Below are 69374 nucleotides of genomic sequence, written 5' to 3'. Positions count from 1 at the left end.
TGTTTGCGATACCCTAGGAAGGCCCAGCTTTAACTCACTGCAGGCACGCCCGGGGAGGAAACGAGTATGTTCCCCAGAGAAACAGGCTGCTTGCAAGTGTCGAGGGGAGCTTCTCAGGTGCCCAGTGTGTCCCGTTTGTTTCCCTTGGCAGCTCCCATCCTGCAGGTCCTTAGGTTGGGTGCGAAGAAGTGTAGGTGGCTCTGCGGACAAGAGCAGCCTTTTCCCTTTGGAAGCTTGGATTCTAGTGTCTCAGGGGCTGCTTGCCAAACCTTGAAGTTGCCCAGGTTCTAGCCTCCGCAGGTACGCCTGCGTAGCAAACGAGCACTTTCCCCCGAGAAACCGGGTTCCTGCCACGCTGGAGGAGAGTTAAGCCCGCAGACCTCGTTCCTCCTGGGAAAGTGCAAGGCCACCCTGAGCCTCAGGGTAGCGCCTAAGTTTCCACCAGGCAAGCTCTGCGTCCCCTGTTTTCCATGAGGTCTCCACCGTTGTTGTGCTTCAATGGAACGCGAGGATAGCTTTCAGGACTCCAAGCACACTGTCCTCCGCACCGTTTCCCATGCTACCACACGGATCCCCCCCACGTCTCCTCTCTGCCTGCTGAGCAACAAGCAGCAGTGTAGGCCCTTCGAAACACTTCTTGCATGCAAAGCCCAAGGCGGCACACTGCTCTCTCTCTTCCTTTGGAAACCTAGGTTGCCGCAGCTTGTCCCAGCTCACGAAGACAGTCAGAGTCGGTCTCATGTGCTGGGTAACGTGGTCTCAGTGAGGACAAGGGCCCTACCTGCACTCAGAAAAACACTCTGCTCAGCCTTCCATCCAGGAGCTCACACCGAGTGGCTCTTTGCTTAAGCAGGACGTCGATGTGAGGTCCAAGCTGAGCAAAGAGCACAATTCCTCCTTTACCCTGCTAGGCCCCGGAAGAGGTAGAGCCAAATAGGCCTCGCTCAGGGCAGCCCTCCTTCAGGGATCTTGCCACACTTCGAAGCCTACACAGTAAAAGGTACTTATCGAAGTTCTCAGATTTTCGCCATGCTCTCCCTCGGCAGCTCCACTACTGCAGGGACTCATGTTTGCTGTGAACTAGGATAGGTGGCCCTGCTTCGAAAAGCAGTCTTTTCCCCTCTGGAAATCTGGATTCTTGTAGCCTCGGAGCTGTTTGCGAAACCCTAGGAAGGCCCAGCTTTGACTTACTGCAGGCACGCCCGGGGAAGAAACGAGTATGTTCCCCCAGAGAAACAGGCTGCTTGCAAGTGTCGAGGGGAGCTTCTCAGGTGCCCAGTGTGTCCGGTTTGTTTCCCTTCGCAGCTCCCATCCTCAGGTACTTTTGCTGGGTTTTAATAAGGGTAGGGGGCTTTCGGAAAAAGCAGCCTTTTCCCTTTGGAAGTTTGGTTTCTAGTGTCTCAGGGGCTGCTTGCCAAACCTTGATGTTGCCCAGCTTCTAGCCTCCGCAGGTACACTTGCGTAGTAAATGAGCACTTTCCCCCGAGAAACCGTGTTCCTGCCACGCTGGAAGAGAGTTAAGCCCGCAGTACTCTTTCATCCTGGGAAAGCGCAAGGCCACCCTGAGCCTCAGGGTAGCGCCTAAGTTTCCACCGGGCAAGCTCTGCGTGCCTCGGTTTCCATGAGGTCTCCACCGTTGTTGTGCTTCAATGGAACGCGAGGATAGCTTTCAGGACTCCAAGCACTCTGGCCATCGCACCGTTTCCCATGCTACCACACGGATTCCCCCCACGTCTCCTCTCTGCCTGCTGAGCAACAAGCAGCAGTGTAGGTTCTTCGGACAACTTCTTCATGCACAGCCCAAGGCGGCACACTGCTCTCTCTCTTCCTTTGGAAACCTAGGTTGCCGCAGCTTGTCCCAGCTCACGAAGACAGTCAGAGCCGGTCTCATGTGCTGGGTAACGTGGACTCAGTGAGGACAAGGGCCTTACCTGCACTCAGAAAAACACTCTGCTCAACCTTCCATCCAGGAGCTCACACCAACTGGCGCGTTGGTTTAGCAGGACGTCGATGTGAGGTCCAAGCTAAGCAAAGAGCACAATTCCTCCTTTACCCTGCTAGGCCCCGGAAGATTTAGAGCCAACTAGGCCTCGCTCAGGCCAGCCCTCCTTCAGGAATCTTGCCGCACTACGAAGCCGTCACAGTAAAAGGTACTTAGCGAAGTTCCCAGGGTTTCGCCATGCTCTCCCTCGGCAGCTCCACTACTGCAGGGACTCATGTTTGCTATGAACTAGGATAGGTGGCCCTGCTTCGAAAAGCAGTCTTTTCCCCTTTGGAAACCTGGATTCTTGTAGCCTCGGAGCTGTTTGCGAAACCCTAGGAAGGCCCAGCTTTTACTCACTGCAGGCACGCCCGGGGAGGAAACGAGTATGTTCCCCCAGAAGAACAGGCTGCTTGCAAGTGTCGAGGGGAGCTTCTCAGGTGCCCAGTGTGTCCCGTTTGTTTCCCTTCGCAGCTCCCATCCTCAGGTACTTTTGCTGGGTTCTAATAAGGGTAGGGGGCTTTGCGGAAAAAGCAGCCTTTTCCCTTTGGAAGTTTGGATTCTAGTGTCTCAGGGGCTGCTTGCCAAACCTTGATGTTGCCCAGGTTCTAGCCTCCGCAGGTACACTTGCGTAGTAAACGAGCACTTTCCCCCGAGAAACGGTGTTCCTGCCACGCTGGAAGAGAGTTAAGCCCGCAGTACTCTTTCATCCTGGGAAAGCGCAAGGCCACCCTGAGCCTCAGGGTAGTGCCTAAGTTTCCACCGGGCAAGCTCTGCGTGCCTCGGTTTCCATGAGGTCTCCACCGTTGTTGTGCTTCAATGGAACGCGAGGATAGCTTTCAGGACTCCAAGCACTCTGGCCATCGCACCGTTTCCCATGCTACCACACGGATTCCCCCCACGTCTCCTCTCTGCCTGCTGAGCAAAAAGCAGCCGTGTAGGTTCTTCGGAACACTTCTTCATGCACAGCCCAAGGGGGCACACTGCTCTCTCTCTTCCTTTGGAAACCTAGGTTGCCGCAGCTTGTCCCAACTCACGAAGACAGTCAGAGACGGTCTCATGTGCTGGGTAACGTGGACTCAGTGAGGACAAGGGCCCTACCTGCACTCAGAAAAACTCTCTGCTCAGCCTTCCATCCAGGAGCTCACACCGAGTGGCTCTTTGCTTAAGCAGGACGTCGATGTGAGGTCCAAGCTGAGCAAAGAGCACAATTCCTCCTTTACCCTGCTAGGCCCCGGAAGAGGTAGAGCCAACTAGGCCTCGCTCAGGGCAGCCCTCCTTCAGGGATCTTGCCACACTTCGAAGCCTACACAGTAAAAGGTACTTATCGAAGTTCTCAGATTTTCGCCATGCTCTCCCTCGGCAGCTCCACTACTGCAGGGACTCATGTTTGCTGTGAACTAGGATAGGTGGCCCTGCTTCGAAAAGCAGTCTTTTCCCCTTTGGAAACCTGGATTGTTGTAGCCCCGGAGGTGTTTGCGATACCCTAGGAAGGCCCAGCTTTAACTCACTGCAGGCACGCCCGGGGAGGAAACGAGTATGTTCCCCAGAGAAACAGGCTGCTTGCAAGTGTCGAGGGGAGCTTCTCAGGTGCCCAGTGTGTCCCGTTTGTTTCCCTTCGCAGCTCCCATCCTGCAGGTCCTTAGGTTGGGTGTGAAGAAGTGTAGGTGGCTCTGCGGACAAGAGCAGCCTTTTCCCTTTGGAAGCTTGGATTCTAGTGTCTCAGGGGCTGCTTGCCAAACCTTGAAGTTGCCCAGGTTCTAGCCTCCGCAGGTACGCCTGCGTAGCAAACGAGCACTTTCCCCCGAGAAACCGGGTTCCTGCCACGCTGGAGGAGAGTTAAGCCCGCAGACCTCGTTCCTCCTGGGAAAGTGCAAGGCCACCCTGAGCCTCAGGGTAGCGCCTAAGTTTCCACCAGGCAAGCTCTGCGTCCCCTGTTTTCCATGAGGTCTCCACCGTTGTTGTGCTTCAATGGAACTCGAGGATAGCTTTCAGGACTCCAAGCACACTGTCCTCCGCACCGTTTCCCATGCTACCACACGGATCCCCCCCACGTCTCCTCTCTGCCTGCTGAGCAACAAGCAGCAGTGTAGGCCCTTCGAAACACTTCTTGCATGCAAAGCCCAAGGCGGCACACTGCTCTCTCTCTTCCTTTGGAAACCTAGGTTGCCGCAGCTTGTCCCAGCTCACGAAGACAGTCAGAGACGGTCTCATGTGCTGGGTAACGTGGTCTCAGTGAGGACAAGGGCCCTACCTGCACTCAGAAAAACACTCTGCTCAGCCTTCCATCCAGGAGCTCACACCGAGTGGCTCTTTGCTTAAGCAGGACGTCGATGTGAGGTCCAAGCTGAGCAAAGAGCACAATTCCTCCTTTACCCTGCTAGGCCCCGGAAGAGGTAGAGCCAAATAGGCCTCGCTCAGGGCAGCCCTCCTTCAGGGATCTTGCCACACTTCGAAGCCTACACAGTAAAAGGTACTTATCGAAGTTCTCAGATTTTCGCCATGCTCTCCCTCGGCAGCTCCACTACTGCAGGGACTCATGTTTGCTGTGAACTAGGATAGGTGGCCCTGCTTCGAAAAGCAGTCTTTTCCCCTCTGGAAATCTGGATTCTTGTAGCCTCGGAGCTGTTTGCGAAACCCTAGGAAGGCCCAGCTTTGACTTACTGCAGGCACGCCCGGGGAAGAAACGAGTATGTTCCCCCAGAGAAACAGGCTGCTTGCAAGTGTCGAGGGGAGCTTCTCAGGTGCCCAGTGTGTCCGGTTTGTTTCCCTTCGCAGCTCCCATCCTCAGGTACTTTTGCTGGGTTTTAATAAGGGTAGGGGGCTTTCGGAAAAAGCAGCCTTTTCCCTTTGGAAGTTTGGTTTCTAGTGTCTCAGGGGCTGCTTGCCAAACCTTGATGTTGCCCAGCTTCTAGCCTCCGCAGGTACACTTGCGTAGTAAATGAGCACTTTCCCCCGAGAAACCGTGTTCCTGCCACGCTGGAAGAGAGTTAAGCCCGCAGTACTCTTTCATCCTGGGAAAGCGCAAGGCCACCCTGAGCCTCAGGGTAGCGCCTAAGTTTCCACCGGGCAAGCTCTGCGTGCCTCGGTTTCCATGAGGTCTCCACCGTTGTTGTGCTTCAATGGAACGCGAGGATAGCTTTCAGGACTCCAAGCACTCTGGCCATCGCACCGTTTCCCATGCTACCACACGGATTCCCCCCACGTCTCCTCTCTGCCTGCTGAGCAACAAGCAGCAGTGTAGGTTCTTCGGACAACTTCTTCATGCACAGCCCAAGGCGGCACACTGCTCTCTCTCTTCCTTTGGAAACCTAGGTTGCTGCAGCTTGTCCCAGCTCACGAAGACAGTCAGAGCCGGTCTCATGTGCTGGGTAACGTGGACTCAGTGAGGACAAGGGCCTTACCTGCACTCAGAAAAACACTCTGCTCAACCTTCCATCCAGGAGCTCACACCAACTGGCGCGTTGGTTTAGCAGGACGTCGATGTGAGGTCCAAGCTAAGCAAAGAGCACAATTTCTCCTTTACCCTGCTAGGCCCCGGAAGATTTAGAGCCAACTAGGCCTCGCTCAGGCCAGCCCTCCTTCAGGAATCTTGCCGCACTACGAAGCCGTCACAGTAAAAGGTACTTAGCGAAGTTCCCAGGGTTTCGCCATGCTCTCCCTCGGCAGCTCCACTACTGCAGGGACTCATGTTTGCTATGAACTAGGATAGGTGGCCCTGCTTCGAAAAGCAGTCTTTTCCCCTTTGGAAACCTGGATTCTTGTAGCCTCGGAGCTGTTTGCGAAACCCTAGGAAGGCCCAGCTTTTACTCACTGCAGGCACGCCCGGGGAGGAAACGAGTATGTTCCCCCAGAAGAACAGGCTGCTTGCAAGTGTCGAGGGGAGCTTCTCAGGTGCCCAGTGTGTCCCGTTTGTTTCCCTTCGCAGCTCCCATCCTCAGGTACTTTTGCTGGGTTCTAATAAGGGTAGGGGGCTTTGCGGAAAAAGCAGCCTTTTCCCTTTGGAAGTTTGGATTCTAGTGTCTCAGGGGCTGCTTGCCAAACCTTGATGTTGCCCAGGTTCTAGCCTCCGCAGGTACACTTGCGTAGTAAACGAGCACTTTCCCCCGAGAAACGGTGTTCCTGCCACGCTGGAAGAGAGTTAAGCCCGCAGTACTCTTTCATCCTGGGAAAGCGCAAGGCCACCCTGAGCCTCAGGGTAGTGCCTAAGTTTCCACCGGGCAAGCTCTGCGTGCCTCGGTTTCCATGAGGTCTCCACCGTTGTTGTGCTTCAATGGAACGCGAGGATAGTTTTCAGGACTCCAAGCACTCTGGCCATCGCACCGTTTCCCATGCTACCACACGGATTCCCCCCACGTCTCCTCTCTGCCTGCTGAGCAAAAAGCAGCCGTGTAGGTTCTTCGGAACACTTCTTCATGCACAGCCCAAGGGGGCACACTGCTCTCTCTCTTCCTTTGGAAACCTAGGTTGCCGCAGCTTGTCCCAACTCACGAAGACAGTCAGAGACGGTCTCATGTGCTGGGTAACGTGGACTCAGTGAGGACAAGGGCCCTACCTGCACTCAGAAAAACACTCTGCTCAACCTTCCATCCAGGAGGTCACACCAACTGGCGCGTTGGTTTAGCAGGACGTCGATGTGAGGTCCAAGCTAAGCAAAGAGCACAATTCCTCCTTTACCCTGCTAGGCCCCGGAAGAGGTAGAGCCAAATAGGCCTCGCTCAGGGCAGCCCTCCTTCAGGGATCTTGCCACACTTCGAAGCCTACACAGTAAAAGGTACTTATCGAAGTTCTCAGATTTTCGCCATGCTCTCCCTCGGCAGCTCCACTACTGCAGGGACTCATGTTTGCTGTGAACTAGGATAGGTGGCCCTGCTTCGAAAAGCAGTCTTTTCCCCTTTGGAAACCTGGATTGTTGTAGCCCCGGAGGTGTTTGCGATACCCTAGGAAGGCCCAGCTTTAACTCACTGCAGGCACGCCCGGGGAGGAAACGAGTATGTTCCCCAGAGAAACAGGCTGCTTGCAAGTGTCGAGGGGAGCTTCTCAGGTGCCCAGTGTGTCCCGTTTGTTTCCCTTCGCAGCTCCCATCCTGCAGGTCCTTAGGTTGGGTGCGAAGAAGTGTAGGTGGCTCTGCGGACAAGAGCAGCCTTTTCCCTTTGGAAGCTTGGATTCTAGTGTCTCAGGGGCTGCTTGCCAAACCTTGAAGTTGCCCAGGTTCTAGCCTCCGCAGGTACGCTTGCGTAGCAAACGAGCACTTTCCCCCGAGAAACCGGGTTCCTGCCACGCTGGAGGAGAGTTAAGCCCGCAGACCTCGTTCCTCCTGGGAAAGTGCAAGGCCACCCTGAGCCTCAGGGTAGCGCCTAAGTTTCCACCAGGCAAGCTCTGCGTCCCCTGTTTTCCATGAGGTCTCCACCGTTGTTGTGCTTCAATGGAACGCGAGGATAGCTTTCAGGACTCCAAGCACACTGTCCTCCGCACCGTTTCCCATGCTACCACACGGATCCCCCCCACGTCTCCTCTCTGCCTGCTGAGCAACAAGCAGCAGTGTAGGCCCTTCGAAACACTTCTTGCATGCAAAGCCCAAGGCGGCACACTGCTCTCTCTCTTCCTTTGGAAACCTAGGTTGCCGCAGCTTGTCCCAGCTCACGAAGACAGTCAGAGTCGGTCTCATGTGCTGGGTAACGTGGTCTCAGTGAGGACAAGGGCCCTACCTGCACTCAGAAAAACACTCTGCTCAGCCTTCCATCCAGGAGTTCACACCGACTGGCGCGTTGGTTTAGTAGGACCTCGATTTGAGGTCCAAGCTGAGCAAAGAGCACAATTCCTCCTTTACCCTGCTAGGTCCCGGAAGGGGTAGAGCCAACTAGGCCTCGCTCAGGCCAGCCCTCCTTCAGGAATCTTGCCACACTACGAAGCCGTCACAGTAAAAGGTACTTAGCGAAGTTCCCAGGGTTTCGCCATGCTCTCCCTCGGCAGCTCCACTACTGCAGGGACTCATGTTTGCTATGAACTAGGATAGGTGGCCCTGCTTCGAAAAGCAGTCTTTTCCCCTTTGGAAACCTGGATTCTTGTAGCCTCGGAGCTGTTTGCGAAACCCTAGGAAGGCCCAGCTTTTACTCACTGCAGGCACGCCCGGGGAGGAAACGAGTATGTTCCCCCAGAAGAACAGGCTGCTTGCAAGTGTCGAGGGGAGCTTCTCAGGTGCCCAGTGTGTCCCGTTTGTTTCCCTTCACAGCTCCCATCCTCAGGTACTTTTGCTGGGTTCTAATAAGGGTAGGGGGCTTTGCGGAAAAAGCAGCCTTTTCCCTTTGGAAGTTTGGATTCTAGTGTCTCAGGGGCTGCTTGCCAAACCTTGATGTTGCCCAGGTTCTAGCCTCCGCAGGTACACTTGCGTAGTAAACGAGCACTTTCCCCCGAGAAACCGTGTTCCTGCCACGCTGGAAGAGAGTTAAGCCCGCAGTACTCTTTCATCCTGGGAAAGCGCAAGGCCACCCTGAGCCTCAGGGTAGTGCCTAAGTTTCCACCGGGCAAGCTCTGCGTGCCTCGGTTTCCATGAGGTCTCCACCGTTGTTGTGCTTCAATGGAACGCGAGGATAGCTTTCAGGACTCCAAGCACTCTGGCCATCGCACCGTTTCCCATGCTACCACACGGATTCCCCCCACGTCTCCTCTCTGCCTGCTGAGCAAAAAGCAGCCGTGTAGGTTCTTCGGAACACTTCTTCATGCACAGCCCAAGGAGGCACACTGCTCTCTCTCTTCCTTTGGAAACCTAGGTTGCCGCAGCTTGTCCCAACTCACGAAGACAGTCAGAGACGGTCTCATGTGCTGGGTAACGTGGACTCAGTGAGGACAAGGGCCTTACCTGCACTCAGAAAAACACTCTGCTCAACCTTCCATCCAGGAACTCACACCAACTGGCGCGTTGGTTTAGCAGGACGTCGATGTGAGGTCCAAGCTAAGCAAAGAGCACAATTCCTCCTTTACCCTGCTAGGCCCCGGAAGATTTAGAGCCAACTAGGCCTCGCTCAGGCCAGCCCTCCTTCAGGAATCTTGCCGCACTACGAAGCCGTCACAGTAAAAGGTACTTAGCGAAGTTCCCAGGGTTTCGCCATGCTCTCCCTCGGCAGCTCCACTACTGCAGGGACTCATGTTTGCTATGAACTAGGATAGGTGGCCCTGCTTCGAAAAGCAGTCTTTTCCCCTTTGGAAACCTGGATTCTTGTAGCCTCGGAGCTGTTTGCGAAACCCTAGGAAGGCCCAGCTTTTACTCACTGCAGGCACGCCCGGGGAGGAAACGAGTATGTTCCCCCAGAAGAACAGGCTGCTTGCAAGTGTCGAGGGGAGCTTCTCAGGTGCCCAGTGTGTCCCGTTTGTTTCCCTTCGCAGCTCCCATCCTCAGGTACTTTTGCTGGGTTCTAATAAGGGTAGGGGGCTTTGCGGAAAAAGCAGCCTTTTCCCTTTGGAAGTTTGGATTCTAGTGTCTCAGGGGCTGCTTGCCAAACCTTGATGTTGCCCAGGTTCTAGCCTCCGCAGGTACACTTGCGTAGTAAACGAGCACTTTCCCCCGAGAAACGGTGTTCCTGCCACGCTGGAAGAGAGTTAAGCCCGCAGTACTCTTTCATCCTGGGAAAGCGCAAGGCCACCCTGAGCCTCAGGGTAGTGCCTAAGTTTCCACCGGGCAAGCTCTGCGTGCCTCGGTTTCCATGAGGTCTCCACCGTTGTTGTGCTTCAATGGAACGCGAGGATAGCTTTCAGGACTCCAAGCACTCTGGCCATCGCACCGTTTCCCATGCTACCACACGGATTCCCCCCACGTCTCCTCTCTGCCTGCTGAGCAAAAAGCAGCCGTGTAGGTTCTTCGGAACACTTCTTCATGCACAGCCCAAGGGGGCACACTGCTCTCTCTCTTCCTTTGGAAACCTAGGTTGCCGCAGCTTGTCCCAACTCACGAAGACAGTCAGAGACGGTCTCATGTGCTGGGTAACGTGGACTCAGTGAGGACAAGGGCCCTACCTGCACTCAGAAAAACTCTCTGCTCAGCCTTCCATCCAGGAGCTCACACCGAGTGGCTCTTTGCTTAAGCAGGACGTCGATGTGAGGTCCAAGCTGAGCAAAGAGCACAATTCCTCCTTTACCGTGCTAGGCCCCGGAAGAGGTAGAGCCAACTAGGCCTCGCTCAGGGCAGCCCTCCTTCAGGGATCTTGCCACACTTCGAAGCCTACACAGTAAAAGGTACTTATCGAAGTTCTCAGATTTTCGCCATGCTCTCCCTCGGCAGCTCCACTACTGCAGGGACTCATGTTTGCTATGAACTAGGATAGGTGGCCCTGCTTCGAAAAGCAGTCTTTTCCCCTTTGGAAACCTGGATTGTTGTAGCCCCGGAGGTGTTTGTGATACCCTAGGAAGGCCCAGCTTTAACTCACTGCAGGCACGCCCGGGGAGGAAACGAGTATGTTCCCCCAGAAGAACAGGCTGCTTGCAAGTGTCGAGGGGAGCTTCTCAGGTGCCCAGTGTGTCCCGTTTGTTTCCCTTCACAGCTCCCATCCTCAGGTACTTTTGCTGGGTTCTAATAAGGGTAGGGGGCTTTGCGGAAAAAGCAGCCTTTTCCCTTTGGAAGTTTGGATTCTAGTGTCTCAGGGGCTGCTTGCCAAACCCTGATGTTGCCCAGCTTCTAGCCTCCGCAGGTACACTTGCGTAGTAAACGAGCACTTTCCCCCGAGAAACGGTGTTCCTGCCACGCTGGAAGAGAGTTAAGCCCGCAGTACTCTTTCATCCTGGGAAAGCGCAAGGCCACCCTGAGCCTCAGGGTAGTGCCTAAGTTTCCACCGGGCAAGCTCTGCGTGCCTCGGTTTCCATGAGGTCTCCACCGTTGTTGTGCTTCAATGGAACGCGAGGATAGCTTTCAGGACTCCAAGCACTCTGGCCATCGCACCGTTTCCCATGCTACCACACGGATTCCCCCCACGTCTCCTCTCTGCCTGCTGAGCAAAAAGCAGCCGTGTAGGTTCTTCGGAACACTTCTTCATGCACAGCCCAAGGGGGCACACTGCTCTCTCTCTTCCTTTGGAAACCTAGGTTGCCGCAGCTTGTCCCAACTCACGAAGACAGTCAGAGACGGTCTCATGTGCTGGGTAACGTGGACTCAGTGAGGACAAGGGCCCTACCTGCACTCAGAAAAACTCTCTGCTCAGCCTTCCATCCAGGAGCTCACACCGAGTGGCTCTTTGCTTAAGCAGGACGTCGATGTGAGGTCCAAGCTGAGCAAAGAGCACAATTCCTCCTTTACCCTGCTAGGCCCCGGAAGAGGTAGAGCCAACTAGGCCTCGCTCAGGGCAGCCCTGCTTCAGGGATCTTGCCACACTTCGAAGCCTACACAGTAAAAGGTACTTATCGAAGTTCTCAGATTTTCGCCATGCTCTCCCTTGGCAGCTCCACTACTGCAGGGACTCATGTTTGCTGTGAACTAGGATAGGTGGCCCTGCTTCGAAAAGCAGTCTTTTCCCCTCTGGAAATCTGGATTCTTGTAGCCTCGGAGCTGTTTGCGAAACCCTAGGAAGGCCCAGCTTTGACTTACTGCAGGCACGCCCGGGGAAGAAACGAGTATGTTCCCCCAGAGAAACAGGCTGCTTGCAAGTGTCGAGGGGAGCTTCTCAGGTGCCCAGTGTGTCCCGTTTGTTTCCCTTCGCAGCTCCCATCCTCAGGTACTTTTGCTGGGTTTTAATAAGGGTAGGGGGCTTTCGGAAAAAGCAGCCTTTTCCCTTTGGAAGTTTGGTTTCTAGTGTCTCAGGGGCTGCTTGCCAAACCTTGATGTTGCCCAGCTTCTAGCCTCCGCAGGTACACTTGCGTAGTAAACGAGCACTTTCCCCCGAGAAACCGTGTTCCTGCCACGCTGGAAGAGAGTTAAGCCCGCAGTACTCTTTCATCCTGGGAAAGCGCAAGGCCACCCTGAGCCTCAGGGTAGCGCCTAAGTTTCCACCGGGCAAGCTCTGCGTGCCTCGGTTTCCATGAGGTCTCCACCGTTGTTGTGCTTCAATGGAACGCGAGGATAGCTTTCAGGACTCCAAGCACTCTGGCCATCGCACCGTTTCCCATGCTACCACACGGATTCCCCCCACGTCTCCTCTCTGCCTGCTGAGCAACAAGCAGCAGTGTAGGTTCTTCGGAACACTTCTTCATGCACAGCCCAAGGGGGCACACTGCTCTCTCTCTTCCTTTGGAAACCTAGGTTGCTGCAGCTTGTCCCAGCTCACGAAGACAGTCAGAGCCAGTCTCATGTGCTGGGTAACGTGGACTCAGTGAGGACAAGGGCCTTACCTGCACTCAGAAAAACACTCTGCTCAACCTTCCATCCAGGAGCTCACACCAACTGGCGCGTTGGTTTAGCAGGACGTCGATGTGAGGTCCAAGCTAAGCAAAGAGCACAATTCCTCCTTTACCCTGCTAGGCCCCGGAAGAGGTAGAGCCAAATAGGCCTCGCTCAGGGCAGCCCTCCTTCAGGGATCTTGCCACACTTCGAAGCCTACACAGTAAAAGGTACTTATCGAAGTTCTCAGATTTTCGCCATGCTCTCCCTCGGCAGCTCCACTACTGCAGGGACTCATGTTTGCTGTGAACTAGGATAGGTGGCCCTGCTTCGAAAAGCAGTCTTTTCCCCTTTGGAAACCTGGATTGTTGTAGCCCCGGAGGTGTTTGCGATACCCTAGGAAGGCCCAGCTTTAACTCACTGCAGGCACGCCCGGGGAGGAAACGAGTATGTTCCCCAGAGAAACAGGCTGCTTGCAAGTGTCGAGGGGAGCTTCTCAGTTGCCCAGTGTGTCCCGTTTGTTTCCCTTGGCAGCTCCCATCCTGCAGGTCCTTAGGTTGGGTGCGAAGAAGTGTAGGTGGCTCTGCGGACAAGAGCAGCCTTTTCCCTTTGGAAGCTTGGATTCTAGTGTCTCAGGGGCTGCTTGGCAAACCTTGAAGTTGCCCAGGTTCTAGCCTCCGCAGGTACGCCTGCGTAGCAAACGAGCACTTTCCCCCGAGAAACCGGGTTCCTGCCACGCTGGAGGAGAGTTAAGCCCGCAGACCTCGTTCCTCCTGGGAAAGTGCAAGGCCACCCTGAGCCTCAGGGTAGCGCCTAAGTTTCCACCAGGCAAGCTCTGCGTCCCCTGTTTTCCATGAGGTCTCCACCGTTGTTGTGCTTCAATGGAACGCGAGGATAGCTTTCAGGACTCCAAGCACACTGTCCTCCGCACCGTTTCCCATGCTACCACACGGATCCCCCCCACGTCTCCTCTCTGCCTGCTGAGCAACAAGCAGCAGTGTAGGCCCTTCGAAACACTTCTTGCATGCAAAGCCCAAGGCGGCACACTGCTCTCTCTCTTCCTTTGGAAACCTAGGTTGCCGCAGCTTGTCCCAGCTCACGAAGACAGTCAGAGTCGGTCTCATGTGCTGGGTAACGTGGTCTCAGTGAGGACAAGGGCCCTACCTGCACTCAGAAAAACACTCTGCTCAGCCTTCCATCCAGGAGCTCACACCGAGTGGCTCTTTGCTTAAGCAGGACGTCGATGTGAGGTCCAAGCTGAGCAAAGAGCACAATTCCTCCTTTACCCTGCTAGGCCCCGGAAGAGGTAGAGCCAAATAGGCCTCGCTCAGGGCAGCCCTCCTTCAGGGATCTTGCCACACTTCGAAGCCTACACAGTAAAAGGTACTTATCGAAGTTCTCAGATTTTCGCCATGCTCTCCCTCGGCAGCTCCACTACTGCAGGGACTCATGTTTGCTGTGAACTAGGATAGGTGGCCCTGCTTCGAAAAGCAGTCTTTTCCCCTCTGGAAATCTGGATTCTTGTAGCCTCGGAGCTGTTTGCGAAACCCTAGGAAGGCCCAGCTTTGACTTACTGCAGGCACGCCCGGGGAAGAAACGAGTATGTTCCCCCAGAGAAACAGGCTGCTTGCAAGTGTCGAGGGGAGCTTCTCAGGTGCCCAGTGTGTCCGGTTTGTTTCCCTTCGCAGCTCCCATCCTCAGGTACTTTTGCTGGGTTTTAATAAGGGTAGGGGGCTTTCGGAAAAAGCAGCCTTTTCCCTTTGGAAGTTTGGTTTCTAGTGTCTCAGGGGCTGCTTGCCAAACCTTGATGTTGCCCAGCTTCTAGCCTCCGCAGGTACACTTGCGTAGTAAATGAGCACTTTCCCCCGAGAAACCGTGTTCCTGCCACGCTGGAAGAGAGTTAAGCCCGCAGTACTCTTTCATCCTGGGAAAGCGCAAGGCCACCCTGAGCCTCAGGGTAGCGCCTAAGTTTCCACCGGGCAAGCTCTGCGTGCCTCGGTTTCCATGAGGTCTCCACCGTTGTTGTGCTTCAATGGAACGCGAGGATAGCTTTCAGGACTCCAAGCACTCTGGCCATCGCACCGTTTCCCATGCTACCACACGGATTCCCCCCACGTCTCCTCTCTGCCTGCTGAGCAAAAAGCAGCCGTGTAGGTTCTTCGGAACACTTCTTCATGCACAGCCCAAGGGGGCACACTGCTCTCTCTCTTCCTTTGGAACCTAGGTTGCCGCAGCTTGTCCCAACTCACGAAGACAGTCAGAGCCGGTCTCATGTGCTGGGTAACGTGGACTCAGTGAGGACAAGGGCCTTACCTGCACTCAGAAAAACACTCTGCTCAACCTTCCATCCAGGAGCTCACACCAACTGGCGCGTTGGTTTAGCAGGACGTCGATGTGAGGTCCAAGCTAAGCAAAGAGCACAATTCCTCCTTTACCCTGCTAGGCCCCGGAAGATTTAGAGCCAACTAGGCCTCGCTCAGGCCAGCCCTCCTTCAGGAATCTTGCCGCACTACGAAGCCGTCACAGTAAAAGGTACTTAGCGAAGTTCCCAGGGTTTCGCCATGCTCTCCCTCGGCAGCTCCACTACTGCAGGGACTCATGTTTGCTATGAACTAGGATAGGTGGCCCTGCTTCGAAAAGCAGTCTTTTCCCCTTTGGAAACCTGGATTCTTGTAGCCTCGGAGCTGTTTGCGAAACCCTAGGAAGGCCCAGCTTTTACTCACTGCAGGCACGCCCGGGGAGGAAACGAGTATGTTCCCCCAGAAGAACAGGCTGCTTGCAAGTGTCGAGGGGAGCTTCTCAGGTGCCCAGTGTGTCCCGTTTGTTTCCCTTCGCAGCTCCCATCCTCAGGTACTTTTGCTGGGTTCTAATAAGGGTAGGGGGCTTTGCGGAAAAAGCAGCCTTTTCCCTTTGGAAGTTTGGATTCTAGTGTCTCAGGGGCTGCTTGCCAAACCTTGATGTTGCCCAGGTTCTAGCCTCCGCAGGTACACTTGCGTAGTAAACGAGCACTTTCCCCCGAGAAACGGTGTTCCTGCCACGCTGGAAGAGAGTTAAGCCCGCAGTACTCTTTCATCCTGGGAAAGCGCAAGGCCACCCTGAGCCTCAGGGTAGTGCCTAAGTTTCCACCGGGCAAGCTCTGCGTGCCTCGGTTTCCATGAGGTCTCCACCGTTGTTGTGCTTCAATGGAACGCGAGGATAGCTTTCAGGACTCCAAGCACTCTGGCCATCGCACCGTTTCCCATGCTACCACACGGATTCCCCCCACGTCTCCTCTCTGCCTGCTGAGCAAAAAGCAGCCGTGTAGGTTCTTCGGAACACTTCTTCATGCACAGCCCAAGGGGGCACACTGCTCTCTCTCTTCCTTTGGAAACCTAGGTTGCCGCAGCTTGTCCCAACTCACGAAGACAGTCAGAGACGGTCTCATGTGCTGGGTAACGTGGACTCAGTGAGGACAAGGGCCCTACCTGCACTCAGAAAAACTCTCTGCTCAGCCTTCCATCCAGGAGCTCACACCGAGTGGCTCTTTGCTTAAGCAGGACGTCGATGTGAGGTCCAAGCTGAGCAAAGAGCACAATTCCTCCTTTACCCTGCTAGGCCCCGGAAGAGGTAGAGCCAACTAGGCCTCGCTCAGGGCAGCCCTCCTTCAGGGATCTTGCCACACTTCGAAGCCTACACAGTAAAAGGTACTTATCGAAGTTCTCAGATTTTCGCCATGCTCTCCCTCGGCAGCTCCACTACTGCAGGGACTCATGTTTGCTGTGAACTAGGATAGGTGGCCCTGCTTCGAAAAGCAGTCTTTTCCCCTTTGGAAACCTGGATTGTTGTAGCCCCGGAGGTGTTTGCGATACCCTAGGAAGGCCCAGCTTTAACTCACTGCAGGCACGCCCGGGGAGGAAACGAGTATGTTCCCCAGAGAAACAGGCTGCTTGCAAGTGTCGAGGGGAGCTTCTCAGGTGCCCAGTGTGTCCCGTTTGTTTCCCTTCGCAGCTCCCATCCTGCAGGTCCTTAGGTTGGGTGCGAAGAAGTGTAGGTGGCTCTGCGGACAAGAGCAGCCTTTTCCCTTTGGAAGCTTGGATTCTAGTGTCTCAGGGGCTGCTTGCCAAACCTTGAAGTTGCCCAGGTTCTAGCCTCCGCAGGTACGCCTGCGTAGCAAACGAGCACTTTCCCCCGAGAAACCGGGTTCCTGCCACGCTGGAGGAGAGTTAAGCCCGCAGACCTCGTTCCTCCTGGGAAAGTGCAAGGCCACCCTGAGCCTCAGGGTAGCGCCTAAGTTTCCACCAGGCAAGCTCTGCGTCCCCTGTTTTCCATGAGGTCTCCACCGTTGTTGTGCTTCAATGGAACTCGAGGATAGCTTTCAGGACTCCAAGCACACTGTCCTCCGCACCGTTTCCCATGCTACCACACGGATCCCCCCCACGTCTCCTCTCTGCCTGCTGAGCAACAAGCAGCAGTGTAGGCCCTTCGAAACACTTCTTGCATGCAAAGCCCAAGGCGGCACACTGCTCTCTCTCTTCCTTTGGAAACCTAGGTTGCCGCAGCTTGTCCCAGCTCACGAAGACAGTCAGAGACGGTCTCATGTGCTGGGTAACGTGGTCTCAGTGAGGACAAGGGCCCTACCTGCACTCAGAAAAACACTCTGCTCAGCCTTCCATCCAGGAGCTCACACCGAGTGGCTCTTTGCTTAAGCAGGACGTCGATGTGAGGTCCAAGCTGAGCAAAGAGCACAATTCCTCCTTTACCCTGCTAGGCCCCGGAAGAGGTAGAGCCAACTAGGCCTCGCTCAGGGCAGCCCTCCTTCAGGGATCTTGCCACACTTCGAAGCCTACACAGTAAAAGGTACTTATCGAAGTTCTCAGATTTTCGCCATGCTCTCCCTCGGCAGCTCCACTACTGCAGGGACTCATGTTTGCTGTGAACTAGGATAGGTGGCCCTGCTTCGAAAAGCAGTCTTTTCCCCTCTGGAAATCTGGATTCTTGTAGCCTCGGAGCTGTTTGCGAAACCCTAGGAAGGCCCAGCTTTGACTTACTGCAGGCACGCCCGGGGAAGAAACGAGTATGTTCCCCCAGAGAAACAGGCTGCTTGCAAGTGTCGAGGGGAGCTTCTCAGGTGCCCAGTGTGTCCGGTTTGTTTCCCTTCGCAGCTCCCATCCTCAGGTACTTTTGCTGGGTTTTAATAAGGGTAGGGGGCTTTCGGAAAAAGCAGCCTTTTCCCTTTGGAAGTTTGGTTTCTAGTGTCTCAGGGGCTGCTTGCCAAACCTTGATGTTGCCCAGCTTCTAGCCTCCGCAGGTACACTTGCGTAGTAAATGAGCACTTTCCCCCGAGAAACCGTGTTCCTGCCACGCTGGAAGAGAGTTAAGCCCGCAGTACTCTTTCATCCTGGGAAAGCGCAAGGCCACCCTGAGCCTCAGGGTAGCGCCTAAGTTTCCACCGGGCAAGCTCTGCGTGCCTCGGTTTCCATGAGGTCTCCACCGTTGTTGTGCTTCAATGGAACGCGAGGATAGCTTTCAGGACTCCAAGCACTCTGGCCATCGCACCGTTTCCCATGCTACCACACGGATCCCCCCCACGTCTCCTCTCTGCCTGCTGAGCAACAAGCAGCAGTGTAGGTTCTTCGGACAACTTCTTCATGCACAGCCCAAGGCGGCACACTGCTCTCTCTCTTCCTTTGGAAACCTAGGTTGCTGCAGCTTGTCCCAGCTCACGAAGACAGTCAGAGCCGGTCTCATGTGCTGGGTAACGTGGACTCAGTAAGGACAAGGGCCTTACCTGCACTCAGAAAAACACTCTGCTCAACCTTCCATCCAGGAGCTCACACCAACTGGCGCGTTGGTTTAGCAGGACGTCGATGTGAGGTCCAAGCTAAGCAAAGAGCACAATTCCTCCTTTACCCTGCTAGGCCCCGGAAGATTTAGAGCCAACTAGGCCTCGCTCAGGCCAGCCCTCCTTCAGGAATCTTGCCGCACTACGAAGCCGTCACAGTAAAAGGTACTTAGCGAAGTTCCCAGGGTTTCGCCATGCTCTCCCTCGGCAGCTCCACTACTGCAGGGACTCATGTTTGCTATGAACTAGGATAGGTGGCCCTGCTTCGAAAAGCAGTCTTTTCCCCTTTGGAAACCTGGATTCTTGTAGCCTCGGAGCTGTTTGCGAAACCCTAGGAAGGCCCAGCTTTTACTCACTGCAGGCACGCCCGGGGAGGAAACGAGTATGTTCCCCCAGAAGAACAGGCTGCTTGCAAGTGTCGAGGGGAGCTTCTCAGGTGCCCAGTGTGTCCCGTTTGTTTCCCTTCGCAGCTCCCATCCTCAGGTACTTTTGCTGGGTTCTAATAAGGGTAGGGGGCTTTGCGGAAAAAGCAGCCTTTTCCCTTTGGAAGTTTGGATTCTAGTGTCTCAGGGGCTGCTTGCCAAACCTTGATGTTGCCCAGGTTCTAGCCTCCGCAGGTACACTTGCGTAGTAAACGAGCACTTTCCCCCGAGAAACGGTGTTCCTGCCACGCTGGAAGAGAGTTAAGCCCGCAGTACTCTTTCATCCTGGGAAAGCGCAAGGCCACCCTGAGCCTCAGGGTAGCGCCTAAGTTTCCACCGGGCAAGCTCTGCGTGCCTCGGTTTCCATGAGGTCTCCACCGTTGTTGTGCTTCAATGGAACGCGAGGATAGCTTTCAGGACTCCAAGCACTCTGGCCATCGCACCGTTTCCCATGCTACCACACGGATTCCCCCCACGTCTCCTCTCTGCCTGCTGAGCAAAAAGCAGCCGTGTAGGTTCTTCGGAACACTTCTTCATGCACAGCCCAAGGGGGCACACTGCTCTCTCTCTTCCTTTGGAAACCTAGGTTGCCGCAGCTTGTCCCAACTCACGAAGACAGTCAGAGACGGTCTCATGTGCTGGGTAACGTGGACTCAGTGAGGACAAGGGCCCTACCTGCACTCAGAAAAACACTCTGCTCAACCTTCCATCCAGGAGCTCACACCAACTGGCGCGTTGGTTTAGCAGGACGTCGATGTGAGGTCCAAGCTAAGCAAAGAGCACAATTCCTCCTTTACCCTGCTAGGCCCCGGAAGAGGTAGAGCCAAATAGGCCTCGCTCAGGGCAGCCCTCCTTCAGGGATCTTGCCACACTTCGAAGCCTACACAGTAAAAGGTACTTATCGAAGTTCTCAGATTTTCGCCATGCTCTCCCTCGGCAGCTCCACTACTGCAGGGACTCATGTTTGCTGTGAACTAGGATAGGTGGCCCTGCTTCGAAAAGCAGTCTTTTCCCCTTTGGAAACCTGGATTGTTGTAGCCCCGGAGGTGTTTGCGATACCCTAGGAAGGCCCAGCTTTAACTCACTGCAGGCACGCCCGGGGAGGAAACGAGTATGTTCCCCAGAGAAACAGGCTGCTTGCAAGTGTCGAGGGGAGCTTCTCAGGTGCCCAGTGTGTCCCGTTTGTTTCCCTTCGCAGCTCCCATCCTGCAGGTCCTTAGGTTGGGTGCGAAGAAGTGTAGGTGGCTCTGCGGACAAGAGCAGCCTTTTCCCTTTGGAAGCTTGGATTCTAGTGTCTCAGGGGCTGCTTGCCAAACCTTGAAGTTGCCCAGGTTCTAGCCTCCGCAGGTACGCCTGCGTAGCAAACGAGCACTTTCCCCCGAGAAACCGGGTTCCTGCCACGCTGGAGGAGAGTTAAGCCCGCAGACCTCGTTCCTCCTGGGAAAGTGCAAGGCCACCCTGAGCCTCAGGGTAGCGCCTAAGTTTCCACCAGGCAAGCTCTGCGTCCCCTGTTTTCCATGAGGTCTCCACCGTTGTTGTGCTTCAATGGAACGCGAGGATAGCTTTCAGGACTCCAAGCACACTGTCCTCCGCACCGTTTCCCATGCTACCACACGGATCCCCCCCACGTCTCCTCTCTGCCTGCTGAGCAACAAGCAGCAGTGTAGGCCCTTCGAAACACTTCTTGCATGCAAAGCCCAAGGCGGCACACTGCTCTCTCTCTTCCTTTGGAAACCTAGGTTGCCGCAGCTTGTCCCAGCTCACGAAGACAGTCAGAGACGGTCTCATGTGCTGGGTAACGTGGACTCAGTGAGGACAAGGGCCCTACCTGCACTCAGAAAAACTCTCTGCTCAGCCTTCCATCCAGGAGCTCACACCGAGTAGCTCTTTGCTTAAGCAGGACGTCGATGTGAGGTCCAAGCTGAGCAAAGAGCACAATTCCTCCTTTACCCTGCTAGGCCCCGGAAGAGGTAGAGCCAAATAGGCCTCGCTCAGGGCAGCCCTCCTTCAGGGATCTTGCCACACTTCGAAGCCTACACAGTAAAAGGTACTTATCGAAGTTCTCAGATTTTCGCCATGCTCTCCCTCGGCAGCTCCACTACTGCAGGGACTCATGTTTGCTGTGAACTAGGATAGGTGGCCCTGCTTCGAAAAGCAGTCTTTTCCCCTTTGGAAACCTGGATTGTTGTAGCCCCGGAGGTGTTTGTGATACCCTAGGAAGGCCCAGCTTTAACTCACTGCAGGCACGCCCGGGGAGGAAACGAGTATGTTCCCCAGAGAAACAGGCTGCTTGCAAGTGTCGAGGGGAGCTTCTCAGGTGCCCAGTGTGTCCCGTTTGTTTCCCTTCGCAGCTCCCATCCTGCAGGTCCTTAGGTTGGGTGCGAAGAAGTGTAGGTGGCTCTGCGGACAAGAGCAGCCTTTTCCCTTTGGAAGCTTGGATTCTAGTGTCTCAGGGGCTGCTTGCCAAACCTTGAAGTTGCCCAGGTTCTAGCCTCCGCAGGTACGCCTGCGTAGCAAACGAGCACTTTCCCCCGAGAAACCGGGTTCCTGCCACGCTGGAGGAGAGTTAAGCCCGCAGACCTCGTTCCTCCTGGGAAAGTGCAAGGCCACCCTGAGCCTCAGGGTAGCGCCTAAGTTTCCACCAGGCAAGCTCTGCGTCCCCTGTTTTCCATGAGGTCTCCACCGTTGTTGTGCTTCAATGGAACGCGAGGATAGCTTTCAGGACTCCAAGCACACTGTCCTCCGCACCGTTTCCCATGCTACCACACGGATCCCCCCACGTCTCCTCTCTGCCTGCTGAGCAACAAGCAGCAGTGTAGGCCCTTCGAAACACTTCTTGCATGCAAAGCCCAAGGCGGCACACTGCTCTCTCTCTTCCTTTGGAAACCTAGGTTGCCGCAGCTTGTCCCAGCTCACGAAGACAGTCAGAGTCGGTCTCATGTGCTGGGTAACGTGGTCTCAGTGAGGACAAGGGCCCTACCTGCACTCAGAAAAACACTCTGCTCAGCCTTCCATCCAGGAGTTCACACCGACTGGCGCGTTGGTTTAGTAGGACCTCGATTTGAGGTCCAAGCTGAGCAAAGAGCACAATTCCTCCTTTACCCTGCTAGGTCCCGGAAGGGGTAGAGCCAACTAGGCCTCGCTCAGGCCAGCCCTCCTTCAGGAATCTTGCCACACTACGAAGCCGTCACAGTAAAAGGTACTTATCGAAGTTCTCAGATTTTCGCCATGCTCTCCCTCGGCAGCTCCACTACTGCAGGGACTCATGTTTGCTGTGAACTAGGATAGGTGGCCCTGCTTCGAAAAGCAGTCTTTTCCCCTCTGGAAATCTGGATTCTTGTAGCCTCGGAGCTGTTTGCGAAACCCTAGGAAGGCCCAGCTTTGACTTACTGCAGGCACGCCCGGGGAAGAAACGAGTATGTTCCCCCAGAGAAACAGGCTGCTTGCAAGTGTCGAGGGGAGCTTCTCAGGTGCCCAGTGTGTCCGGTTTGTTTCCCTTCGCAGCTCCCATCCTCAGGTACTTTTGCTGGGTTTTAATAAGGGTAGGGGGCTTTCGGAAAAAGCAGCCTTTTCCCTTTGGAAGTTTGGTTTCTAGTGTCTCAGGGGCTGCTTGCCAAACCTTGATGTTGCCCAGCTTCTAGCCTCCGCAGGTACACTTGCGTAGTAAATGAGCACTTTCCCCCGAGAAACCGTGTTCCTGCCACGCTGGAAGAGAGTTAAGCCCGCAGTACTCTTTCATCCTGGGAAAGCGCAAGGCCACCCTGAGCCTCAGGGTAGCGCCTAAGTTTCCACCGGGCAAGCTCTGCGTGCCTCGGTTTCCATGAGGTCTCCACCGTTGTTGTGCTTCAATGGAACGCGAGGATAGCTTTCAGGACTCCAAGCACTCTGGCCATCGCACCGTTTCCCATGCTACCACACGGATCCCCCCCACGTCTCCTCTCTGCCTGCTGAGCAACAAGCAGCAGTGTAGGTTCTTCGGACAACTTCTTCATGCACAGCCCAAGGCGGCACACTGCTCTCTCTCTTCCTTTGGAAACCTAGGTTGCTGCAGCTTGTCCCAGCTCACGAAGACAGTCAGAGCCGGTCTCATGTGCTGGGTAACGTGGACTCAGTAAGGACAAGGGCCTTACCTGCACTCAGAAAAACACTCTGCTCAACCTTCCATCCAGGAGCTCACACCAACTGGCGCGTTGGTTTAGCAGGACGTCGATGTGAGGTCCAAGCTAAGCAAAGAGCACAATTCCTCCTTTACCCTGCTAGGCCCCGGAAGATTTAGAGCCAACTAGGCCTCGCTCAGGCCAGCCCTCCTTCAGGAATCTTGCCGCACTACGAAGCCGTCACAGTAAAAGGTACTTAGCGAAGTTCCCAGGGTTTCGCCATGCTCTCCCTCGGCAGCTCCACTACTGCAGGGACTCATGTTTGCTATGAACTAGGATAGGTGGCCCTGCTTCGAAAAGCAGTCTTTTCCCCTTTGGAAACCTGGATTCTTGTAGCCTCGGAGCTGTTTGCGAAACCCTAGGAAGGCCCAGCTTTTACTCACTGCAGGCACGCCCGGGGAGGAAACGAGTATGTTCCCCCAGAAGAACAGGCTGCTTGCAAGTGTCGAGGGGAGCTTCTCAGGTGCCCAGTGTGTCCCGTTTGTTTCCCTTCGCAGCTCCCATCCTCAGGTACTTTTGCTGGGTTCTAATAAGGGTAGGGGGCTTTGCGGAAAAAGCAGCCTTTTCCCTTTGGAAGTTTGGATTCTAGTGTCTCAGGGGCTGCTTGCCAAACCTTGATGTTGCCCAGGTTCTAGCCTCCGCAGGTACACTTGCGTAGTAAACGAGCACTTTCCCCCGAGAAACGGTGTTCCTGCCACGCTGGAAGAGAGTTAAGCCCGCAGTACTCTTTCATCCTGGGAAAGCGCAAGGCCACCCTGAGCCTCAGGGTAGCGCCTAAGTTTCCACCGGGCAAGCTCTGCGTGCCTCGGTTTCCATGAGGTCTCCACCGTTGTTGTGCTTCAATGGAACGCGAGGATAGCTTTCAGGACTCCAAGCACTCTGGCCATCGCACCGTTTCCCATGCTACCACACGGATTCCCCCCACGTCTCCTCTCTGCCTGCTGAGCAAAAAGCAGCCGTGTAGGTTCTTCGGAACACTTCTTCATGCACAGCCCAAGGGGGCACACTGCTCTCTCTCTTCCTTTGGAAACCTAGGTTGCCGCAGCTTGTCCCAACTCACGAAGACAGTCAGAGACGGTCTCATGTGCTGGGTAACGTGGACTCAGTGAGGACAAGGGCCCTACCTGCACTCAGAAAAACACTCTGCTCAACCTTCCATCCAGGAGCTCACACCAACTGGCGCGTTGGTTTAGCAGGACGTCGATGTGAGGTCCAAGCTAAGCAAAGAGCACAATTCCTCCTTTACCCTGCTAGGCCCCGGAAGAGGTAGAGCCAAATAGGCCTCGCTCAGGGCAGCCCTCCTTCAGGGATCTTGCCACACTTCGAAGCCTACACAGTAAAAGGTACTTATCGAAGTTCTCAGATTTTCGCCATGCTCTCCCTCGGCAGCTCCACTACTGCAGGGACTCATGTTTGCTGTGAACTAGGATAGGTGGCCCTGCTTCGAAAAGCAGTCTTTTCCCCTTTGGAAACCTGGATTGTTGTAGCCCCGGAGGTGTTTGCGATACCCTAGGAAGGCCCAGCTTTAACTCACTGCAGGCACGCCCGGGGAGGAAACGAGTATGTTCCCCAGAGAAACAGGCTGCTTGCAAGTGTCGAGGGGAGCTTCTCAGGTGCCCAGTGTGTCCCGTTTGTTTCCCTTCGCAGCTCCCATCCTGCAGGTCCTTAGGTTGGGTGCGAAGAAGTGTAGGTGGCTCTGCGGACAAGAGCAGCCTTTTCCCTTTGGAAGCTTGGATTCTAGTGTCTCAGGGGCTGCTTGCCAAACCTTGAAGTTGCCCAGGTTCTAGCCTCCGCAGGTACGCCTGCGTAGCAAACGAGCACTTTCCCCCGAGAAACCGGGTTCCTGCCACGCTGGAGGAGAGTTAAGCCCGCAGACCTCGTTCCTCCTGGGAAAGTGCAAGGCCACCCTGAGCCTCAGGGTAGCGCCTAAGTTTCCACCAGGCAAGCTCTGCGTCCCCTGTTTTCCATGAGGTCTCCACCGTTGTTGTGCTTCAATGGAACGCGAGGATAGCTTTCAGGACTCCAAGCACACTGTCCTCCGCACCGTTTCCCATGCTACCACACGGATCCCCCCCACGTCTCCTCTCTGCCTGCTGAGCAACAAGCAGCAGTGTAGGCCCTTCGAAACACTTCTTGCATGCAAAGCCCAAGGCGGCACACTGCTCTCTCTCTTCCTTTGGAAACCTAGGTTGCCGCAGCTTGTCCCAGCTCACGAAGACAGTCAGAGACGGTCTCATGTGCTGGGTAACGTGGACTCAGTGAGGACAAGGGCCCTACCTGCACTCAGAAAAACTCTCTGCTCAGCCTTCCATCCAGGAGCTCACACCGAGTAGCTCTTTGCTTAAGCAGGACGTCGATGTGAGGTCCAAGCTGAGCAAAGAGCACAATTCCTCCTTTACCCTGCTAGGCCCCGGAAGAGGTAGAGCCAAATAGGCCTCGCTCAGGGCAGCCCTCCTTCAGGGATCTTGCCACACTTCGAAGCCTACACAGTAAAAGGTACTTATCGAAGTTCTCAGATTTTCGCCATGCTCTCCCTCGGCAGCTCCACTACTGCAGGGACTCATGTTTGCTGTGAACTAGGATAGGTGGCCCTGCTTCGAAAAGCAGTCTTTTCCCCTTTGGAAACCTGGATTGTTGTAGCCCCGGAGGTGTTTGTGATACCCTAGGAAGGCCCAGCTTTAACTCACTGCAGGCACGCCCGGGGAGGAAACGAGTATGTTCCCCAGAGAAACAGGCTGCTTGCAAGTGTCGAGGGGAGCTTCTCAGGTGCCCAGTGTGTCCCGTTTGTTTCCCTTCGCAGCTCCCATCCTGCAGGTCCTTAGGTTGGGTGCGAAGAAGTGTAGGTGGCTCTGCGGACAAGAGCAGCCTTTTCCCTTTGGAAGCTTGGATTCTAGTGTCTCAGGGGCTGCTTGCCAAACCTTGAAGTTGCCCAGGTTCTAGCCTCCGCAGGTACGCCTGCGTAGCAAACGAGCACTTTCCCCCGAGAAACCGGGTTCCTGCCACGCTGGAGGAGAGTTAAGCCCGCAGACCTCGTTCCTCCTGGGAAAGTGCAAGGCCACCCTGAGCCTCAGGGTAGCGCCTAAGTTTCCACCAGGCAAGCTCTGCGTCCCCTGTTTTCCATGAGGTCTCCACCGTTGTTGTGCTTCAATGGAACGCGAGGATAGCTTTCAGGACTCCAAGCACACTGTCCTCCGCACCGTTTCCCATGCTACCACACGGATCCCCCCACGTCTCCTCTCTGCCTGCTGAGCAACAAGCAGCAGTGTAGGCCCTTCGAAACACTTCTTGCATGCAAAGCCCAAGGCGGCACACTGCTCTCTCTCTTCCTTTGGAAACCTAGGTTGCCGCAGCTTGTCCCAGCTCACGAAGACAGTCAGAGTCGGTCTCATGTGCTGGGTAACGTGGTCTCAGTGAGGACAAGGGCCCTACCTGCACTCAGAAAAACACTCTGCTCAGCCTTCCATCCAGGAGTTCACACCGACTGGCGCGTTGGTTTAGTAGGACCTCGATTTGAGGTCCAAGCTGAGCAAAGAGCACAATTCCTCCTTTACCCTGCTAGGTCCCGGAAGGGGTAGAGCCAACTAGGCCTCGCTCAGGCCAGCCCTCCTTCAGGAATCTTGCCACACTACGAAGCCGTCACAGTAAAAGGTACTTAGCGAAGTTCTCAGCGTTTCGCCATGCTCTCCCTCGGCAGCTCCACTACTGCAGGGACTCATGTTTGCTATGAACTAAGATAGGTGGCCCTGCTTCGAAAAGCAGTCATTTCCCCTTTGGAAACCTGGATTCTTGTAGCCTCGGAGGTGTTTGCGAAACCCTAGGAAGGCCCAGCTTTTACTCACTGCAGGCACGCCCGGGGAGGAAACGAGTATGTTCCCCCAGAAGAACAGGCTGCTTGCAAGTGTCGAGGGGAGCTTCTCAGGTGCCCAGTGTGTCCCGTTTGTTTCCCTTCGCAGCTCCCATCCTCAGGTACTTTTGCTGGGTTCTAATAAGGGTAGGGGGCTTTGCGGAAAAAGCAGCCTTTTCCCTTTGGAAGTTTGGATTCTAGTGTCTCAGGGGCTGCTTGCCAAACCTTGATGTTGCCCAGCTTCTAGCCTCCGCAGGTACACTTGCGTAGTAAACGAGCACTTTCCCCCGAGAAACGGTGTTCCTGCCACGCTGGAAGAGAGTTAAGCCCGCAGTACTCTTTCATCCTGGGAAAGCGCAAGGCCACCCTGAGCCTCAGGGTAGTGCCTAAGTTTCCACCGGGCAAGCTCTGCGTGCCTCGGTTTCCATGAGGTCTCCACCGTTGTTGTGCTTCAATGGAACGCGAGGATAGCTTTCAGGACTCCAAGCACTCTGGCCATCGCACCGTTTCCCATGCTACCACACGGATTCCCCCCACGTCTCCTCTCTGCCTGCTGAGCAAAAAGCAGCCGTGTAGGTTCTTCGGAACACTTCTTCATGCACAGCCCAAGGGGGCACACTGCTCTCTCTCTTCCTTTGGAAACCTAGGTTGCCGCAGCTTGTCCCAGCTCACGAAGACAGTCAGAGACGGTCTCATGTGCTGGGTAACGTGGACTCAGTGAGGACAAGGGCCCTACCTGCACTCAGAAAAACACTCTGCTCAACCTTCCATCCAGGAGCTCACACCAACTGGCGCGTTGGTTTAGCAGGACGTCGATGTGAGGTCCAAGCTAAGCAAAGAGCACAATTCCTCCTTTACCCTGCTAGGCCCCGGAAGAGGTAGAGCCAAATAGGCCTCGCTCAGGGCAGCCCTCCTTCAGGGATCTTGCCACACTTCGAAGCCTACACAGTAAAAGGTACTTATCGAAGTTCTCAGATTTTCGCCATGCTCTCCCTCGGCAGCTCCACTACTGCAGGGACTCATGTTTGCTGTGAACTAGGATAGGTGGCCCTGCTTCGAAAAGCAGTCTTTTCCCCTTTGGAAACCTGGATTGTTGTAGCCCCGGAGGTGTTTGCGATACCCTAGGAAGGCCCAGCTTTAACTCACTGCAGGCACGCCCGGGGAGGAAACGAGTATGTTCCCCAGAGAAACAGGCTGCTTGCAAGTGTCGAGGGGAGCTTCTCAGGTGCCCAGTGTGTCCCGTTTGTTTCCCTTCGCAGCTCCCATCCTGCAGGTCCTTAGGTTGGGTGCGAAGAAGTGTAGGTGGCTCTGCGGACAAGAGCAGCCTTTTCCCTTTGGAAGCTTGGATTCTAGTGTCTCAGGGGCTGCTTGCCAAACCTTGAAGTTGCCCAGGTTCTAGCCTCCGCAGGTACGCCTGCGTAGCAAACGAGCACTTTCCCCCGAGAAACCGGGTTCCTGCCACGCTGGAGGAGAGTTAAGCCCGCAGACCTCGTTCCTCCTGGGAAAGTGCAAGGCCACCCTGAGCCTCAGGGTAGCGCCTAAGTTTCCACCAGGCAAGCTCTGCGTCCCCTGTTTTCCATGAGGTCTCCACCGTTGTTGTGCTTCAATGGAACGCGAGGATAGCTTTCAGGACTCCAAGCACACTGTCCTCCGCACCGTTTCCCATGCTACCACACGGATCCCCCCCACGTCTCCTCTCTGCCTGCTGAGCAACAAGCAGCAGTGTAGGCCCTTCGAAACACTTCTTGCATGCAAAGCCCAAGGCGGCACACTGCTCTCTCTCTTCCTTTGGAAACCTAGGTTGCCGCAGCTTGTCCCAGCTCACGAAGACAGTCAGAGACGGTCTCATGTGCTGGGTAACGTGGACTCAGTGAGGACAAGGGCCCTACCTGCACTCAGAAAAACTCTCTGCTCAGCCTTCCATCCAGGAGCTCACACCGAGTAGCTCTTTGCTTAAGCAGGACGTCGATGTGAGGTCCAAGCTGAGCAAAGAGCACAATTCCTCCTTTACCCTGCTAGGCCCCGGAAGAGGTAGAGCCAAATAGGCCTCGCTCAGGGCAGCCCTCCTTCAGGGATCTTGCCACACTTCGAAGCCTACACAGTAAAAGGTACTTATCGAAGTTCTCAGATTTTCGCCATGCTCTCCCTCGGCAGCTCCACTACTGCAGGGACTCATGTTTGCTGTGAACTAGGATAGGTGGCCCTGCTTCGAAAAGCAGTCTTTTCCCCTTTGGAAACCTGGATTGTTGTAGCCCCGGAGGTGTTTGTGATACCCTAGGAAGGCCCAGCTTTAACTCACTGCAGGCACGCCCGGGGAGGAAACGAGTATGTTCCCCAGAGAAACAGGCTGCTTGCAAGTGTCGAGGGGAGCTTCTCAGGTGCCCAGTGTGTCCCGTTTGTTTCCCTTCGCAGCTCCCATCCTGCAGGTCCTTAGGTTGGGTGCGAAGAAGTGTAGGTGGCTCTGCGGACAAGAGCAGCCTTTTCCCTTTGGAAGCTTGGATTCTAGTGTCTCAGGGGCTGCTTGCCAAACCTTGAAGTTGCCCAGGTTCTAGCCTCCGCAGGTACGCCTGCGTAGCAAACGAGCACTTTCCCCCGAGAAACCGGGTTCCTGCCACGCTGGAGGAGAGTTAAGCCCGCAGACCTCGTTCCTCCTGGGAAAGTGCAAGGCCACCCTGAGCCTCAGGGTAGCGCCTAAGTTTCCACCAGGCAAGCTCTGCGTCCCCTGTTTTCCATGAGGTCTCCACCGTTGTTGTGCTTCAATGGAACGCGAGGATAGCTTTCAGGACTCCAAGCACACTGTCCTCCGCACCGTTTCCCATGCTACCACACGGATCCCCCCACGTCTCCTCTCTGCCTGCTGAGCAACAAGCAGCAGTGTAGGCCCTTCGAAACACTTCTTGCATGCAAAGCCCAAGGCGGCACACTGCTCTCTCTCTTCCTTTGGAAACCTAGGTTGCCGCAGCTTGTCCCAGCTCACGAAGACAGTCAGAGTCGGTCTCATGTGCTGGGTAACGTGGTCTCAGTGAGGACAAGGGCCCTACCTGCACTCAGAAAAACACTCTGCTCAGCCTTCCATCCAGGAGTTCACACCGACTGGCGCGTTGGTTTAGTAGGACCTCGATTTGAGGTCCAAGCTGAGCAAAGAGCACAATTCCTCCTTTACCCTGCTAGGTCCCGGAAGGGGTAGAGCCAACTAGGCCTCGCTCAGGCCAGCCCTCCTTCAGGAATCTTGCCACACTACGAAGCCGTCACAGTAAAAGGTACTTAGCGAAGTTCTCAGGGTTTCGCCATGCTCTCCCTCGGCAGCTCCACTACTGCAGGGACTCATGTTTGCTATGAACTAAGATAGGTGGCCCTGCTTCGAAAAGCAGTCATTTCCCCTTTGGAAACCTGGATTCTTGTAGCCTCGGAGGTGTTTGCGAAACCCTAGGAAGGCCCAGCTTTTACTCACTGCAGGCACGCCCGGGGAGGAAACGAGTATGTTCCCCCAGAAGAACAGGCTGCTTGCAAGTGTCGAGGGGAGCTTCTCAGGTGCCCAGTGTGTCCCGTTTGTTTCCCTTCGCAGCTCCCATCCTCAGGTACTTTTGCTGGGTTCTAATAAGGGTAGGGGGCTTTGCGGAAAAAGCAGCCTTTTCCCTTTGGAAGTTTGGATTCTAGTGTCTCAGGGGCTGCTTGCCAAACCTTGATGTTGCCCAGCTTCTAGCCTCCGCAGGTACACTTGCGTAGTAAACGAGCACTTTCCCCCGAGAAACGGTGTTCCTGCCACGCTGGAAGAGAGTTAAGCCCGCAGTACTCTTTCATCCTGGGAAAGCGCAAGGCCACCCTGAGCCTCAGGGTAGTGCCTAAGTTTCCACCGGGCAAGCTCTGCGTGCCTCGGTTTCCATGAGGTCTCCACCGTTGTTGTGCTTCAATGGAACGCGAGGATAGCTTTCAGGACTCCAAGCACTCTGGCCATCGCACCGTTTCCCATGCTACCACACGGATTCCCCCCACGTCTCCTCTCTGCCTGCTGAGCAAAAAGCAGCCGTGTAGGTTCTTCGGAACACTTCTTCATGCACAGCCCAAGGGGGCACACTGCTCTCTCTCTTCCTTTGGAAACCTAGGTTGCCGCAGCTTGTCCCAGCTCACGAAGACAGTCAGAGCCGGTCTCATGTGCTGGGTAACGTGGACTCAGTGAGGACAAGGGCCTTACCTGCACTCAGAAAAACACTCTGCTCAACCTTCCATCCAGGAGCTCACACCAACTGGCGCGTTGGTTTAGCAGGACGTCGATGTGAGGTCCAAGCTAAGCAAAGAGCACAATTCCTCCTTTACCCTGCTAGGCCCCGGAAGATTTAGAGCCAACTAGGCCTCGCTCAGGCCAGCCCTCCTTCAGGAATCTTGCCGCACTACGAAGCCGTCACAGTAAAAGGTACTTAGCGAAGTTCCCAGGGTTTCGCCATGCTCTCCCTCGGCAGCTCCACTACTGCAGGGACTCATGTTTGCTATGAACTAGGATAGGTGGCCCTGCTTCGAAAAGCAGTCTTTTCCCCTTTGGAAACCTGGATTCTTGTAGCCTCGGAGCTGTTTGCGAAACCCTAGGAAGGCCCAGCTTTTACTCACTGCAGGCACGCCCGGGGAGGAAACGAGTATGTTCCCCCAGAAGAACAGGCTGCTTGCAAGTGTCGAGGGGAGCTTCTCAGGTGCCCAGTGTGTCCCGTTTGTTTCCCTTCGCAGCTCCCATCCTCAGGTACTTTTGCTGGGTTCTAATAAGGGTAGGGGGCTTTGCGGAAAAAGCAGCCTTTTCCCTTTGGAAGTTTGGATTCTAGTGTCTCAGGGGCTGCTTGCCAAACCTTGATGTTGCCCAGCTTCTAGCCTCCGCAGGTACACTTGCGTAGTAAATGAGCACTTTCCCCCGAGAAACCGTGTTCCTGCCACGCTGGAAGAGAGTTAAGCCCGCAGTACTCTTTCATCCTGGGAAAGCGCAAGGCCACCCTGAGCCTCAGGGTAGCGCCTAAGTTTCCACCGGGCAAGCTCTGCGTGCCTCGGTTTCCATGAGGTCTCCACCGTTGTTGTGCTTCAATGGAACGCGAGGATAGCTTTCAGGACTCCAAGCACTCTGGCCATCGCACCGTTTCCCATGCTACCACACGGATCCCCCCCACGTCTCCTCTCTGCCTGCTGAGCAACAAGCAGCAGTGTAGGTTCTTCGGACAACTTCTTCATGCACAGCCCAAGGGGGCACACTGCTCTCTCTCTTCCTTTGGAAACCTAGGTTGCTGCAGCTTGTCCCAGCTCACGAAGACAGTCAGAGCCGGTCTCATGTGCTGGGTAACGTGGACTCAGTGAGGACAAGGGCCTTACCTGCACTCAGAAAAACACTCTGCTCAACCTTCCATCCAGGAGCTCACACCAACTGGCGCGTTGGTTTAGCAGGACGTCGATGTGAGGTGCAAGCTAAGCAAATAGCACAATTCCTCCTTTACCCTGCTAGGCCCCGGAAGATTTAGAGCCAACTAGGCCTCGCTCAGGCCAGCTCTCCTTCAGGGATCTTGCCACACTTCGAAGCCTACAGAGTAAAAGGTACTTTGCGAAGTTCTCAGGGTTTCGCCATGCTCTCCCTCGGCAACTCCACTACTGCAGGGACTCATGTTTGCTGTGAACTAGGATAGGTGGCCCTGCTTCGGAAAGCAGTCTTTTCCCCTTTGGAAACCTGGATTCTTGTAGCCTCGGAGCTGTTTGCGAAACCCTAGGAAGGCCCAGCTTTTACTCACTGCAGGCACGCCCGGGGAGGAAACGAGTATGTTCCCCCAGAGAAACAGGCTGCTTGCAAGTGTCGAGGGGAGCTTGTCAGGTGCCCAGTGTGTCCCGTTTGTTTCCCTTCGCAGCTCCCATCCTCAGGTACTTTTGCTGGGTTCTAATAAGGGTAGGGGGCTTTGCGGAAAAAGCAGCCTTTTCCCTTTGGAAGTTTGGATTCTAGTGTCTCAGGGGCTGCTTGCCAAACCTTGATGTTGCCCAGCTTCTAGCCTCCGCAGGTACACTTGCGTAGTAAACGAGCACTTTCCCCCGAGAAACGGTGTTCCTGCCACGCTGGAAGAGAGTTAAGCCCGCAGTACTCTTTCATCCTGGGAAAGCGCAAGGCCACCCTGAGCCTCAGGGTAGTGCCTAAGTTTCCACCGGGCAAGCTCTGCGTGCCTCGGTTTCCATGAGGTCTCCACCGTTGTTGTGCTTCAATGGAACGCGAGGATAGCTTTCAGGACTCCAAGCACTCTGGCCATCGCACCGTTTCCCATGCTACCACACGGATTCCCCCCACGTCTCCTCTCTGCCTGCTGAGCAAAAAGCAGCCGTGTAGGTTCTTCGGAACACTTCTTCATGCACAGCCCAAGGGGGCACACTGCTCTCTCTCTTCCTTTGGAAACCTAGGTTGCCGCAGCTTGTCCCAACACACGAAGACAGTCAGAGACGGTCTCATGTGCTGGGTAACGTGGACTCAGTGAGGACAAGGGCCCTACCTGCACTCAGAAAAACACTCTGCTCAACCTTCCATCCAGGAGCTCACACCAACTGGCGCGTTGGTTTAGCAGGACGTCGATGTGAGGTCCAAGCTGAGCAAAGAGCACAATTCCTCCTTTACCCTGCTAGGCCCCGGAAGAGGTAGAGCCAAATAGGCCTCGCTCAGGGCAGCCCTCCTTCAGGGATCTTGCCACACTTCGAAGCCTACACAGTAAAAGGTACTTATCGAAGTTCTCAGATTTTCGCCATGCTCTCCCTCGGCAGCTCCACTACTGCAGGGACTCATGTTTGCTGTGAACTAGGATAGGTGGCCCTGCTTCGAAAAGCAGTCTTTTCCCCTTTGGAAACCTGGATTGTTGTAGCCCCGGAGGTGTTTGTGATACCCTAGGAAGGCCCAGCTTTAACTCACTGCAGGCACGCCCGGGGAGGAAACGAGTATGTTCCCCAGAGAAACAGGCTGCTTGCAAGTGTCGAGGGGAGCTTCTCAGGTGCCCAGTGTGTCCCGTTTGTTTCCCTTCGCAGCTCCCATCCTGCAGGTCCTTAGGTTGGGTGCGAAGAAGTGTAGGTGGCTCTGCGGACAAGAGCAGCCTTTTCCCTTTGGAAGCTTGGATTCTAGTGTCTCAGGGGCTGCTTGCCAAACCTTGAAGTTGCCCAGGTTCTAGCCTCCGCAGGTACGCCTGCGTAGCAAACGATCACTTTCCCCCGAGAAACCGGGTTCCTGCCACGCTGGAGGAGAGTTAAGCCCGCAGACCTCGTTCCTCCTGGGAAAGTGCAAGGCCACCCTGAGCCTCAGGGTAGCGCCTAAGTTTCCACCAGGCAAGCTCTGCGTCCCCTGTTTTCCATGAGGTCTCCACCGTTGTTGTGCTTCAATGGAACTCGAGGATAGCTTTCAGGACTCCAAGCACACTGTCCTCCGCACCGTTTCCCATGCTACCACACGGATCCCCCCCACGTCTCCTCTCTGCCTGCTGAGCAACAAGCAGCAGTGTAGGCCCTTCGAAACACTTCTTGCATGCAAAGCCCAAGGCGGCACACTGCTCTCTCTCTTCCTTTGGAAACCTAGGTTGCCGCAGCTTGTCCCAGCTCACGAAGACAGTCAGAGTCGGTCTCATGTGCTGGGTAACGTGGTCTCAGTGAGGACAAGGGCCCTACCTGCACTCAGAAAAACACTCTGCTCAGCCTTCCATCCAGGAGTTCACACCGACTGGCGCGTTGGTTTAGTAGGACCTCGATTTGAGGTCCAAGCTGAGCAAAGAGCACAATTCCTCCTTTACCCTGCTAGGTCCCGGAAGGGGTAGAGCCAACTAGGCCTCGCTCAGGCCAGCCCTCCTTCAGGAATCTTGCCACACTACGAAGCCGTCACAGTAAAAGGTACTTAGCGAAGTTCCCAGGGTTTCGCCATGCTCTCCCTCGGCAGCTCCACTACTGCAGGGACTCATGTTTGCTATGAACTAGGATAGGTGGCCCTGCTTCGAAAAGCAGTCTTTTCCCCTTTGGAAACCTGGATTCTTGTAGCCTCGGAGCTGTTTGCGAAACCCTAGGAAGGCCCAGCTTTTACTCACTGCAGGCACGCCCGGGGAGGAAACGAGTATGTTCCCCCAGAAGAACAGGCTGCTTGCAAGTGTCGAGGGGAGCTTCTCAGGTGCCCAGTGTGTCCCGTTTGTTTCCCTTCACAGCTCCCATCCTCAGGTACTTTTGCTGGGTTCTAATAAGGGTAGGGGGCTTTGCGGAAAAAGCAGCCTTTTCCCTTTGGAAGTTTGGATTCTAGTGTCTCAGGGGCTGCTTGCCAAACCTTGATGTTGCCCAGGTTCTAGCCTCCGCAGGTACACTTGCGTAGTAAACGAGCACTTTCCCCCGAGAAACGGTGTTCCTGCCACGCTGGAAGAGAGTTAAGCCCGCAGTACTCTTTCATCCTGGGAAAGCGCAAGGCCACCCTGAGCCTCAGGGTAGTGCCTAAGTTTCCACCGGGCAAGCTCTGCGTGCCTCGGTTTCCATGAGGTCTCCACCGTTGTTGTGCTTCAATGGAACGCGAGGATAGCTTTCAGGACTCCAAGCACTCTGGCCATCGCACCGTTTCCCATGCTACCACACGGATTCCCCCCACGTCTCCTCTCTGCCTGCTGAGCAAAAAGCAGCCGTGTAGGTTCTTCGGAACACTTCTTCATGCACAGCCCAAGGGGGCACACTGCTCTCTCTCTTCCTTTGGAAACCTAGGTTGCCGCAGCTTGTCCCAACTCACGAAGACAGTCAGAGACGGTCTCATGTGCTGGGTAACGTGGACTCAGTGAGGACAAGGGCCCTACCTGCACTCAGAAAAACTCTCTGCTCAGCCTTCCATCCAGGAGCTCACACCGAGTGGCTCTTTGCTTAAGCAGGACGTCGATGTGAGGTCCAAGCTGAGCAAAGAGCACAATTCCTCCTTTACCCTGCTAGGCCCCGGAAGAGGTAGAGCCAACTAGGCCTCGCTCAGGGCAGCCCTGCTTCAGGGATCTTGCCACACTTCGAAGCCTACACAGTAAAAGGTACTTATCGAAGTTCTCAGATTTTCGCCATGCTCTCCCTCGGCAGCTCCACTACTGCAGGGACTCATGTTTGCTGTGAACTAGGATAGGTGGCCCTGCTTCGAAAAGCAGTCTTTTCCCCTCTGGAAATCTGGAGTCTTGTAGCCTCGGAGCTGTTTGCGAAACCCTAGGAAGGCCCAGCTTTGACTTACTGCAGGCACGCCCGGGGAAGAAACGAGTATGTTCCCCCAGAGAAACAGGCTGCTTGCAAGTGTCGAGGGGAGCTTCTCAGGTGCCCAGTGTGTCCCGTTTGTTTCCCTTCGCAGCTCCCATCCTCAGGTACTTTTGCTGGGTTCTAATAAGGGTAGGGGGCTTTCGGAAAAAGCAGCCTTTTCCCTTTGGAAGTTTGGTTTCTAGTGTCTCAGGGGCTGCTTGCCAAACCTTGATGTTGCCCAGCTTCTAGCCTCCGCAGGTACACTTGCGTAGTAAACGAGCACTTTCCCCCGAGAAACGGTGTTCCTGCCACGCTGGAAGAGAGTTAAGCCCGCAGTACTCTTTCATCCTGGGAAAGCGCAAGGCCACCCTGAGCCTCAGGGTAGTGCCTAAGTTTCCACCGGGCAAGCTCTGCGTGCCTCGGTTTCCATGAGGTCTCCACCGTTGTTGTGCTTCAATGGAACGCGAGGATAGCTTTCAGGACTCCAAGCACTCTGGCCATCGCACCGTTTCCCATGCTACCACACGGATTCCCCCCACGTCTCCTCTCTGCCTGCTGAGCAAAAAGCAGCCGTGTAGGTTCTTCGGAACACTTCTTCATGCACAGCCCAAGGGGGCACACTGCTCTCTCTCTTCCTTTGGAAACCTAGGTTGCCGCAGCTTGTCCCAACTCACGAAGACAGTCAGAGACGGTCTCATGTGCTGGGTAACGTGGACTCAGTGAGGACAAGGGCCCTACCTGCACTCAGAAAAACTCTCTGCTCAGCCTTCCATCCAGGAGCTCACACCGAGTAGCTCTTTGCTTAAGCAGGACGTCGATGTGAGGTCCAAGCTGAGCAAAGAGCACAATTCCTCCTTTACCCTGCTAGGCCCCGGAAGAGGTAGAGCCAAATAGGCCTCGCTCAGGGCAGCCCTCCTTCAGGGATCTTGCCACACTTCGAAGCCTACACAGTAAAAGGTACTTATCGAAGTTCTCAGATTTTCGCCATGCTCTCCCTCGGCAGCTCCACTACTGCAGGGACTCATGTTTGCTGTGAACTAGGATAGGTGGCCCTGCTTCGAAAAGCAGTCTTTTCCCCTTTGGAAACCTGGATTGTTGTAGCCCCGGAGGTGTTTGTGATACCCTAGGAAGGCCCAGCTTTAACTCACTGCAGGCACGCCCGGGGAGGAAACGAGTATGTTCCCCAGAGAAACAGGCTGCTTGCAAGTGTCGAGGGGAGCTTCTCAGGTGCCCAGTGTGTCCCGTTTGTTTCCCTTCGCAGCTCCCATCCTGCAGGTCCTTAGGTTGGGTGCGAAGAAGTGTAGGTGGCTCTGCGGACAAGAGCAGCCTTTTCCCTTTGGAAGCTTGGATTCTAGTGTCTCAGGGGCTGCTTGCCAAACCTTGAAGTTGCCCAGGTTCTAGCCTCCGCAGGTACGCCTGCGTAGCAAACGAGCACTTTCCCCCGAGAAACCGGGTTCCTGCCACGCTGGAGGAGAGTTAAGCCCGCAGACCTCGTTCCTCCTGGGAAAGTGCAAGGCCACCCTGAGCCTCAGGGTAGCGCCTAAGTTTCCACCAGGCAAGCTCTGCGTCCCCTGTTTTCCATGAGGTCTCCACCGTTGTTGTGCTTCAATGGAACTCGAGGATAGCTTTCAGGACTCCAAGCACACTGTCCTCCGCACCGTTTCCCATGCTACCACACGGATCCCCCCCACGTCTCCTCTCTGCCTGCTGAGCAACAAGCAGCAGTGTAGGCCCTTCGAAACACTTCTTGCATGCAAAGCCCAAGGCGGCACACTGCTCTCTCTCTTCCTTTGGAAACCTAGGTTGCCGCAGCTTGTCCCAGCTCACGAAGACAGTCAGAGTCGGTCTCATGTGCTGGGTAACGTGGTCTCAGTGAGGACAAGGGCCCTACCTGCACTCAGAAAAACACTCTGCTCAGCCTTCCATCCAGGAGTTCACACCGACTGGCGCGTTGGTTTAGTAGGACCTCGATTTGAGGTCCAAGCTGAGCAAAGAGCACAATTCCTCCTTTACCCTGCTAGGTCCCGGAAGGGGTAGAGCCAACTAGGCCTCGCTCAGGCCAGCCCTCCTTCAGGAATCTTGCCACACTACGAAGCCGTCACAGTAAAAGGTACTTAGCGAAGTTCCCAGGGTTTCGCCATGCTCTCCCTCGGCAGCTCCACTACTGCAGGGACTCATGTTTGCTATGAACTAGGATAGGTGGCCCTGCTTCGAAAAGCAGTCTTTTCCCCTTTGGAAACCTGGATTCTTGTAGCCTCGGAGCTGTTTGCGAAACCCTAGGAAGGCCCAGCTTTTACTCACTGCAGGCACGCCCGGGGAGGAAACGAGTATGTTCCCCCAGAAGAACAGGCTGCTTGCAAGTGTCGAGGGGAGCTTCTCAGGTGCCCAGTGTGTCCCGTTTGTTTCCCTTCACAGCTCCCATCCTCAGGTACTTTTGCTGGGTTCTAATAAGGGTAGGGGGCTTTGCGGAAAAAGCAGCCTTTTCCCTTTGGAAGTTTGGATTCTAGTGTCTCAGGGGCTGCTTGCCAAACCTTGATGTTGCCCAGGTTCTAGCCTCCGCAGGTACACTTGCGTAGTAAACGAGCACTTTCCCCCGAGAAACGGTGTTCCTGCCACGCTGGAAGAGAGTTAAGCCCGCAGTACTCTTTCATCCTGGGAAAGCGCAAGGCCACCCTGAGCCTCAGGGTAGTGCCTAAGTTTCCACCGGGCAAGCTCTGCGTGCCTCGGTTTCCATGAGGTCTCCACCGTTGTTGTGCTTCAATGGAACGCGAGGATAGCTTTCAGGACTCCAAGCACTCTGGCCATCGCACCGTTTCCCATGCTACCACACGGATTCCCCCCACGTCTCCTCTCTGCCTGCTGAGCAAAAAGCAGCCGTGTAGGTTCTTCGGAACACTTCTTCATGCACAGCCCAAGGGGGCACACTGCTCTCTCTCTTCCTTTGGAAACCTAGGTTGCCGCAGCTTGTCCCAACTCACGAAGACAGTCAGAGACGGTCTCATGTGCTGGGTAACGTGGACTCAGTGAGGACAAGGGCCCTACCTGCACTCAGAAAAACTCTCTGCTCAGCCTTCCATCCAGGAGCTCACACCGAGTGGCTCTTTGCTTAAGCAGGACGTCGATGTGAGGTCCAAGCTGAGCAAAGAGCACAATTCCTCCTTTACCCTGCTAGGCCCCGGAAGAGGTAGAGCCAACTAGGCCTCGCTCAGGGCAGCCCTGCTTCAGGGATCTTGCCACACTTCGAAGCCTACACAGTAAAAGGTACTTATCGAAGTTCTCAGATTTTCGCCATGCTCTCCCTCGGCAGCTCCACTACTGCAGGGACTCATGTTTGCTGTGAACTAGGATAGGTGGCCCTGCTTCGAAAAGCAGTCTTTTCCCCTCTGGAAATCTGGATTCTTGTAGCCTCGGAGCTGTTTGCGAAACCCTAGGAAGGCCCAGCTTTGACTTACTGCAGGCACGCCCGGGGAAGAAACGAGTATGTTCCCCCAGAGAAACAGGCTGCTTGCAAGTGTCGAGGGGAGCTTCTCAGGTGCCCAGTGTGTCCCGTTTGTTTCCCTTCGCAGCTCCCATCCTCAGGTACTTTTGCTGGGTTTTAATAAGGGTAGGGGGCTTTCGGAAAAAGCAGCCTTTTCCCTTTGGAAGTTTGGTTTCTAGTGTCTCAGGGGCTGCTTGCCAAACCTTGATGTTGCCCAGCTTCTAGCCTCCGCAGGTACACTTGCGTAGTAAACGAGCACTTTCCCCCGAGAAACCGTGTTCCTGCCACGCTGGAAGAGAGTTAAGCCCGCAGTACTCTTTCATCCTGGGAAAGCGCAAGGCCACCCTGAGCCTCAGGGTAGCGCCTAAGTTTCCACCGGGCAAGCTCTGCGTGCCTCGGTTTCCATGAGGTCTCCACCGTTGTTGTGCTTCAATGGAACGCGAGGATAGCTTTCAGGACTCCAAGCACTCTGGCCATCGCACCGTTTCCCATGCTACCACACGGATTCCCCCCACGTCTCCTCTCTGCCTGCTGAGCAACAAGCAGCAGTGTAGGTTCTTCGGAACACTTCTTCATGCACAGCCCAAGGGGGCACACTGCTCTCTCTCTTCCTTTGGAAACCTAGGTTGCTGCAGCTTGTCCCAGCTCACGAAGACAGTCAGAGCCAGTCTCATGTGCTGGGTAACGTGGACTCAGTGAGGACAAGGGCCTTACCTGCACTCAGAAAAACACTCTGCTCAACCTTCCATCCAGGAGCTCACACCAACTGGCGCGTTGGTTTAGCAGGACGTCGATGTGAGGTCCAAGCTAAGCAAAGAGCACAATTCCTCCTTTACCCTGCTAGGCCCCGGAAGAGGTAGAGCCAAATAGGCCTCGCTCAGGGCAGCCCTCCTTCAGGGATCTTGCCACACTTCGAAGCCTACACAGTAAAAGGTACTTATCGAAGTTCTCAGATTTTCGCCATGCTCTCCCTCGGCAGCTCCACTACTGCAGGGACTCATGTTTGCTGTGAACTAGGATAGGTGGCCCTGCTTCGAAAAGCAGTCTTTTCCCCTTTGGAAACCTGGATTGTTGTAGCCCCGGAGGTGTTTGCGATACCCTAGGAAGGCCCAGCTTTAACTCACTGCAGGCACGCCCGGGGAGGAAACGAGTATGTTCCCCAGAGAAACAGGCTGCTTGCAAGTGTCGAGGGGAGCTTCTCAGTTGCCCAGTGTGTCCCGTTTGTTTCCCTTGGCAGCTCCCATCCTGCAGGTCCTTAGGTTGGGTGCGAAGAAGTGTAGGTGGCTCTGCGGACAAGAGCAGCCTTTTCCCTTTGGAAGCTTGGATTCTAGTGTCTCAGGGGCTGCTTGCCAAACCTTGAAGTTGCCCAGGTTCTAGCCTCCGCAGGTACGCCTGCGTAGCAAACGAGCACTTTCCCCCGAGAAACCGGGTTCCTGCCACGCTGGAGGAGAGTTAAGCCCGCAGACCTCGTTCCTCCTGGGAAAGTGCAAGGCCACCCTGAGCCTCAGGGTAGCGCCTAAGTTTCCACCAGGCAAGCTCTGCGTCCCCTGTTTTCCATGAGGTCTCCACCGTTGTTGTGCTTCAATGGAACGCGAGGATAGCTTTCAGGACTCCAAGCACACTGTCCTCCGCACCGTTTCCCATGCTACCACACGGATCCCCCCCACGTCTCCTCTCTGCCTGCTGAGCAACAAGCAGCAGTGTAGGCCCTTCGAAACACTTCTTGCATGCAAAGCCCAAGGCGGCACACTGCTCTCTCTCTTCCTTTGGAAACCTAGGTTGCCGCAGCTTGTCCCAGCTCACGAAGACAGTCAGAGTCGGTCTCATGTGCTGGGTAACGTGGTCTCAGTGAGGACAAGGGCCCTACCTGCACTCAGAAAAACACTCTGCTCAGCCTTCCATCCAGGAGCTCACACCGAGTGGCTCTTTGCTTAAGCAGGACGTCGATGTGAGGTCCAAGCTGAGCAAAGAGCACAATTCCTCCTTTACCCTGCTAGGCCCCGGAAGAGGTAGAGCCAAATAGGCCTCGCTCAGGGCAGCCCTCCTTCAGGGATCTTGCCACACTTCGAAGCCTACACAGTAAAAGGTACTTATCGAAGTTCTCAGATTTTCGCCATGCTCTCCCTCGGCAGCTCCACTACTGCAGGGACTCATGTTTGCTGTGAACTAGGATAGGTGGCCCTGCTTCGAAAAGCAGTCTTTTCCCCTCTGGAAATCTGGATTCTTGTAGCCTCGGAGCTGTTTGCGAAACCCTAGGAAGGCCCAGCTTTGACTTACTGCAGGCACGCCCGGGGAAGAAACGAGTATGTTCCCCCAGAGAAACAGGCTGCTTGCAAGTGTCGAGGGGAGCTTCTCAGGTGCCCAGTGTGTCCGGTTTGTTTCCCTTCGCAGCTCCCATCCTCAGGTACTTTTGCTGGGTTTTAATAAGGGTAGGGGGCTTTCGGAAAAAGCAGCCTTTTCCCTTTGGAAGATTGGTTTCTAGTGTCTCAGGGGCTGCTTGCCAAACCTTGATGTTGCCCAGCTTCTAGCCTCCGCAGGTACACTTGCGTAGTAAATGAGCACTTTCCCCCGAGAAACCGTGTTCCTGCCACGCTGGAAGAGAGTTAAGCCCGCAGTACTCTTTCATCCTGGGAAAGCGCAAGGCCACCCTGAGCCTCAGGGTAGCGCCTAAGTTTCCACCGGGCAAGCTCTGCGTGCCTCGGTTTCCATGAGGTCTCCACCGTTGTTGTGCTTCAATGGAACGCGAGGATAGCTTTCAGGACTCCAAGCACTCTGGCCATCGCACCGTTTCCCATGCTACCACACGGATTCCCCCCACGTCTCCTCTCTGCCTGCTGAGCAACAAGCAGCAGTGTAGGTTCTTCGGACAACTTCTTCATGCACAGCCCAAGGCGGCACACTGCTCTCTCTCTTCCTTTGGAAACCTAGGTTGCCGCAGCTTGTCCCAGCTCACGAAGACAGTCAGAGCCGGTCTCATGTGCTGGGTAACGTGGACTCAGTGAGGACAAGGGCCTTACCTGCACTCAGAAAAACACTCTGCTCAACCTTCCATCCAGGAGCTCACACCAACTGGCGCGTTGGTTTAGCAGGACGTCGATGTGAGGTCCAAGCTAAGCAAAGAGCACAATTCCTCCTTTACCCTGCTAGGCCCCGGAAGATTTAGAGCCAACTAGGCCTCGCTCAGGCCAGCCCTCCTTCAGGAATCTTGCCGCACTACGAAGCCGTCACAGTAAAAGGTACTTAGCGAAGTTCCCAGGGTTTCGCCATGCTCTCCCTCGGCAGCTCCACTACTGCAGGGACTCATGTTTGCTATGAACTAGGATAGGTGGCCCTGCTTCGAAAAGCAGTCTTTTCCCCTTTGGAAACCTGGATTCTTGTAGCCTCGGAGCTGTTTGCGAAACCCTAGGAAGGCCCAGCTTTTACTCACTGCAGGCACGCCCGGGGAGGAAACGAGTATGTTCCCCCAGAAGAACAGGCTGCTTGCAAGTGTCGAGGGGAGCTTCTCAGGTGCCCAGTGTGTCCCGTTTGTTTCCCTTCGCAGCTCCCATCCTCAGGTACTTTTGCTGGGTTCTAATAAGGGTAGGGGGCTTTGCGGAAAAAGCAGCCTTTTCCCTTTGGAAGTTTGGATTCTAGTGTCTCAGGGGCTGCTTGCCAAACCTTGATGTTGCCCAGGTTCTAGCCTCCGCAGGTACACTTGCGTAGTAAACGAGCACTTTCCCCCGAGAAACGGTGTTCCTGCCACGCTGGAAGAGAGTTAAGCCCGCAGTACTCTTTCATCCTGGGAAAGCGCAAGGCCACCCTGAGCCTCAGGGTAGTGCCTAAGTTTCCACCGGGCAAGCTCTGCGTGCCTCGGTTTCCATGAGGTCTCCACCGTTGTTGTGCTTCAATGGAACGCGAGGATAGCTTTCAGGACTCCAAGCACTCTGGCCATCGCACCGTTTCCCATGCTACCACACGGATTCCCCCCACGTCTCCTCTCTGCCTGCTGAGCAAAAAGCAGCCGTGTAGGTTCTTCGGAACACTTCTTCATGCACAGCCCAAGGGGGCACACTGCTCTCTCTCTTCCTTTGGAAACCTAGGTTGCCGCAGCTTGTCCCAACTCACGAAGACAGTCAGAGACGGTCTCATGTGCTGGGTAACGTGGACTCAGTGAGGACAAGGGCCCTACCTGCACTCAGAAAAACTCTCTGCTCAGCCTTCCATCCAGGAGCTCACACCGAGTGGCTCTTTGCTTAAGCAGGACGTCGATGTGAGGTCCAAGCTGAGCAAAGAGCACAATTCCTCCTTTACCGTGCTAGGCCCCGGAAGAGGTAGAGCCAACTAGGCCTCGCTCAGGGCAGCCCTCCTTCAGGGATCTTGCCACACTTCGAAGCCTACACAGTAAAAGGTACTTATCGAAGTTCTCAGATTTTCGCCATGCTCTCCCTCGGCAGCTCCACTACTGCAGGGACTCATGTTTGCTGTGAACTAGGATAGGTGGCCCTGCTTCGAAAAGCAGTCTTTTCCCCTTTGGAAACCTGGATTGTTGTAGCCCCGGAGGTGTTTGCGATACCCTAGGAAGGCCCAGCTTTAACTCACTGCAGGCACGCCCGGGGAGGAAACGAGTATGTTCCCCAGAGAAACAGGCTGCTTGCAAGTGTCGAGGGGAGCTTCTCAGGTGCCCAGTGTGTCCCGTTTGTTTCCCTTCGCAGCTCCCATCCTGCAGGTCCTTAGGTTGGGTGCGAAGAAGTGTAGGTGGCTCTGCGGACAAGAGCAGCCTTTTCCCTTTGGAAGCTTGGATTCTAGTGTCTCAGGGGCTGCTTGCCAAACCTTGAAGTTGCCCAGGTTCTAGCCTCCGCAGGTACGCCTGCGTAGCAAACGAGCACTTTCCCCCGAGAAACCGGGTTCCTGCCACGCTGGAGGAGAGTTAAGCCCGCAGACCTCGTTCCTCCTGGGAAAGTGCAAGGCCACCCTGAGCCTCAGGGTAGCGCCTAAGTTTCCACCAGGCAAGCTCTGCGTCCCCTGTTTTCCATGAGGTCTCCACCGTTGTTGTGCTTCAATGGAACTCGAGGATAGCTTTCAGGACTCCAAGCACACTGTCCTCCGCACCGTTTCCCATGCTACCACACGGATCCCCCCCACGTCTCCTCTCTGCCTGCTGAGCAACAAGCAGCAGTGTAGGCCCTTCGAAACACTTCTTGCATGCAAAGCCCAAGGCGGCACACTGCTCTCTCTCTTCCTTTGGAAACCTAGGTTGCCGCAGCTTGTCCCAGCTCACGAAGACAGTCAGAGACGGTCTCATGTGCTGGGTAACGTGGTCTCAGTGAGGACAAGGGCCCTACCTGCACTCAGAAAAACACTCTGCTCAGCCTTCCATCCAGGAGCTCACACCGAGTGGCTCTTTGCTTAAGCAGGACGTCGATGTGAGGTCCAAGCTGAGCAAAGAGCACAATTCCTCCTTTACCCTGCTAGGCCCCGGAAGAGGTAGAGCCAACTAGGCCTCGCTCAGGGCAGCCCTCCTTCAGGGATCTTGCCACACTTCGAAGCCTACACAGTAAAAGGTACTTATCGAAGTTCTCAGATTTTCGCCATGCTCTCCCTCGGCAGCTCCACTACTGCAGGGACTCATGTTTGCTGTGAACTAGGATAGGTGGCCCTGCTTCGAAAAGCAGTCTTTTCCCCTCTGGAAATCTGGATTCTTGTAGCCTCGGAGCTGTTTGCGAAACCCTAGGAAGGCCCAGCTTTGACTTACTGCAGGCACGCCCGGGGAAGAAACGAGTATGTTCCCCAGAGAAACAGGCTGCTTGCAAGTGTCGAGGGGAGCTTCTCAGGTGCCCAGTGTGTCCGGTTTGTTTCCCTTCGCAGCTCCCATCCTCAGGTACTTTTGCTGGGTTTTAATAAGGGTAGGGGGCTTTCGGAAAAAGCAGCCTTTTCCCTTTGGAAGTTTGGTTTCTAGTGTCTCAGGGGCTGCTTGCCAAACCTTGATGTTGCCCAGCTTCTAGCCTCCGCAGGTACACTTGCGTAGTAAATGAGCACTTTCCCCCGAGAAACCGTGTTCCTGCCACGCTGGAAGAGAGTTAAGCCCGCAGTACTCTTTCATCCTGGGAAAGCGCAAGGCCACCCTGAGCCTCAGGGTAGCGCCTAAGTTTCCACCGGGCAAGCTCTGCGTGCCTCGGTTTCCATGAGGTCTCCACCGTTGTTGTGCTTCAATGGAACGCGAGGATAGCTTTCAGGACTCCAAGCACTCTGGCCATCGCACCGTTTCCCATGCTACCACACGGATCCCCCCCACGTCTCCTCTCTGCCTGCTGAGCAACAAGCAGCAGTGTAGGTTCTTCGGACAACTTCTTCATGCACAGCCCAAGGCGGCACACTGCTCTCTCTCTTCCTTTGGAAACCTAGGTTGCTGCAGCTTGTCCCAGCTCACGAAGACAGTCAGAGCCGGTCTCATGTGCTGGGTAACGTGGACTCAGTAAGGACAAGGGCCTTACCTGCACTCAGAAAAACACTCTGCTCAACCTTCCATCCAGGAGCTCACACCAACTGGCGCGTTGGTTTAGCAGGACGTCGATGTGAGGTCCAAGCTAAGCAAAGAGCACAATTCCTCCTTTACCCTGCTAGGCCCCGGAAGATTTAGAGCCAACTAGGCCTCGCTCAGGCCAGCCCTCCTTCAGGAATCTTGCCGCACTACGAAGCCGTCACAGTAAAAGGTACTTAGCGAAGTTCCCAGGGTTTCGCCATGCTCTCCCTCGGCAGCTCCACTACTGCAGGGACTCATGTTTGCTATGAACTAGGATAGGTGGCCCTGCTTCGAAAAGCAGTCTTTTCCCCTTTGGAAACCTGGATTCTTGTAGCCTCGGAGCTGTTTGCGAAACCCTAGGAAGGCCCAGCTTTTACTCACTGCAGGCACGCCCGGGGAGGAAACGAGTATGTTCCCCCAGAAGAACAGGCTGCTTGCAAGTGTCGAGGGGAGCTTCTCAGGTGCCCAGTGTGTCCCGTTTGTTTCCCTTCGCAGCTCCCATCCTCAGGTACTTTTGCTGGGTTCTAATAAGGGTAGGGGGCTTTGCGGAAAAAGCAGCCTTTTCCCTTTGGAAGTTTGGATTCTAGTGTCTCAGGGGCTGCTTGCCAAACCTTGATGTTGCCCAGGTTCTAGCCTCCGCAGGTACACTTGCGTAGTAAACGAGCACTTTCCCCCGAGAAACGGTGTTCCTGCCACGCTGGAAGAGAGTTAAGCCCGCAGTACTCTTTCATCCTGGGAAAGCGCAAGGCCACCCTGAGCCTCAGGGTAGCGCCTAAGTTTCCACCGGGCAAGCTCTGCGTGCCTCGGTTTCCATGAGGTCTCCACCGTTGTTGTGCTTCAATGGAACGCGAGGATAGCTTTCAGGACTCCAAGCACTCTGGCCATCGCACCGTTTCCCATGCTACCACACGGATTCCCCCCACGTCTCCTCTCTGCCTGCTGAGCAAAAAGCAGCCGTGTAGGTTCTTCGGAACACTTCTTCATGCACAGCCCAAGGGGGCACACTGCTCTCTCTCTTCCTTTGGAAACCTAGGTTGCCGCAGCTTGTCCCAACTCACGAAGACAGTCAGAGACGGTCTCATGTGCTGGGTAACGTGGACTCAGTGAGGACAAGGGCCCTACCTGCACTCAGAAAAACACTCTGCTCAACCTTCCATCCAGGAGCTCACACCAACTGGCGCGTTGGTTTAGCAGGACGTCGATGTGAGGTCCAAGCTAAGCAAAGAGCACAATTCCTCCTTTACCCTGCTAGGCCCCGGAAGAGGTAGAGCCAAATAGGCCTCGCTCAGGGCAGCCCTCCTTCAGGGATCTTGCCACACTTCGAAGCCTACACAGTAAAAGGTACTTATCGAAGTTCTCAGATTTTCGCCATGCTCTCCCTCGGCAGCTCCACTACTGCAGGGACTCATGTTTGCTGTGAACTAGGATAGGTGGCCCTGCTTCGAAAAGCAGTCTTTTCCCCTTTGGAAACCTGGATTGTTGTAGCCCCGGAGGTGTTTGCGATACCCTAGGAAGGCCCAGCTTTAACTCACTGCAGGCACGCCCGGGGAGGAAACGAGTATGTTCCCCAGAGAAACAGGCTGCTTGCAAGTGTCGAGGGGAGCTTCTCAGGTGCCCAGTGTGTCCCGTTTGTTTCCCTTCGCAGCTCCCATCCTGCAGGTCCTTAGGTTGGGTGCGAAGAAGTGTAGGTGGCTCTGCGGACAAGAGCAGCCTTTTCCCTTTGGAAGCTTGGATTCTAGTGTCTCAGGGGCTGCTTGCCAAACCTTGAAGTTGCCCAGGTTCTAGCCTCCGCAGGTACGCCTGTGTAGCAAACGAGCACTTTCCCCCGAGAAACCGGGTTCCTGCCACGCTGGAGGAGAGTTAAGCCCGCAGACCTCGTTCCTCCTGGGAAAGTGCAAGGCCACCCTGAGCCTCAGGGTAGCGCCTAAGTTTCCACCAGGCAAGCTCTGCGTCCCCTGTTTTCCATGAGGTCTCCACCGTTGTTGTGCTTCAATGGAACGCGAGGATAGCTTTCAGGACTCCAAGCACACTGTCCTCCGCACCGTTTCCCATGCTACCACACGGATCCCCCCCACGTCTCCTCTCTGCCTGCTGAGCAACAAGCAGCAGTGTAGGCCCTTCGAAACACTTCTTGCATGCAAAGCCCAAGGCGGCACACTGCTCTCTCTCTTCCTTTGGAAACCTAGGTTGCCGCAGCTTGTCCCAGCTCACGAAGACAGTCAGAGACGGTCTCATGTGCTGGGTAACGTGGACTCAGTGAGGACAAGGGCCCTACCTGCACTCAGAAAAACTCTCTGCTCAGCCTTCCATCCAGGAGCTCACACCGAGTAGCTCTTTGCTTAAGCAGGACGTCGATGTGAGGTCCAAGCTGAGCAAAGAGCACAATTCCTCCTTTACCCTGCTAGGCCCCGGAAGAGGTAGAGCCAAATAGGCCTCGCTCAGGGCAGCCCTCCTTCAGGGATCTTGCCACACTTCGAAGCCTACACAGTAAAAGGTACTTATCGAAGTTCTCAGATTTTCGCCATGCTCTCCCTCGGCAGCTCCACTACTGCAGGGACTCATGTTTGCTGTGAACTAGGATAGGTGGCCCTGCTTCGAAAAGCAGTCTTTTCCCCTTTGGAAACCTGGATTGTTGTAGCCCCGGAGGTGTTTGTGATACCCTAGGAAGGCCCAGCTTTAACTCACTGCAGGCACGCCCGGGGAGGAAACGAGTATGTTCCCCAGAGAAACAGGCTGCTTGCAAGTGTCGAGGGGAGCTTCTCAGGTGCCCAGTGTGTCCCGTTTGTTTCCCTTCGCAGCTCCCATCCTGCAGGTCCTTAGGTTGGGTGCGAAGAAGTGTAGGTGGCTCTGCGGACAAGAGCAGCCTTTTCCCTTTGGAAGCTTGGATTCTAGTGTCTCAGGGGCTGCTTGCCAAACCTTGAAGTTGCCCAGGTTCTAGCCTCCGCAGGTACGCCTGCGTAGCAAACGAGCACTTTCCCCCGAGAAACCGGGTTCCTGCCACGCTGGAGGAGAGTTAAGCCCGCAGACCTCGTTCCTCCTGGGAAAGTGCAAGGCCACCCTGAGCCTCAGGGTAGCGCCTAAGTTTCCACCAGGCAAGCTCTGCGTCCCCTGTTTTCCATGAGGTCTCCACCGTTGTTGTGCTTCAATGGAACGCGAGGATAGCTTTCAGGACTCCAAGCACACTGTCCTCCGCACCGTTTCCCATGCTACCACACGGATCCCCCCACGTCTCCTCTCTGCCTGCTGAGCAACAAGCAGCAGTGTAGGCCCTTCGAAACACTTCTTGCATGCAAAGCCCAAGGCGGCACACTGCTCTCTCTCTTCCTTTGGAAACCTAGGTTGCCGCAGCTTGTCCCAGCTCACGAAGACAGTCAGAGTCGGTCTCATGTGCTGGGTAACGTGGTCTCAGTGAGGACAAGGGCCCTACCTGCACTCAGAAAAACACTCTGCTCAGCCTTCCATCCAGGAGTTCACACCGACTGGCGCGTTGGTTTAGTAGGACCTCGATTTGAGGTCCAAGCTGAGCAAAGAGCACAATTCCTCCTTTACCCTGCTAGGTCCCGGAAGGGGTAGAGCCAACTAGGCCTCGCTCAGGCCAGCCCTCCTTCAGGAATCTTGCCACACTACGAAGCCGTCACAGTAAAAGGTACTTAGCGAAGTTCTCAGCGTTTCGCCATGCTCTCCCTCGGCAGCTCCACTACTGCAGGGACTCATGTTTGCTATGAACTAAGATAGGTGGCCCTGCTTCGAAAAGCAGTCATTTCCCCTTTGGAAACCTGGATTCTTGTAGCCTCGGAGGTGTTTGCGAAACCCTAGGAAGGCCCAGCTTTTACTCACTGCAGGCACGCCCGGGGAGGAAACGAGTATGTTCCCCCAGAAGAACAGGCTGCTTGCAAGTGTCGAGGGGAGCTTCTCAGGTGCCCAGTGTGTCCCGTTTGTTTCCCTTCGCAGCTCCCATCCTCAGGTACTTTTGCTGGGTTCTAATAAGGGTAGGGGGCTTTGCGGAAAAAGCAGCCTTTTCCCTTTGGAAGTTTGGATTCTAGTGTCTCAGGGGCTGCTTGCCAAACCTTGATGTTGCCCAGCTTCTAGCCTCCGCAGGTACACTTGCGTAGTAAACGAGCACTTTCCCCCGAGAAACGGTGTTCCTGCCACGCTGGAAGAGAGTTAAGCCCGCAGTACTCTTTCATCCTGGGAAAGCGCAAGGCCACCCTGAGCCTCAGGGTAGTGCCTAAGTTTCCACCGGGCAAGCTCTGCGTGCCTCGGTTTCCATGAGGTCTCCACCGTTGTTGTGCTTCAATGGAACGCGAGGATAGCTTTCAGGACTCCAAGCACTCTGGCCATCGCACCGTTTCCCATGCTACCACACGGATTCCCCCCACGTCTCCTCTCTGCCTGCTGAGCAAAAAGCAGCCGTGTAGGTTCTTCGGAACACTGCTTCATGCACAGCCCAAGGGGGCACACTGCTCTCTCTCTTCCTTTGGAAACCTAGGTTGCCGCAGCTTGTCCCAACTCACGAAGACAGTCAGAGACGGTCTCATGTGCTGGGTAACGTGGACTCAGTGAGGACAAGGGCCCTACCTGCACTCAGAAAAACTCTCTGCTCAGCCTTCCATCCAGGAGCTCACACCGAGTGGCTCTTTGCTTAAGCAGGACGTCGATGTGAGGTCCAAGCTGAGCAAAGAGCACAATTCCTCCTTTACCCTGCTAGGCCCCGGAAGAGGTAGAGCCAAATAGGCCTCGCTCAGGGCAGCCCTCCTTCAGGGATCTTGCCACACTTCGAAGCCTACACAGTAAAAGGTACTTATCGAAGTTCTCAGATTTTCGCCATGCTCTCCCTCGGCAGCTCCACTACTGCAGGGACTCATGTTTGCTGTGAACTAGGATAGGTGGCCCTGCTTCGAAAAGCAGTCTTTTCCCCTTTGGAAACCTGGATTGTTGTAGCCCCGGAGGTGTTTGCGATACCCTAGGAAGGCCCAGCTTTAACTCACTGCAGGCACGCCCGGGGAGGAAACGAGTATGTTCCCCAGAGAAACAGGCTGCTTGCAAGTGTCGAGGGGAGCTTCTCAGTTGCCCAGTGTGTCCCGTTTGTTTCCCTTGGCAGCTCCCATCCTGCAGGTCCTTAGGTTGGGTGCGAAGAAGTGTAGGTGGCTCTGCGGACAAGAGCAGCCTTTTCCCTTTGGAAGCTTGGATTCTAGTGTCTCAGGGGCTGCTTGCCAAACCTTGAAGTTGCCCAGGTTCTAGCCTCCGCAGGTACGCCTGCGTAGCAAACGAGCACTTTCCCCCGAGAAACCGGGTTCCTGCCACGCTGGAGGAGAGTTAAGCCCGCAGACCTCGTTCCTCCTGGGAAAGTGCAAGGCCACCCTGAGCCTCAGGGTAGCGCCTAAGTTTCCACCAGGCAAGCTCTGCGTCCCCTGTTTTCCATGAGGTCTCCACCGTTGTTGTGCTTCAATGGAACTCGAGGATAGCTTTCAGGACTCCAAGCACACTGGCCTCCGCACCGTTTCCCATGCTACCACACGGATCCCCCCCACGTCTCCTCTCTGCCTGCTGAGCAACAAGCAGCAGTGTAGGCCCTTCGAAACACTTCTTGCATGCAAAGCCCAAGGCGGCACACTGCTCTCTCTCTTCCTTTGGAAACCTAGGTTGCCGCAGCTTGTCCCAGCTCACGAAGACAGTCAGAGTCGGTCTCATGTGCTGGGTAACGTGGTCTCAGTGAGGACAAGGGCCCTACCTGCACTCAGAAAAACACTCTGCTCAGCCTTCCATCCAGGAGTTCACACCGACTGGCGCGTTGGTTTAGTAGGACCTCGATTTGAGGTCCAAGCTGAGCAAAGAGCACAATTCCTCCTTTACCCTGCTAGGTCCCGGAAGGGGTAGAGCCAACTAGGCCTCGCTCAGGCCAGCCCTCCTTCAGATATCTTGCCACACTACGAAGCCGTCACAGTAAAAGGTACTTAGCGAAGTTCCCAGGGTTTCGCCATGCTCTCCCTCGGCAGCTCCACTACTGCAGGGACTCATGTTTGCTATGAACTAGGATAGGTGGCCCTGCTTCGAAAAGCAGTCTTTTCCCCTTTGGAAACCTGGATTCTTGTAGCCTCGGAGCTGTTTGCGAAACCCTAGGAAGGCCCAGCTTTTACTCACTGCAGGCACGCCCGGGGAGGAAACGAGTATGTTCCCCCAGAAGAACAGGCTGCTTGCAAGTGTCGAGGGGAGCTTCTCAGGTGCCCAGTGTGTCCCGTTTGTTTCCCTTCGCAGCTCCCATCCTCAGGTACTTTTGCTGGGTTCTAATAAGGGTAGGGGGCTTTGCGGAAAAAGCAGCCTTTTCCCTTTGGAAGTTTGGATTCTAGTGTCTCAGGGGCTGCTTGCCAAACCTTGATGTTGCCCAGCTTCTAGCCTCCGCAGGTACACTTGCGTAGTAAATGAGCACTTTCCCCCGAGAAACCGTGTTCCTGCCACGCTGGAAGAGAGTTAAGCCCGCAGTACTCTTTCATCCTGGGAAAGCGCAAGGCCACCCTGAGCCTCAGGGTAGCGCCTAAGTTTCCACCGGGCAAGCTCTGCGTGCCTCGGTTTCCATGAGGTCTCCACCGTTGTTGTGCTTCAATGGAACGCGAGGATAGCTTTCAGGACTCCAAGCACTCTGGCCATCGCACCGTTTCCCATGCTACCACACGGATCCCCCCCACGTCTCCTCTCTGCCTGCTGAGCAACAAGCAGCAGTGTAGGTTCTTCGGACAACTTCTTCATGCACAGCCCAAGGGGGCACACTGCTCTCTCTCTTCCTTTGGAAACCTAGGTTGCTGCAGCTTGTCCCAGCTCACGAAGACAGTCAGAGCCGGTCTCATGTGCTGGGTAACGTGGACTCAGTGAGGACAAGGGCCTTACCTGCACTCAGAAAAACACTCTGCTCAACCTTCCATCCAGGAGCTCACACCAACTGGCGCGTTGGTTTAGCAGGACGTCGATGTCAGGTGCAAGCTAAGCAAATAGCACAATTCCTCCTTTACCCTGCTAGGCCCCGGAAGATTTAGAGCCAACTAGGCCTCGCTCAGGCCAGCTCTCCTTCAGGGATCTTGCCACACTTCGAAGCCTACAGAGTAAAAGGTACTTTGCGAAGTTCTCAGGGTTTCGCCATGCTCTCCCTCGGCAACTCCACTACTGCAGGGACTCATGTTTGCTGTGAACTAGGATAGGTGGCCCTGCTTCGGAAAGCAGTCTTTTCCCCTTTGGAAACCTGGATTCTTGTAGCCTCGGAGCTGTTTGCGAAACCCTAGGAAGGCCCAGCTTTTACTCACTGCAGGCACGCCCGGGGAGGAAACGAGTATGTTCCCCCAGAGAAACAGGCTGCTTGCAAGTGTCGAGGGGAGCTTCTCAGGTGCCCAGTGTGTCCCGTTTGTTTCCCTTCGCAGCTCCCATCCTCAGGTACTTTTGCTGGGTTCTAATAAGGGTAGGGGGCTTTGCGGAAAAAGCAGCCTTTTCCCTTTGGAAGTTTGGATTCTAGTGTCTCAGGGGCTGCTTGCCAAACCTTGATGTTGCCCAGCTTCTAGCCTCCGCAGGTACACTTGCGTAGTAAACGAGCACTTTCCCCCGAGAAACGGTGTTCCTGCCACGCTGGAAGAGAGTTAAGCCCGCAGTACTCTTTCATCCTGGGAAAGCGCAAGGCCACCCTGAGCCTCAGGGTAGTGCCTAAGTTTCCACCGGGCAAGCTCTGCGTGCCTCGGTTTCCATGAGGTCTCCACCGTTGTTGTGCTTCAATGGAACGCGAGGATAGCTTTCAGGACTCCAAGCACTCTGGCCATCGCACCGTTTCCCATGCTACCACACGGATTCCCCCCACGTCTCCTCTCTGCCTGCTGAGCAAAAAGCAGCCGTGTAGGTTCTTCGGAACACTGCTTCATGCACAGCCCAAGGGGGCACACTGCTCTCTCTCTTCCTTTGGAAACCTAGGTTGCCGCAGCTTGTCCCAACACACGAAGACAGTCAGAGACGGTCTCATGTGCTGGGTAACGTGGACTCAGTGAGGACAAGGGCCCTACCTGCACTCAGAAAAACACTCTGCTCAACCTTCCATCCAGGAGCTCACACCAACTGGCGCGTTGGTTTAGCAGGACGTCGATGTGAGGTCCAAGCTAAGCAAAGAGCACAATTCCTCCTTTACCCTGCTAGGCCCCGGAAGAGGTAGAGCCAAATAGGCCTCGCTCAGGGCAGCCCTCCTTCAGGGATCTTGCCACACTTCGAAGCCTACACAGTAAAAGGTACTTATCGAAGTTCTCAGATTTTCGCCATGCTCTCCCTCGGCAGCTCCACTACTGCAGGGACTCATGTTTGCTGTGAACTAGGATAGGTGGCCCTGCTTCGAAAAGCAGTCTTTTCCCCTTTGGAAACCTGGATTGTTGTAGCCCCGGAGGTGTTTGCGATACCCTAGGAAGGCCCAGCTTTAACTCACTGCAGGCACGCCCGGAGAGGAAACGAGTATGTTCCCCAGAGAAACAGGCTGCTTGCAAGTGTCGAGGGGAGCTTCTCAGGTGCCCAGTGTGTCCCGTTTGTTTCCCTTCGCAGCTCCCATCCTGCAGGTCCTTAGGTTGGGTGCGAAGAAGTGTAGGTGGCTCTGCGGACAAGAGCAGCCTTTTCCCTTTGGAAGCTTGGATTCTAGTGTCTCAGGGGCTGCTTGCCAAACCTTGAAGTTGCCCAGGTTCTAGCCTCCGCAGGTACGCCTGCGTAGCAAACGAGCACTTTCCCCCGAGAAACCGGGTTCCTGCCACGCTGGAGGAGAGTTAAGCCCGCAGACCTCGTTCCTCCTGGGAAAGTGCAAGGCCACCCTGAGCCTCAGGGTAGCGCCTAAGTTTCCACCAGGCAAGCTCTGCGTCCCCTGTTTTCCATGAGGTCTCCACCGTTGTTGTGCTTCAATGGAACTCGAGGATAGCTTTCAGGACTCCAAGCACACTGTCCTCCGCACCGTTTCCCATGCTACCACACGGATCCCCCCCACGTCTCCTCTCTGCCTGCTGAGCAACAAGCAGCAGTGTAGGCCCTTCGAAACACTTCTTGCATGCAAAGCCCAAGGCGGCACACTGCTCTCTCTCTTCCTTTGGAAACCTAGGTTGCCGCAGCTTGTCCCAGCTCACGAAGACAGTCAGAGTCGGTCTCATGTGCTGGGTAACGTGGTCTCAGTGAGGACAAGGGCCCTACCTGCACTCAGAAAAACACTCTGCTCAGCCTTCCATCCAGGAGTTCACACCGACTGGCGCGTTGGTTTAGAAGGACCTCGATTTGAGGTCCAAGCTGAGCAAAGAGCACAATTCCTCCTTTACCCTGCTAGGTCCCGGAAGGGGTAGAGCCAACTAGGCCTCGCTCAGGCCAGCCCTCCTTCAGGATCTTGCCACACTACGAAGCCGTCACAGTAAAAGGTACTTAGCGAAGTTCCCAGGGTTTCGCCATGCTCTCCCTCGGCAGCTCCACTACTGCAGGGACTCATGTTTGCTATGAACTAGGATAGGTGGCCCTGCTTCGAAAAGCAGTCTTTTCCCCTTTGGAAACCTGGATTCTTGTAGCCTCGGAGCTGTTTGCGAAACCCTAGGAAGGCCCAGCTTTTACTCACTGCAGGCACGCCCGGGGAGGAAACGAGTATGTTCCCCCAGAAGAACAGGCTGCTTGCAAGTGTCGAGGGGAGCTTCTCAGGTGCCCAGTGTGTCCCGTTTGTTTCCCTTCGCAGCTCCCATCCTCAGGTACTTTTGCTGGGTTCTAATAAGGGTAGGGGGCTTTGCGGAAAAAGCAGCCTTTTCCCTTTGGAAGTTTGGATTCTAGTGTCTCAGGGGCTGCTTGCCAAACCTTGATGTTGCCCAGGTTCTAGCCTCCGCAGGTACACTTGCGTAGTAAACGAGCACTTTCCCCAGAGAAACCGGGTTCCTGCCACGCTGGAAGAGAGTTAAGCCCGCAGTACTCTTTCATCCTGGGAAAGCGCAAGGCCACCCTGAGCCTCAGGGTAGTGCCTAAGTTTCCACCGGGCAAGCTCTGCGTGCCTCGGTTTCCATGAGGTCTCCACCGTTGTTGTGCTTCAATGGAACGCGAGGATAGCTTTCAGGACTCCAAGCACTCTGGCCATCGCACCGTTTCCCATGCTACCACACGGATTCCCCCCACGTCTCCTCTCTGCCTGCTGAGCAAAAAGCAGCCGTGTAGGTTCTTCGGAACACTTCTTCATGCACAGCCCAAGGGGGCACACTGCTCTCTCTCTTCCTTTGGAAACCTAGGTTGCCGCAGCTTGTCCCAACTCACGAAGACAGTCAGAGACGGTCTCATGTGCTGGGTAACGTGGACTCAGTGAAGACAAGGGCCCTACCTGCACTCAGAAAAACTCTCTGCTCAGCCTTCCATCCAGGAGCTCACACCGAGTGGCTCTTTGCTTAAGCAGGACGTCGATGTGAGGTCCAAGCTGAGCAAAGAGCACAATTCCTCCTTTACCCTGCTAGGCCCCGGAAGAGGTAGAGCCAACTAGGCCTCGCTCAGGGCAGCCCTCCTTCAGGGATCTTGCCACACTTCGAAGCCTACACAGTAAAAGGTACTTATCGAAGTTCTCAGATTTTCGCCATGCTCTCCCTCGGCAGCTCCACTACTGCAGGGACTCATGTTTGCTGTGAACTAGGATAGGTGGCCCTGCTTCGAAAAGCAGTCTTTTCCCCTCTGGAAATCTGGATTCTTGTAGCCTCGGAGCTGTTTGCGAAACCCTAGGAAGGCCCAGCTTTGACTTACTGCAGGCACGCCCGGGGAAGAAACGAGTATGTTCCCCCAGAGAAACAGGCTGCTTGCAAGTGTCGAGGGGAGCTTCTCAGGTGCCCAGTGTGTCCCGTTTGTTTCCCTTCGCAGCTCCCATCCTCAGGTACTTTTGCTGGGTTTTAATAAGGGTAGGGGGCTTTCGGAAAAAGCATCCTTTTCCCTTTGGAAGTTTGGTTTCTAGTGTCTCAGGGGCTGCTTGCCAAACCTTGATGTTGCCCAGCTTCTAGCCTCCGCAGGTACACTTGCGTAGTAAACGAGCACTTTCCCCCGAGAAACCGTGTTCCTGCCACGCTGGAAGAGAGTTAAGCCCGCAGTACTCTTTCATCCTGGGAAAGCGCAAGGCCACCCTGAGCCTCAGGGTAGCGCCTAAGTTTCCACCGGGCAAGCTCTGCGTGCCTCGGTTTCCATGAGGTCTCCACCGTTGTTGTGCTTCAATGGAACGCGAGGATAGCTTTCAGGACTCCAAGCACTCTGGCCATCGCACCGTTTCCCATGCTACCACACGGATTCCCCCCACGTCTCCTCTCTGCCTGCTGAGCAACAAGCAGCAGTGTAGGTTCTTCGGAACACTTCTTCATGCACAGCCCAAGGGGGCACACTGCTCTCTCTCTTCCTTTGGAAACCTAGGTTGCTGCAGCTTGTCCCAGCTCACGAAGACAGTCACAGCCAGTCTCATGTGCTGGGTAACGTGGACTCAGTGAGGACAAGGGCCTTACCTGCACTCAGAAAAACACTCTGCTCAACCTTCCATCCAGGAGCTCACACCAACTGGCGCGTTGGTTTAGCAGGACGTCGATGTGAGGTCCAAGCTAAGCAAAGAGCACAATTCCTCCTTTACCCTGCTAGGCCCCGGAAGAGGTAGAGCCAAATAGGCCTCGCTCAGGGCAGCCCTCCTTCAGGGATCTTGCCACACTTCGAAGCCTACACAGTAAAAGGTACTTATCGAAGTTCTCAGATTTTCGCCATGCTCTCCCTCGGCAGCTCCACTACTGCAGGGACTCATGTTTGCTGTGAACTAGGATAGGTGGCCCTGCTTCGAAAAGCAGTCTTTTCCCCTTTGGAAACCTGGATTGTTGTAGCCCCGGAGGTGTTTGCGATACCCTAGGAAGGCCCAGCTTTAACTCACTGCAGGCACGCCCGGGGAGGAAACGAGTATGTTCCCCAGAGAAACAGGCTGCTTGCAAGTGTCGAGGGGAGCTTCTCAGGTGCCCAGTGTGTCCCGTTTGTTTCCCTTCGCAGCTCCCATCCTGCAGGTCCTTAGGTTGGGTGCGAAGAAGTGTAGGTGGCTCTGCGGACAAGAGCAGCCTTTTCCCTTTGGAAGCTTGGATTCTAGTGTCTCAGGGGCTGCTTGCCAAACCTTGAAGTTGCCCAGGTTCTAGCCTCCGCAGGTACGCCTGCGTAGCAAACGAGCACTTTCCCCCGAGAAACCGGGTTCCTGCCACGCTGGAGGAGAGTTAAGCCCGCAGACCTCGTTCCTCCTGGGAAAGTGCAAGGCCACCCTGAGCCTCAGGGTAGCGCCTAAGTTTCCACCAGGCAAGCTCTGCGTCCCCTGTTTTCCATGAGGTCTCCACCGTTGTTGTGCTTCAATGGAACTCGAGGATAGCTTTCAGGACTCCAAGCACACTGTCCTCCGCACCGTTTCCCATGCTACCACACGGATCCCCCCCACGTCTCCTCTCTGCCTGCTGAGCAACAAGCAGCAGTGTAGGCCCTTCGAAACACTTCTTGCATGCAAAGCCCAAGGCGGCACACTGCTCTCTCTCTTCCTTTGGAAACCTAGGTTGCCGCAGCTTGTCCCAGCTCACGAAGACAGTCAGAGACGGTCTCATGTGCTGGGTAACGTGGTCTCAGTGAGGACAAGGGCCCTACCTGCACTCAGAAAAACACTCTGCTCAGCCTTCCATCCAGGAGCTCACACCGAGTGGCTCTTTGCTTAAGCAGGACGTCGATGTGAGGTCCAAGCTGAGCAAAGAGCACAATTCCTCCTTTACCCTGCTAGGCCCCGGAAGAGGTAGAGCCAAATAGGCCTCGCTCAGGGCAGCCCTCCTTCAGGGATCTTGCCACACTTCGAAGCCTACACAGTAAAAGGTACTTATCGAAGTTCTCAGATTTTCGCCATGCTCTCCCTCGGCAGCTCCACTACTGCAGGGACTCATGTTTGCTGTGAACTAGGATAGGTGGCCCTGCTTCGAAAAGCAGTCTTTTCCCCTCTGGAAATCTGGATTCTTGTAGCCTCGGAGCTGTTTGCGAAACCCTAGGAAGGCCCAGCTTTCACTTACTGCAGGCACGCCCGGGGAAGAAACGAGTATGTTCCCCCAGAGAAACAGGCTGCTTGCAAGTGTCGAGGGGAGCTTCTCAGGTGCCCAGTGTGTCCGGTTTGTTTCCCTTCGCAGCTCCCATCCTCAGGTACTTTTGCTGGGTTTTAATAAGGGTAGGGGGCTTTCGGAAAAAGCAGCCTTTTCCCTTTGGAAGTTTGGTTTCTAGTGTCTCAGGGGCTGCTTGCCAAACCTTGATGTTGCCCAGCTTCTAGCCTCCGCAGGTACACTTGCGTAGTAAATGAGCACTTTCCCCCGAGAAACCGTGTTCCTGCCACGCTGGAAGAGAGTTAAGCCCGCAGTACTCTTTCATCCTGGGAAAGCGCAAGGCCACCCTGAGCCTCAGGGTAGCGCCTAAGTTTCCACCGGGCAAGCTCTGCGTGCCTCGGTTTCCATGAGGTCTCCACCGTTGTTGTGCTTCAATGGAACGCGAGGATAGCTTTCAGGACTCCAAGCACTCTGGCCATCGCACCGTTTCCCATGCTACCACACGGATTCCCCCCACGTCTCCTCTCTGCCTGCTGAGCAACAAGCAGCAGTGTAGGTTCTTCGGACAACTTCTTCATGCACAGCCCAAGGCGGCACACTGCTCTCTCTCTTCCTTTGGAAACCTAGGTTGCCGCAGCTTGTCCCAGCTCACGAAGACAGTCAGAGCCAGTCTCATGTGCTGGGTAACGTGGACTCAGTGAGGACAAGGGCCTTACCTGCACTCAGAAAAACACTCTGCTCAACCTTCCATCCAGGAGCTCACACCAACTGGCGCGTTGGTTTAGCAGGACGTCGATGTGAGGTCCAAGCTAAGCAAAGAGCACAATTCCTCCTTTACCCTGCTAGGCCCCGGAAGATTTAGAGCCAACTAGGCCTCGCTCAGGCCAGCCCTCCTTCAGGAATCTTGCCGCACTACGAAGCCGTCACAGTAAAAGGTACTTAGCGAAGTTCCCAGGGTTTCGCCATGCTCTCCCTCGGCAGCTCCACTACTGCAGGGACTCATGTTTGCTATGAACTAGGATAGGTGGCCCTGCTTCGAAAAGCAGTCTTTTCCCCTTTGGAAACCTGGATTCTTGTAGCCTCGGAGCTGTTTGCGAAACCCTAGGAAGGCCCAGCTTTTACTCACTGCAGGCACGCCCGGGGAGGAAACGAGTATGTTCCCCCAGAAGAACAGGCTGCTTGCAAGTGTCGAGGGGAGCTTCTCAGGTGCCCAGTGTGTCCCGTTTGTTTCCCTTCGCAGCTCCCATCCTCAGGTACTTTTGCTGGGTTCTAATAAGGGTAGGGGGCTTTGCGGAAAAAGCAGCCTTTTCCCTTTGGAAGTTTGGATTCTAGTGTCTCAGGGGCTGCTTGCCAAACCTTGATGTTGCCCAGCTTCTAGCCTCCGCAGGTACACTTGCGTAGTAAACGAGCACTTTCCCCCGAGAAACGGTGTTCTTGCCACGCTGGAAGAGAGTTAAGCCCGCAGTACTCTTTCATCCTGGGAAAGCGCAAGGCCACCCTGAGCCTCAGGGTAGTGCCTAAGTTTCCACCGGGCAAGCTCTGCGTGCCTCGGTTTCCATGAGGTCTCCACCGTTGTTGTGCTTCAATGGAACGCGAGGATAGCTTTCAGGACTCCAAGCACTCTGGCCATCGCACCGTTTCCCATGCTACCACACGGATTCCCCCCACGTCTCCTCTCTGCCTGCTGAGCAACAAGCAGCAGTGTAGGTTCTTCGGAACACTTCTTCATGCACAGCCCAAGGGGGCACACTGCTCTCTCTCTTCCTTTGGAAACCTAGGTTGCCGCAGCTTGTCCCAACTCACGAAGACAGTCAGAGACGGTCTCATGTGCTGGGTAACGTGGACTCAGTGAGGACAAGGGCCCTACCTGCACTCAGAAAAACACTCTGCTCAACCTTCCATCCAGGAGCTCACACCAACTGGCGCGTTGGTTTAGCAGGACGTCGATGTGAGGTCCAAGCTAAGCAAAGAGCACAATTCCTCCTTTACCCTGCTAGGCCCCGGAAGAGGTAGAGCCAAATAGGCCTCGCTCAGGGCAGCCCTCCTTCAGGGATCTTGCCACACTTCGAAGCCTACACAGTAAAAGGTACTTATCGAAGTTCTCAGATTTTCGCCATGCTCTCCCTCGGCAGCTCCACTACTGCAGGGACTCATGTTTGCTGTGAACTAGGATAGGTGGCCCTGCTTCGAAAAGCAGTCTTTTCCCCTTTGGAAACCTGGATTGTTGTAGCCCCGGAGGTGTTTGCGATACCCTAGGAAGGCCCAGCTTTAACTCACTGCAGGCACGCCCGGGGAGGAAACGAGTATGTTCCCCAGAGAAACAGGCTGCTTGCAAGTGTCGAGGGGAGCTTCTCAGGTGCCCAGTGTGTCCCGTTTGTTTCCCTTGGCAGCTCCCATCCTGCAGGTCCTTAGGTTGGGTGCGAAGAAGTGTAGGTGGCTCTGCGGACAAGAGCAGCCTTTTCCCTTTGGAAGCTTGGATTCTAGTGTCTCAGGGGCTGCTTGCCAAACCTTGAAGTTGCCCAGGTTCTAGCCTCCGCAGGTACGCCTGCGTAGCAAACGAGCACTTTCCCCCGAGAAACCGGGTTCCTGCCACGCTGGAGGAGAGTTAAGCCCGCAGACCTCGTTCCTCCTGGGAAAGTGCAAGGCCACCCTGAGCCTCAGGGTAGCGCCTAAGTTTCCACCAGGCAAGCTCTGCGTCCCCTGTTTTCCATGAGGTCTCCACCGTTGTTGTGCTTCAATGGAACGCGAGGATAGCTTTCAGGACTCCAAGCACACTGTCCTCCGCACCGTTTCCCATGCTACCACACGGATCCCCCCCACGTCTCCTCTCTGCCTGCTGAGCAACAAGCAGCAGTGTAGGCCCTTCGAAACACTTCTTGCATGCAAAGCCCAAGGCGGCACACTGCTCTCTCTCTTCCTTTGGAAACCTAGGTTGCCGCAGCTTGTCCCAGCTCACGAAGACAGTCAGAGACGGTCTCATGTGCTGGGTAACGTGGTCTCAGTGAGGACAAGGGCCCTACCTGCACTCAGAAAAACACTCTGCTCAGCCTTCCATCCAGGAGCTCACACCGAGTGGCTCTTTGCTTAAGCAGGACGTCGATGTGAGGTCCAAGCTGAGCAAAGAGCACAATTCCTCCTTTACCCTGCTAGGCCCCGGAAGAGGTAGAGCCAAATAGGCCTCGCTCAGGGCAGCCCTCCTTCAGGGATCTTGCCACACTTCGAAGCCTACACAGTAAAAGGTACTTATCGAAGTTCTCAGATTTTCGCCATGCTCTCCCTCGGCAGCTCCACTACTGCAGGGACTCATGTTTGCTGTGAACTAGGATAGGTGGCCCTGCTTCGAAAAGCAGTCTTTTCCCCTCTGGAAATCTGGATTCTTGTAGCCTCGGAGCTGTTTGCGAAACCCTAGGAAGGCCCAGCTTTGACTTACTGCAGGCACGCCCGGGGAAGAAACGAGTATGTTCCCCCAGAGAAACAGGCTGCTTGCAAGTGTCGAGGGGAGCTTCTCAGGTGCCCAGTGTGTCCGGTTTGTTTCCCTTCGCAGCTCCCATCCTCAGGTACTTTTGCTGGGTTTTAATAAGGGTAGGGGGCTTTCGGAAAAAGCAGCCTTTTCCCTTTGGAAGTTTGGTTTCTAGTGTCTCAGGGGCTGCTTGCCAAACCTTGATGTTGCCCAGCTTCTAGCCTCCGCAGGTACACTTGCGTAGTAAATGAGCACTTTCCCCCGAGAAACCGTGTTCCTGCCACGCTGGAAGAGAGTTAAGCCCGCAGTACTCTTTCATCCTGGGAAAGCGCAAGGCCACCCTGAGCCTCAGGGTAGCGCCTAAGTTTCCACCGGGCAAGCTCTGCGTGCCTCGGTTTCCATGAGGTCTCCACCGTTGTTGTGCTTCAATGGAACGCGAGGATAGCTTTCAGGACTCCAAGCACTCTGGCCATCGCACCGTTTCCCATGCTACCACACGGATTCCCCCCACGTCTCCTCTCTGCCTGCTGAGCAACAAGCAGCAGTGTAGGTTCTTCGGACAACTTCTTCATGCACAGCCCAAGGCGGCACACTGCTCTCTCTCTTCCTTTGGAAACCTAGGTTGCTGCAGCTTGTCCCAGCTCACGAAGACAGTCAGAGCCGGTCTCATGTGCTGGGTAACGTGGACTCAGTGAGGACAAGGGCCTTACCTGCACTCAGAAAAACACTCTGCTCAACCTTCCATCCAGGAGCTCACACCAACTGGCGCGTTGGTTTAGCAGGACGTCGATGTGAGGTCCAAGCTAAGCAAAGAGCACAATTCCTCCTTTACCCTGCTAGGCCCCGGAAGATTTAGAGCCAACTAGGCCTCGCTCAGGCCAGCCCTCCTTCAGGAATCTTGCCGCACTACGAAGCCGTCACAGTAAAAGGTACTTAGCGAAGTTCCCAGGGTTTCGCCATGCTCTCCCTCGGCAGCTCCACTACTGCAGGGACTCATGTTTGCTATGAACTAGGATAAGTGGCCCTGCTTCGAAAAGCAGTCTTTTCCCCTTTGGAAACCTGGATTCTTGTAGCCTCGGAGCTGTTTGCGAAACCCTAGGAAGGCCCAGCTTTTACTCACTGCAGGCACGCCCGGGGAGGAAACGAGTATGTTCCCCCAGAAGAACAGGCTGCTTGCAAGTGTCGAGGGGAGCTTCTCAGGTGCCCAGTGTGTCCCGTTTGTTTCCCTTCGCAGCTCCCATCCTCAGGTACTTTTGCTGGGTTCTAATAAGGGTAGGGGGCTTTGCGGAAAAAGCAGCCTTTTCCCTTTGGAAGTTTGGATTCTAGTGTCTCAGGGGCTGCTTGCCAAACCTTGATGTTGCCCAGGTTCTAGCCTCCGCAGGTACACTTGCGTAGTAAACGAGCACTTTCCCCCGAGAAACGGTGTTCCTGCCACGCTGGAAGAGAGTTAAGCCCGCAGTACTCTTTCATCCTGGGAAAGCGCAAGGCCACCCTGAGCCTCAGGGTAGTGCCTAAGTTTCCACCGGGCAAGCTCTGCGTGCCTCGGTTTCCATGAGGTCTCCACCGTTGTTGTGCTTCAATGGAACGCGAGGATAGCTTTCAGGACTCCAAGCACTCTGGCCATCGCACCGTTTCCCATGCTACCACACGGATTCCCCCCACGTCTCCTCTCTGCCTGCTGAGCAACAAGCAGCAGTGTAGGTTCTTCGGACAACTTCTTCATGCACAGCCCAAGGCGGCACACTGCTCTCTCTCTTCCTTTGGAAACCTAGGTTGCTATAGCTTGTCCCAGCTCACGAAGACAGTCAGAGCCGGTCTCATGTGCTGGGTAACGTGGACTCAGTGAGGACAAGGGCCTTACCTGCACTCAGAAAAACACTCTGCTCAACCTTCCATCCAGGAGCTCACACCAACTGGCGCGTTGGTTTAGCAGGACGTCGATGTGAGGTCCAAGCTAAGCAAAGAGCACAATTCCTCCTTTACCCTGCTAGGCCCCGGAAGATTTAGAGCCAACTAGGCCTCGCTCAGGCCAGCCCTCCTTCAGGAATCTTGCCGCACTACGAAGCCGTCACAGTAAAAGGTACTTAGCGAAGTTCCCAGGGTTTCGCCATGCTCTCCCTCGGCAGCTCCACTACTGCAGGGACTCATGTTTGCTATGAACTAGGATAGGTGGCCCTGCTTCGAAAAGCAGTCTTTTCCCCTTTGGAAACCTGGATTCTTGTAGCCTCGGAGCTGTTTGCGAAACCCTAGGAAGGCCCAGCTTTTACTCACTGCAGGCACGCCCGGGGAGGAAACGAGTATGTTCCCCCAGAAGAACAGGCTGCTTGCAAGTGTCGAGGGGAGCTTCTCAGGTGCCCAGTGTGTCCCGTTTGTTTCCCTTCGCAGCTCCCATCCTCAGGTACTTTTGCTGGGTTCTAATAAGGGTAGGGGGCTTTGCGGAAAAAGCAGCCTTTTCCCTTTGGAAGTTTGGATTCTAGTGTCTCAGGGGCTGCTTGCCAAACCTTGATGTTGCCCAGCTTCTAGCCTCCGCAGGTACACTTGCGTAGTAAACGAGCACTTTCCCCCGAGAAACGGTGTTCCTGCCACGCTGGAAGAGAGTTAAGCCCGCAGTACTCTTTCATCCTGGGAAAGCGCAAGGCCACCCTGAGCCTCAGGGTAGTGCCTAAGTTTCCACCGGGCAAGCTCTGCGTGCCTCGGTTTCCATGAGGTCTCCACCGTTGTTGTGCTTCAATGGAACGCGAGGATAGCTTTCAGGACTCCAAGCACTCTGGCCATCGCACCGTTTCCCATGCTACCACACGGATTCCCCCCACGTCTCCTCTCTGCCTGCTGAGCAACAAGCAGCCGTGTAGGTTCTTCGGAACACTTCTTCATGCACAGCCCAAGGGGGCACACTGCTCTCTCTCTTCCTTTGGAAACCTAGGTTGCCGCAGCTTGTCCCAACTCACGAAGACAGTCAGAGACGGTCTCATGTGCTGGGTAACGTGGACTCAGTGAGGACAAGGGCCCTACCTGCACTCAGAAAAACTCTCTGCTCAGCCTTCCATCCAGGAGCTCACACCGAGTAGCTCTTTGCTTAAGCAGGACGTCGATGTGAGGTCCAAGCTGAGCAAAGAGCACAATTCCTCCTTTACCCTGCTAGGCCCCGGAAGAGGTAGAGCCAAATAGGCCTCGCTCAGGGCAGCCCTCCTTCAGGGATCTTGCCACACTTCGAAGCCTACACAGTAAAAGGTACTTATCGAAGTTCTCAGATTTTCGCCATGCTCTCCCTCGGCAGCTCCACTACTGCAGGGACTCATGTTTGCTGTGAACTAGGATAGGTGGCCCTGCTTCGAAAAGCAGTCTTTTCCCCTTTGGAAACCTGGATTGTTGTAGCCCCGGAGGTGTTTGTGATACCCTAGGAAGGCCCAGCTTTTACTCACTGCAGGCACGCCCGGGGAGGAAACGAGTATGTTCCCCAGAGAAACAGGCTGCTTGCAAGTGTCGAGGGGAGCTTCTCAGGTGCCCAGTGTGTCCCGTTTGTTTCCCTTCGCAGCTCCCATCCTGCAGGTCCTTAGGTTGGGTGCGAAGAAGTGTAGGTGGCTCTGCGGACAAGAGCAGCCTTTTCCCTTTGGAAGCTTGGATTCTAGTGTCTCAGGGGCTGCTTGCCAAACCTTGAAGTTGCCCAGGTTCTAGCCTCCGCAGGTACGCCTGCGTAGCAAACGAGCACTTTCCCCCGAGAAACCGGGTTCCTGCCACGCTGGAGGAGAGTTAAGCCCGCAGACCTCGTTCCTCCTGGGAAAGTGCAAGGCCACCCTGAGCCTCAGGGTAGCGCCTAAGTTTCCACCAGGCAAGCTCTGCGTCCCCTGTTTTCCATGAGGTCTCCACCGTTGTTGTGCTTCAATGGAACTCGAGGATAGCTTTCAGGACTCCAAGCACACTGTCCTCCGCACCGTTTCCCATGCTACCACACGGATCCCCCCCACGTCTCCTCTCTGCCTGCTGAGCAACAAGCAGCAGTGTAGGCCCTTCGAAACACTTCTTGCATGCAAAGCCCAAGGCGGCACACTGCTCTCTCTCTTCCTTTGGAAACCTAGGTTGCCGCAGCTTGTCCCAGCTCACGAAGACAGTCAGAGTCGGTCTCATGTGCTGGGTAACGTGGTCTCAGTGAGGACAAGGGCCCTACCTGCACTCAGAAAAACACTCTGCTCAGCCTTCCATCCAGGAGTTCACACCGACTGGCGCGTTGGTTTAGTAGGACCTCGATTTGAGGTCCAAGCTGAGCAAAGAGCACAATTCCTCCTTTACCCTGCTAGGTCCCGGAAGGGGTAGAGCCAACTAGGCTTCGCTCAGGCCAGCCCTCCTTCAGGAATCTTGCCACACTACGAAGCCGTCACAGTAAAAGGTACTTAGCGAAGTTCCCAGGGTTTCGCCATGCTCTCCCTCGGCAGCTCCACTACTGCAGGGACTCATGTTTGCTATGAACTAGGATAGGTGGCCCTGCTTCGAAAAGCAGTCTTTTCCCCTTTGGAAACCTGGATTCTTGTAGCCTCGGAGCTGTTTGCGAAACCCTAGGAAGGCCCAGCTTTTACTCACTGCAGGCACGCCCGGGGAGGAAACGAGTATGTTCCCCCAGAAGAACAGGCTGCTTGCAAGTGTCGAGGGGAGCTTCTCAGGTGCCCAGTGTGTCCCGTTTGTTTCCCTTCACAGCTCCCATCCTCAGGTACTTTTGCTGGGTTCTAATAAGGGTAGGGGGCTTTGCGGAAAAAGCAGCCTTTTCCCTTTGGAAGTTTGGATTCTAGTGTCTCAGGGGCTGCTTGCCAAACCTTGATGTTGCCCAGGTTCTAGCCTCCGCAGGTACACTTGCGTAGTAAACGAGCACTTTCCCCCGAGAAACGGTGTTCCTGCCACGCTGGAAGAGAGTTAAGCCCGCAGTACTCTTTCATCCTGGGAAAGCGCAAGGCCACCCTGAGCCTCAGGGTAGTGCCTAAGTTTCCACCGGGCAAGCTCTGCGTGCCTCGGTTTCCATGAGGTCTCCACCGTTGTTGTGCTTCAATGGAACGCGAGGATAGCTTTCAGGACTCCAAGCACTCTGGCCATCGCACCGTTTCCCATGCTACCACACGGATTCCCCCCACGTCTCCTCTCTGCCTGCTGAGCAAAAAGCAGCCGTGTAGGTTCTTCGGAACACTTCTTCATGCACAGCCCAAGGGGGCACACTGCTCTCTCTCTTCCTTTGGAACCTAGGTTGCCGCAGCTTGTCCCAACTCACGAAGACAGTCAGAGACGGTCTCATGTGCTGGGTAACGTGGACTCAGTGAGGACAAGGGCCTTACCTGCACTCAGAAAAACACTCTGCTCAACCTTCCATCCAGGAGCTCACACCGAGTGGCTCTTTGCTTAAGCAGGACGTCGATGTGAGGTCCAAGCTGAGCAAAGAGCACAATTCCTCCTTTACCCTGCTAGGCCCCGGAAGAGGTAGAGCCAACTAGGCCTCGCTCAGGGCAGCCCTCCTTCAGGGATCTTGCCATACTTCGAAGCCTACACAGTAAAAGGTACTTATCGAAGTTCTCAGATTTTCGCCATGCTCTCCCTCGGCAGCTCCACTACTGCAGGGACTCATGTTTGCTGTGAACTAGGATAGGTGACCCTGCTTCGAAAAGCAGTCTTTTCCCCTCTGGAAATCTGGATTCTTGTAGCCTCGGAGCTGTTTGCGAAACCCTAGGAAGGCCCAGCTTTGACTTACTGCAGGCACGCCCGGGGAGGAAACGAGTATGTTCCCCAGAGAAACAGGCTGCTTGCAAGTGTCGAGGGGAGCTTCTCAGGTGCCCAGTGTGTCCCGTTTGTTTCCCTTCGCAGCTCCCATCCTGCAGGTCCTTAGGTTGGGTGCGAAGAAGTGTAGGTGGCTCTGCGGACAAGAGCAGCCTTTTCCCTTTGGAAGCTTGGATTCTAGTGTCTCAGGGGCTGCTTGCCAAACCTTGAAGTTGCCCAGGTTCTAGCCTCCGCAGGTACGCCTGCGTAGCAAACGAGCACTTTCCCCCGAGAAACCGGGTTCCTGCCACGCTGGAGGAGAGTTAAGCCCGCAGACCTCGTTCCTCCTGGGAAAGTGCAAGGCCACCCTGAGCCTCAGGGTAGCGCCTAAGTTTCCACCAGGCAAGCTCTGCGTCCCCTGTTTTCCATGAGGTCTCCACCGTTGTTGTGCTTCAATGGAACGCGAGGATAGCTTTCAGGACTCCAAGCACACTGTCCTCCGCACCGTTTCCCATGCTACCACACGGATCCCCCCCACGTCTCCTCTCTGCCTGCTGAGCAAAAAGCAGCCGTGTAGGTTCTTCGGAACACTGCTTCATGCACAGCCCAAGGGGGCACACTGCTCTCTCTCTTCCTTTGGAAACCTAGGTTGCCGCAGCTTGTCCCAAATCACGAAGACAGTCAGAGACGGTCTCATGTGCTGGGTAACGTGGACTCAGTGAGGACAAGGGCCCTACCTGCACTCAGAAAAACTCTCTGCTCAGCCTTCCATCCAGGAGCTCACACCGAGTAGCTCTTTGCTTAAGCAGGACGTCGATGTGAGGTCCAAGCTGAGCAAAGAGCACAATTCCTCCTTTACCCTGCTAGGCCCCGGAAGAGGTAGAGCCAACTAGGCCTCGCTCAGGGCAGCCCTCCTTCAGGGATCTTGCCACACTTCGAAGCCTACACAGTAAAAGGTACTTATCGAAGTTCTCAGATTTTCGCCATGCTCTCCCTCGGCAGCTCCACTACTGCAGGGACTCATGTTTGCTGTGAACTAGGATAGGTGGCCCTGCTTCGAAAAGCAGTCTTTTCCCCTCTGGAAATCTGGATTCTTGTAGCCTCGGAGCTGTTTGCGAAACCCTAGGAAGGCCCAGCTTTGACTTACTGCAGGCACGCCCGGGGAAGAAACGAGTATGTTCCCCCAGAGAAACAGGCTGCTTGCAAGTGTCGAGGGGAGCTTCTCAGGTGCCCAGTGTGTCCCGTTTGTTTCCCTTCGCAGCTCCCATCCTGCAGGTCCTTAGGTTGGGTGCGAAGAAGTGTAGGTGGCTCTGCGGACAAGAGCAGCCTTTTCCCTTTGGAAGCTTGGATTCTAGTGTCTCAGGGGCTGCTTGCCAAACCTTGAAGTTGCCCAGGTTCT

Source organism: Balaenoptera borealis (assembly GCF_965194805.1).
Source record: "Balaenoptera borealis genome assembly, chromosome: 6".
In the NCBI taxonomy this organism is placed as follows: domain Eukaryota; kingdom Metazoa; phylum Chordata; class Mammalia; order Artiodactyla; family Balaenopteridae; genus Balaenoptera; species Balaenoptera borealis.
This window is presented reverse-complemented; position numbering follows the sequence as displayed.